Below are 72089 nucleotides of genomic sequence, written 5' to 3' on the forward strand. Positions count from 1 at the left end.
AACAAAAGTCAAGGTCACAATAGCTGGCTGTGTATGCGAGAAAGAGGAGGAAGGCAAAGGGATTATGATTACCCATTGGAGTTAACAGGCAGGGCATGCTTCTGGTCATGCCAAGTATGGAGTCCGAACTATATTCCTCATGACTTTCCAGCAATAGACTCATGACCAGCACAGCCTTCTATACTCAGAATGAAGCCTTAATATGTTCAGTTCATCTTACAATCCTGTGAGTGTACGCAGGGGCGGCTCGTCCATTACGCGAAGTAAGCGGTCGCAGAACACGTTTTTGGCCAGGGGCGCAGAGACACCTCTGTAAATGCCCCTCGACCGCCACTTGTGAGCACCCCCTCAGCTCACAACAGCCCTAGCAGTCCAGGGGGAGCCTTGGCTTTCTTGCTTCACTGTCGGGCGATCCTCTTCCCAAAGGGGCCGGGCCCTTGAGCCTCGCCTAGCCCCTCTCGTTCCTGCTCCACCCGGCCACCAGGTGCGCGAGCAGAGCCGGCGCTCAATCGTTCTCCGCGTTCGATCCCTTCCCCATGACCGGCTCCCTTTCCTGATCCCCTGGCGCTCCACCCACCTCCTCTCCTCTCCCCAATCCGTGGGTGGGCCAAGGGGTGGAGCCGCCACTCCTGGCCCGCTTCGGGTCCAGAGGCATGTTTGAAGACCCCAGCGTGCGCACAAAAAGTCGCCTCTTCTCCTGACTTTCTCTTCAGCCATTGGGACCGAGAGAGAGAGAGAGAGAGAGAGAGAGAGAGAGCCCCTCCAACTGGAGGTATCTCCCACCTCTGCTCCCTCCTTTGTTTTTGCACCTACCTTCAGGAAAGGTGGGCATCTCCACCTCTCTCTCTCTTGGAGAAAGTCAGGAGGTGACTTTTGGTGCACACACCGGGGTCTTCAGGCACGCCTCCGGACCCAAAGCGGGCCAGGCAAGGGAGCAAGTGTGGCAAGTGTAGTTACTGGGATGTATAGTTCACCTACACTCAAAGAGCATTCTGAACTCCACCAATGATGGAATTGAACCAAATATGGCACACAGAACTCCCACGAAGAACAGAAAATATATATATCAATGATTGGTTGGGGGGGGGGGCGCCAAAATACTGTTTGCTTACCTTTGAAAATTACCTAGGGCCGCCTCTGAGTGTACGCATCTGAAATGAAGGTCTGGGTAGAGGAGCCCGTCCTTCTTCTATGTCCTCCAGTGCCAATGCAAACAATGCAGCAGCTTCAATAGTAGATTCTGTCAGGATTAATTTAGTTATGTGTGTGTTTTAAATGTGCTTCTATGTATCTTCAAGATGGATTCCACTGTGTATTAGAAATGCTGTGGAAAATGTTCATACCATGAGGCTGTGATTATGTAACCTTGAGAGAAGTAAGATAAGGTTTGCTCTTGCTGGGAACAGAAGGGAGTAACTAGTCTCAGCAAGAAGAGATAAGCAGATGTGAGGAGACTTTCGTTTTGACTAGTTCCTGAATTGTAGCTGGCTGTAGTAAGACGTGTCTATTGAATGTGCTTAGTAAAACTTAGTTTATTTTGTAACTAAAAGCCTGCAGAGTCCTTATTTTGCAACACAGTGTCTGCTGATCTAGCAATCCTTCTGTGCACCGCCAAACTCTGACAGTCTAGACCAGACATGGGCAAATTTTGGTCCTCCCTCCAGGTGTTTTGCATTTCAACTCCCACAACCTCAGGCCCTTTCCTTTCCCCCCTCAACCACTTAAGCCTGTGGCTGTTAGAACACCTGGAGGTAGGGAGGGAGGGCCCAAGTTGGCCCATGCCTGTGCTATAGTATGTCATCCACCTACTGAAGGATGTTGTCCACGTATTGAAGGAATTGTGAGAGTTGGAGTCCAAAACACCTGGAGGGCCCATGCCTGTGTTATGAGTATGTCGTCCACATACTGAAGGATGCTGTCCATGTACTGAAGAAACTGTGGGAGTTGGAGTCCAAAACACAAGGAGGGTTCAAGTTGGCCCATGCCTGATCTAGACCGAGGAAAACAATAGCACCACTCAGCTTTGGTCAAGCCTCACCTGGAAAACTGTTTCCCATTCTAGGTACCACAATTTCAAAGACCTTTCCAAGCCGGAACATGTGCAGAGGAGATGGATCAAAATGATTAAAGGTCTGGAAACCTTCGATGGCTATTACCAGCAGTTTAGAGAGCTTGTTATGTTTAGCCTGGAGAAGATAAGGTTATGAAATGACAAGAAATCTGTATATGAATATTTGAAAGGATATCCTATTGAAGGTAGAGCAAACTTCCTTTATGTTGACTGAAAGAGCTGCTCGACAGGGGAATATGCCACCTGGTATGGCCATTTGTCAAGAGTGCTTGGATTGGGTATTGATGTATGGCTGGGTACTTAATTAGATGGCCCTAGGGTCTCTTCCAATTCTACCATTGGCATCATCCATGAGCTGACTTCATCCAACATCTCCACTGATGTCTTTTTCTTTTCCAAAGTTACTCAAGCAAAGACTTGAAAGCAATCCAGAGTCTTCTCTCTACATCTCCACCCATGTTACCTATATCTTCATCCATGTCGTATCCTAATCCTGTCCCTTTCCTCATTGCTTTTTCAAATAGAGAGCAATAGGAAAACATGTTGTATACAGAATATGGAAGTATGTAGAATCATATGGAGAACTTCTGTGACTAAAGAAAGCTCTGTGCTTCATACCATCACTCTCCACCTGTTGAAAACACAGCTCTCTCCTCTCATATCTTTGCTTCTTCTAGTTAAGATAATTAAAACAGGGCTTGTAACTCATTAATGCCATGGTCTATAGCCATGTCATCTATCATCCATCAACCAAGAACATCTATGATGCATCGGAAAAAGTAAGTGGCATGCCTCAAAACTCTGTACTGCAATACAAGTATTAGTAACGTAAGATGCCTCTTTATTTTTGAGATAAGGCCAGTCCATACAACTAGCTGAGCCCAGTTATGATATGCTTGAAGAATTCATTTGGCAGGCAAAATGGGTCATCTTTCACAAGACATTGCTTGTTTCATAACGTTCCTTGGATGAATTGGCTTTTAATGGTCAGCCATTACACCCAGACAGAGAAGACAGCAGACATTACAATGCCTTTCACTGATTCAAGATCAAGCAAGCGAAAAGCTGAGTCACAAAGTCAAAACATCGCATAGAACTAGTTCAAATCTCTCTATTGTGTGCCGCTCTGTGCAGGCCCTTGCCTTTTTCACCCCAGCTTGGGGCATGCATGGCTTGCAAAGCAAGCATATTCCTCAAGCCTTCCTGGCAGAGAAGAGGCAATATTCGAGAGCAAGTATTCATTTCAAATCTCTCTTATTTGAAACAGGGTTTTGTGCCACCCACTTCCAATTTCATCCTCAAGAGCTGCATCCTACTTCCCACACTGGCTATTTAGCATTCAAAATGGTACATTTAAAGACTCCAAGGGTTTCCATATTTGCCATCTCAGTCTATGTTACAAAAGCTTTAGAAAATGCCCATGCCCATCATGGATTGGGTTGCAACTCTCATTTTCACCACGAAGTTGGATGTCAAACGTTTTGAAATGCAAATCTGAAGTCTGACAAAGTGGGAGCCTGTACATGAAAGCTGATGGTCAACCAAGTTTTTAAGGTACGAAAGAGCATGTTTCTTCCTCTGCAAAGAATGTGGCAGCTGCAGAATGACCAGGAACGTATCCGAGCTGCAATTTGAGAAGTATGGAAAAAGCTTCCATAGTGCTTGCACACACAGAGACTTCACAATATCTTCTCTAGAGAAGCACTGTTTGCCATCTCGGGGCTTCTCCATTGGGTAAAGCCTTCTTTCTGCAGGCCTTTCAGCTTGTTCCCTTGTGAACAGTGCTGCCTCAAATACCTCTTGGGACACTTCGCTTACATTTTAGTTGCTGTTGTCTTCAAATGGAGTGTTTATTGCTTTTCATTGTTAATACAATTACTGCAAATAGCTGGCTTTGGCTCTCCCAACAGCAAAACAGGACAAAAATATTTATGAGTAAACAAAAATAATAAAATTAATGAGCCATCACAAGAATTTCCTCTGAGTGTATTGTTGAGGAGCGCAGGCATTCAACCACAGTGGACAATGATGCAACAGCAAAGTGCCAAGTACAGTTCCAAAGAGTTTGAAACAAGCCAGATTTGGTGCTGAATTCTTTCCCTGAGATATTGGCCGTCTACTCTCTGGTTCAGGAACATAGAAACCTCAGCTGCAGGATTGGATTTACAAAATGCATTTTCTTTTATGATGTTAAGTCCTTCCCCTTCCCCTTGAGTTACAAAATGCCATAATAATAATAATAATAATAATAATAATAATAATAATGGATGAATGCTACTACAGCCCAAGTTTGCCTATGCCTGTGCTATGAGTACGTCATCCATGAACTGGAGGGTGCTGTCCATTAGGCTTGTTTGATCGTGTTCGTTAGTTTCTAAAGTTGTTATTAATTCGTATTTAAATTAGCTTACGATCCAATATCGAGCCATGCAGGAATAGTGTGAGGAGTAATTAAGAATCGAAACAATTTTTCCAAATTTTTGTAATTATTTTGTAATTATTAAGACAGGAAAGAAGGAGAGAAAAGGTGCCAGCGTTGCCTTTCCTCCCCATCCTCCTCCTCCTGGAGATATTTTATTATCTTATTACTTATTTTATTTTATTATTTTATTATTTATTTTATTATTTTATTAATTTTAAGTGATTTTAATTTGTATTTTTACTAACTTAATGTATTTTAATTTCATCCTGAATTTATTTTAATTTGGTTTCTGTTAGTTGTAAGTTTTATCACCAACAGTCAGCAACAGAGGGAGAGGGATGCTTCAGAAGTTCCCCCTGTCCCGTTTGGAGGTGTTTTTTGCGCATTGCGCAATCGCGTCCGCCATTAACGAATTGATTCGTAATTAACAACATTTCGGAAATTTCGAAATCTTAAATTTCGGAAGTCCTCTGAAATTCGAAACGCTGGCGCCCCCTGGAAACGAAGCGAGTTTAGAACCAAATTTTTTCTTGATCAAACAAGCCTACTGTCCATGTACTGAAGGACTTGTGAGAGTTGAAGTCCAAAACACCTGAAGGTACCAAGTTGGCCCATCCATGATCTAGAAATTTTAGTAAACCACAAGATTAACATGGCGCAACATGGAATAGAGTGGTCAGACCAAGGAAAGCAGTAGCATCACTCTATTCTGCTTTGGTTAAACATCACTACCAATAAATCCCCATTTCCATGCTCTGTGCATTCATGTGGCAAAACATAAGGCTCCAAATGATCATTTGTTATTCTTTTACCTGTTGTTGGGTTATTGCACCTTTGGTTCACTAGATGATCAGAAAGGTAATACATTCCCAGGTCTATGAAAATGACAAAAGTCCACACGAATGACATATCCAGATCTGGAAACTGATGTCTACATTTGAAGTGTTAAATTTGAAGGGACTGGGCTCAGCACAGTGGGTTAAACCACAAAGCTGCAGAAAATCCTGCCAATCGAAAGGTTGGCAATTCAAACCCGGGTTGGGGTGTGTGCCAGCCATAAGTCCCGGCTCCTGTACACCTAGCAGATTGAAAAGTAGTAGATAAATAGGTACCGCTTTGAGAGGTGGGGTAATAAAAGGCGCCCATAAAAACATGCTGGCGATTCGATTGGGAGGATGTCTACAGACAACAAAGCTCCTCAGAAGATGGAGCGACAGCACCTCCCTGTGGCCAGAGTCGAGCACAGCCTGCAGATGCTGGAAATGGAAAAAGATAGGAAAGCCTTTATCTCTGTTTATGTATTGTCTGTCCCTGTGAATTGAATGTTTGCATTATATGTGTACTGTAATCTGCCCTGAGTACCCTTGGGGAGATAGAGCGGAATATACATAAAGATTATTATTATTATTATTATATTAGATCTGCCATACGTGTGAATGAAAACGTTGTTACGCAGCTACTGAGACAGTAATTGCCACCTTCTGCAAGTCTAAAATACTCAATTTTTGAAAAAAGGAAAAGAGAGAGGGGGCGGGAGAGAAATATGAAGCAGATGTAAAAGAATTTGGTAAATCATTTTAATTAAAAAAAAAGAAGAAGACCCAACGCAAAACTTTACATTACAAAAGTAAGAACAAAATATGTTACGATATTGCTAACACAGAAAGAGCTGTGTGGAAGCTAGAACAGCGGGCAAAACGGCACACACCATCCTTCCCAGACACGAAACCAAACCTTGTGAGTTAAGATTCAAATTTCAAGTTTCTGTCGCCTGCCCAGCAGAAAAGCCTGGCAAATGTGTTATAAGTTCACAAGAAAAGTCTCCTTCTGAAGCTCCGCGTCACAAGGAGCAGCAATTGGTCAGCAACGTCCTTGGTGAAGCCTATTTTCAACCCTTTGAGCCTGATTCAGAATAAATACTGGTTTCCTACAAATCGGAACTTGACCTGAGGATGATGGGCTCCATTCTTCTCCCTCTTCTATTCATTATGATTTTCCCTCCCTTTCATTACTAGCCTTAACAAAGGCTTACCATTGCACTGCACTATTGAGATCAGTGATTAATGCACTACGCTGTATACTATTAGAAAGAGAGTGAGTGAGTATCCGGGCACATTTGTGTTGGTGTAAATATAATAATAAGCCCTTGTTAAGACCAATAAGAGGCTGGAGAAAGAAGAAATGGGGAGATTTGTGGTGGGACAAAGGTCGAAGGGCATGTTCTTGTGCCTTGCTCCCAATTCATAAACCACGATCTGTAGGGAACCGGAATGGCCTTATCCTTCTTTGTCCATATGAAGTACCAAAATGCTTACAGAAGGCTGTATCATAATGTTTTCCCCAAAAGTGAAAAGTTGTTCCGAGCATGAGGAATGGATTAAGCAAAAGGAAAGGGGGGAAAAACAATGGGGGAGGGGGGAATCCAAACAGAAGCCTTTGGACCTAACAAATATGGTCTCTAGTGTTGTAAATAGATTAGAAATATGGTAATTAAATAATCTAGAAAACCCCCACACACTCTTACTCTGCTGTACATTTATAAACAGAAATATTTACAAAACTCTGGTTTTGTTTCCAAAAGAATGAGGTTTGTGGTTTGCTCATCATCGTCGGCTTCTTGCCCATTTCTTTGGTGGCTTTGCAAATTTCTGGATTTTAAAAAAAGAAACACAACTGAAAAAGTGACCAAACGATAAAGAAGTGGCAACAGGCCTTGGTTCTCTTTTGGAGTCGAAGCTCCAAATGTCAGAAGGGAAAGTTCCATAATTCTGTAAAGCTAAACAATAAATAAATCAACATTGTTAAACTCTAATTTTGATCCCTAAACATGTAAAAACAGGTTAAAATCTACCTTGCTGCATAATAAGCCATAAAGGTAATTTTATATGACGGTATGCACCTGGTAAATTCTGCCCTTGGCCCCAATTCAGCATCTCATGTAAATGATTAAATCCCCTATTTGTATAAAAAGAGGGCAGGCCAGAGTGACTTTGCAGCTCATGTGCCTCTAGAACTGGAACCCAGGGCATTCCTTCTGTGTCCTTCAACTTGCCAATGCAGCTTGACTGGAGGAAATGTTCTGAACATGGCTTTTGGGGATTTCTATTGATTTCCTACAAGCGGACTAATGATTAAAAAGCACAGGAGGGGGAAACCAAAACCAAAACCTCAAATAAATAAATAAATGGAATTACACAGATCATTAAATAGCGCTTTTGTAATCAACAAGAGATTTATAATTCTTTTTAAGTCACAGCAGCAAGACAGAGTAAGATTCACTTTACAATGGGTCCCTGAACTAGTAGAGTCAACTAGGTTGCCAAGAGTGTATTTTTTAATAATAATAAAAATATGGCGGCCATATGCAACTCCATTGTGCCAACGCACTGCACTTCAGCATGACCATGAACCTCCACCTGTCTGGAGGCTTTATACCAGTGGTTTTCAACCTATGGATCCCTTCCCAGGTGTTTTGTCCCACAACTCCCAGAAATCATCACCAGTTTACCAGCTTTTAGGATTTCTGGGGGTTGAAGGCCAAAACATCTGGGGACCCACAGGGTGAAAACCACTGCTTTAGATAGTAGAGAACCTAAAAAATCTGAAAAAACAAGCTATCGGAGGACTTTTCAAACATCTTTCAGAACACATAGCTTTTTAGAGAATAGGGACCTCTCTTGATCCTTGCAAAACCCTAGTCGTTCTTCTGGAATATTAAATAAAGAACGTGTGGCCTTTCCCGTGGCTCCAGAATGTGGGAAAGACCTGGCCATTCTATTTTTCACAAAAGGACGTGTTTTCCTTTGGCCAATTCTCAAAGGAGAATAATGGATGCCTGCCTGCTATGGGTTTCATGCCAACCATCTGTTATTTTCTGATGTTGCTTCCTTGAACCAAACCCAAGATTCAACAGAAGTCATTCATTTGTGGCTGATGTTTGCAATCAGCTAAAGGAAACAACAGTTATGAAAATGGTTTCTTTTCTCCTGACGTACCTGCTGAATAAGGAAAATTGACCCCCAGTTGCTTGCCTCCTGACACATCCTTCAAGAAAGAGGGCCTGACATACGCTTGACAAATGATAACAATTCTCCAACATTGTCACACAACTTGACTGGATCTACGGAGGACAACCTCCAGAGACCAGCCTCTGTGATGCTTTCAACTGATGGTGCTTTCTCTATCTAAAATGCCCACGACAGCCAACGTTACAATTTGCAATGCACTACTTTCAAGTACGAATTGGGGTTCTGCAATGTTAGATGTGCGATCAGGTGATGATTTCTTTTGGCTGCGACCTTGGACAAGTTGCATCAGAAGACACCATGGGTGCTACTTTTGTCATGTTTATGGCCAACCACTCCATGTGTCAAAACACAAAGAAATGTGTACATACAGCATTCACATTCAAGCTTTGCTCAAATCTGCCCGTCGGTAAGTAAAGCGGGTAGATGTCCACACCATTCACATTTCTCAGTTTTTTGAGATGTGAATCTTTTTCAGATGGTCCATTTCCACGATGCAGGAGTTTGTGTTTGCACAGGTTCTGCTCAATCCCAAGCTGAAAACATGACAGAAGAGCAATATCATGGAGCGAATGGACAATTCAGACTCTTTAGACCAGTGGTTCTCAACTTGTGGGTCCCTGGGTGTTTTTGCCTATTACTCCCAGAAATCGCAGCCAGTTTACCAGCTGTTAGGATTTCTGGGAGTCAAAGGCCAAAACATAGGGGGACCCACAGGTTGAGAGCCACTGCTTCACACCATAAATTGGTCTCTTGCATAGGAAAACAGAAGGCAAAAGGGAGCTTCAAGAAATACAAATTCAATCTTTTTGATATTCCGAAGAGGAAAACAAAAACAACAGCAATAAAGCAGCAATTCCAAGAGTAACAAAACATCACATTGAGGCCAGGGGTAAGAATGTGTGACAAAAATCACACGTGTGGTAGAGAAAATATAAAGTGAAGAAAAAAACTATTATTGCACATGAGGCACGATATGAGAAACAGGATGTGTAGGCTTTGAAATTCTGTTCCAAATTCTGTTAATGCTTTTATAGGGGGAAAAGAGAGACCACAGAGGCATCTCAGCAGTGTAAAAACTCAATTGCAAACAGCATCCTGGCATCAAAGGAAGGGATAAGACATATGGGCTTCCAAAAGACAATAATTATGCTAACAATACGACATGTATCTTTTGTAAACAAGAAAGAAAAAGGAGGGAAAAAAAGAATTAAGGTGGCAATGTTTTAAAAGAGTTGCCATGCTGAGAGTGAATGCTGACATCCGAGCTACAAGCCTGAGGAAAATTCTGTATTGGGGAAAGCTGTGTCCATTCAGTGAACTGTTGGGACTCCTGACAGGTGTCGTCTATATGGGTCCTCAGTACAGAAACCGTACTAGAGGCCGAATCCACCAAAAGGAGCATCTCTGAAATGCCCCACAAACAGAGGAACCCAAGAGCAGTGCCTAACCGCTTGCTCCCTCAACTCTCCTGCCTTCTGTTTGTCTAGGGTTACTTTAGCTTATAGAATTAGGGATGCTACCCGGGAAGTGGAAGGGCTTCCTTGCAAGCGATGTTACTTCCTTCATTCCAAAGATGCAAGTTTGGATGATTTAAAAACAAACCAAAGCTCCTGCAAACAAACCAGGAAGAAAAGGTACGTAAAAAACCCACCATGGCAGGGTTGTTTAAAAGAGCTTAAGTCGTGTAAACCTGGACCAAGAACGTGTAATTTCAAAACAAAAAGATCTTCTAGCATTTGGTATAAAACACCTCCTTCTCCTCCTCCTCTCAAGGAATTGTATACCTGCCTTCTGACTTCTTGGGAAAACAAAAAACAAAAAATCAGAAATTGCATAGGATATACATTGTGCAAGGTGACCAGCCTTTGAAAGGTATCTGGAACAGAAACCCATCTTGCGTATTTTGTCCAACTGTCTGGTGAAACTGTCAGATGTCGTCAAATTTGTGTTTTAAGTAGTCTTTCATGACCTTGGCAATCGGTAGTTCGTCAAGTAGTTTGAGGTTTTGAAGGCCTATACACTGGCGGATTTTGATTCGGCATAGATCTTGCAGGTTCCGGGGCTGCCCTGAAAAGAGACAAAAGGGTGAATATATCATTGAAAGACCAGCATCAAAAAAGCAGAAGTGAAACAAACAAGAACATGGCTCGCCACCATGAAACGGAAGAGCTAATTGTTTAGACTTCATGGGGGAAATTACAATTTTCTGTTAATCTGTTTTAAGTCAAGCAATTAAGCAGATCCTTCATTGTCCCACAATCAGACAGCCATATAAATGTGGATGCCCACGAGTTTAAAGGAGAAATTCTGCACGTAAGCTACCGTATACGCTCGAGTATAAGCCGACTCGAATATAAACCGAGGCACCTAATTTTACTACAAAAAACTGGGGAAATGGATTGCCTCGAATATAAGCCGAGGGTGGGAAATGCAGCAGCTACTGGTCAATATAAAAATAAAAATAGATACTGTGACGATGTGTAATTTTTATTCATATGGTTATGTGTTGTTTGAACAGTAGTTAATAAATGGTAAGTATGTAGGATTATATTTTGTTAGAGATCGTGGCAGGCTTGGCTTGGGATGAGTTGCCATAGCAACAGGGGCGGAGCCAACTGCCTCTTCACGGGGCAGCTGTTTGAAAGTGGCAGTCTGTAAGCCGGAGAGCTACAGGAAGGGACTGATTTCTCTAGTGGGAGAAACAGGGAATTAGTCTGTGACCAAAGGGGTTACAGGAAAGGAGCTGGTAGTGATAAAACTACAGGGGGTTATTGATTCTGGGTAAAGAATCAAACCTCTTGGAAGTCTGTGCCTGAGGTTACTCATGAAACCTTACTAATGTAACCAGTCAAGATTTGTGCCTCTTGTGAAGAAACAATCAAATCTGTTATACCTTGCTTGTTCCAATAAAATTGTTACTGTTCTCCTCAAGCCTTGCCTGATACAGTTTCTCTTAATTCAAACAGCCTGCATAAGAAGTAAAACCAAACCAGGGACAGAAAACGTTACGCTATCAATACTTCTGTAAATAATAGTCCCTTTATAAACCAGCTCATAAGCTGATGTTGATCATTGCCAGGCTTCCCTCATAGATTTGGTGGCCGTAATTTTACCCTCCTTCACAGATACCAATACAATTATATTAATTTAGGCATCAGCAGGTTACATGTTTTTTGAATATTTACATAAAACTGTAATTGAAGATAAGTCCAACTTTGATTAAACCATTATTCTAACCTTCTTCAATGTAAATATGCTTACATGTCCTCCAATAATAATAGAGTAAAATAATAATAATAATAATAATAATAATAATAATAGAGTAAAATAATAGAATAGGTTCTTGTGGTTTTTTTCGGGCTATATGGCCATGTTCTAGAGGCATTTCTCCTGACGTTTCGCCTGCATCTATGGCAAGCATCCTCAGAGGTAGTGAGGTCTGTTGGAATTAGGACAATGGGTTTATATATTTGTGGAATGGCTGGGGTGGGGCAAGGAGCTCTTCCTTGCTGGAGCTAGGTGTGAATGTTTCAACTGATCCAGCAAGGAAGAGCTCCTTGCCCCACGCCAGCCATTCCACAGATATATAAACCCATTGTCCTAATTCCAACAGACCTCACTACCTCTGAGGATGCTTGCCATAGATGCAGGCGAAACGTCAGGAGAAATGCCTCTAGAACATGGCCATATAGCCCGAAAAAAACCCACAAGAACCTAGTGATTCCGGCCATGAAAGCCTTCGACAATACATTAAAATAATAGAATGTAATAACAACAATACAGTAAAAGAATAAGTGTAACAATAACAACAATAAATAGCGTAAATAATAAATGTAATAATAACAACATTAATAAAATAATAAATAACATTGACTCAAGTATAAGCCAGGGAAGACTTTTTCAGCCTAAAAAAATGACTGAAAAACTAGGCTTATACTCGAGTATATACATATGTAATACAGCACTAAACTAAGCTTGTCCATTTCACATTTGACAAAACATACATACACAACCTCTTAACAATTTGAACTAACCACCAAATAAGATGAGTCAAAGTACAGTATCAAACTTATAAACCTTCCTTTTCAAGCAGCAGTGCCTGGTATCACTTTACAAAGGATTCCTGGGACTTTGTATAGTTTTTGCATTGATCTCTAAACACTGACAATCCCAAACAGAGTTTATGAATGTTCAAATACAGATCTGCATTCCTGTAAATATAAACCTGTAAATATGCAACCCTGTAAATATAACACCATTGAATAAGGGCAATGTTCAATCAAGTGTACTTTGCATTTTCAGACTGGTCACAATAGTCACAACTGAACAACACAAGTTGGACATTATAGGAAAAAAAAAAAACACCCGACCTTGCTTACAGATTACAGAACAGCATTCCAAATTCAATTCACACTTAGGGCAGAATTCCTGAGGGGCTGATTATTAAGTGTCTTGACATTTTCGCCTGATAAGCCAAAGCGCATTTCCTGGGAATGTGCTAATAATGGGCATTTCCAGTGTTAAGCACCACTTGCCACATTGATGGGCTCTTGGTGTCTACAGCACTTACTCATTCTTGATTGCCTCTGAATGAAAAAGGGAGTGGGAAAGGATTACAGACCCACACCAGCAGACCTTCATTTGGCAAATGGGAAACACTCTTCGTAATTTGGCAAAAAGCAAGGCAAGGAAAGATGGTGAGGAATTGCGTTTTGCTTAATGATTAAGAAGCAGAGAGAGAGAGAGAGGGAGGCTTTGCCAAGTTTGGAAAGATCTTTGGATCTCTGAGAACTGACAAGAAAATAGAAAGGTTTACAAAAAATAAAAATAAAATGACATCAAAACCGATTATATCAACTCTTCTCTGCCTGTCTGAAATGCTGGGTCTTCTCTGAATCATCACATTTAAGGAAGACTATTATTAGTAAGTTCCATTTCAATATAAAAGAGTACTGCCATGTGCTATCTGTTGGTTTCATGCAGCCAGCAGTCTAAAAGTCTTATTTAATATCTAAGCAATAATTATATAGACAGCCATTATATCCCAAATTACATATAAATATAACATACTAGCTGTCCCCTGCCACGCGTTGCTGTGATCTGTTGATCTGGAAAATAAAGTAATGAGAAAGTGTTGGTTTCTAATATATGTAATGTCTTTCTGCTTGTGGGTAAACAGTATTTCTTCCTGTTTCTTTGTTAGTGTTGATGTGGAGATTGCCTGGTTTGCCCACTCTGGAAAATGCAGCATAGAATTGTCCTTCTTTAGGGGTCCCTTTCAAATCTTTGATACTGCATCTGTCATATACATATATGTGTGTGTGTGAATGGCTGGATGGCCCTTTGTCAGGAGGGCTTTGATTATGTTTTCTTGCCCTGGTGAAGGGAGTTGGACTGGGTGGCCTTAAGGCAGTATTTCTCAACCTGGAAAGACCCCGGGGGGGGGGGGGGGTCAGCGGGGGGGGGGGGGGGTCAGAAGGGTCACCAAAGACCACGAGAAAACACAGTATTTTCTGTCAGTCATGGGGGTTCTGTGTGGGATGTCTGGCCCAATTCCATCGCTCATGGGGTTCGGAATGCTCCTTGATTGTAATGAGTTCTTGCCCTGGTGAAGGGAGTTGGACTGGATGGCCTTAAGGCAGCATTTCTCAACCTGGGAAGGCCCGGGGGTGGGGGGTGTCACCAGGAGGGGTGTCAGAAGTGTTACCAAAGACCACGAGAAAACACAGTATTTTCTGTCGGTCATGGGGGTTCTGTGTGGGATGTCTGGCCCAATTCCATCGCTCATGGGGTTTGGAATGCTCCTTGATTGTAGGTGAACTATAAATCCCAGTAACTACAACTCCCAAATGTCAATGTCTATTTTCCCCAAACTCCATCTATGTTCATATTTGGGCATAAGGAATATTTGTGCGAAGTTTGGTCCAGATCCATCATTGTTTGAGTTCATAGTGCTCTCTAGATGTAGGTGAACTACAACTCCCAAACTCTAGGTCAATGCCCACCAAACCCTTCCAGTGTTTTCTATTGGTCAGGGGAGTTCTATGTGCCAAGTGTGGTTCAATTCCATCATTGGTGGAGTTCAGAATGCTCTTTGATTATAGGTGAACTATAAATCCCAGCAACTACAACTCCCAAATGACAAAATCATAATTTTTTGAGTGATGGTCACTCCTTGTGTTGTGAGAAGTTTTGTTGCCAAATTTGGTGTGATTTTGTTCATTGGTTCTTTTGTTTTTAAGGTACTCATTACGCACAGAGAATTTATATATATATATATATATATATATATTTATGGCTATCCCATCCAGAAACCAAAGCTTATTGACACCAATGTTAATTAAAAGATACAGAACCTGTAAAAGATACCAAGCTACATGCTCTATCTAGTAAGCTTATAGATGTTCAGTAGTAAAGGGATGAAGAATAGCATGCCCACATTGATGTGCTGTAGAAATCTTGGCCACGTTCACTAATACACACCATGCTTGTTAGAAAGCAGTAACACTGAAGGCTGTACCCATTTAAAATTACAGTGAAGCCAGTAAGATCAGGACATTTCAAATTGGGCACTTTAAACGTATACGCAAAATAAACATTGAAGCAGCAATTATTGAATGTCTTATTGAAAAAGGCAGTTGGAACGTATTAGATAAATGATTTGTTTGTGGTTTCTATGACAGTTTGTGACTCTTACTGTCCCTGTTATTAGAATATTAAAATATACAAAATATGTGTGCATTGAAACCACAAATATCACAATCTCAGTCGCCCATATGGTCAGAACTTCAGATTTTGGAATTCCATAATCTGAACCTGTAATAATAATATAATATAATATAATATAATATAATATAATATAATATAAATATGTCTCCTTTATCCAAAATGCTTGGGAGCAGAGCGTTTTTTTGTATTTCAGATCCCCCCACTCCCGAATACCTGCATATCTATCTATCTATCCACACAGGCAGCCCCCAAATTATGAACATGAGTGGTTCTGTAGGTTTGCTCTTAAGTTGAATGTGTTTGTAAGTTGGAACAGGTACATTTTAAAACTGTAACTCCAGCCTATCTATCTATCTATCTATCTATCTATCTATCTATCTATCTATCTATCTACACACACACACACACACTTTAGTTTTGGACAGCATAGGGAAGGTTAACACCCTGTGGTGTTTCCTTTGCTGCCTGTGCCCCTGTTCAGAAGATTTCCCCTCAATTCCTATCCCTTTGAGAACTGCATTTTGTAAAATGTAGCTTGTTGGGGAAACAAGGATTGAAGAGAAAGCTTCAGTGAAGGCCCCCTTTCCCCATGATAATAGTAACTCTTTTTTTTGAGGGGCAAATTCCTCCCACTCCCTGTTGTCTCACCCCCGTTCTTAACTATGAACCATTTGTAAGTCAGATGTTTGTACATGGGGATGATGGGGAAAGAGGGCTAGTTACATGTCACCTTCTTGCCGAGCCGTTCCAAGGAGCCTTTGCTCCACCACTGCAAGAAACTCAATGGATAAAAGAGAAGGGCAGCTTGGGTTATAGAAGGACCATGTAAAAAGCAGATATTCCAGACGCTTCTCCGGCTGTCAGCGCTCTTTCTGTCCTTTTTGCAAATATCTGGGAAAGGAGGGGAAGTCCTCCCCCGTTCTACCTGTAAGACATTTTCATTCACTCTGTGCTGGACACAGGGGGCAGCCAATGGGGTTGCTCATAGTTTCTGCAATTTTTATGGTGCCCACCACTAAAAACTCGGTGGGTGCTAGACACTGGACTAGCCCACTTTACCAAAAAGATAAAAAGGGCTGCTGGGGGCATTAAAATAAATTTCAGTACTTCACATTTTTGGATAAAAGCAACAACCTATATAATCTGCAGGGGCGGCTGAACCATTATGCAAAGTAAGCGTTCGCAGTATAATTGATTTTGCCCAGGGGTGCTCTTGAGGCGCTCTTGGGGGGAAACAGACCTTGACATATGCGAGTTGTAGTTACTGGGATGTATAGTTCACCTACAATCAAAGAGCATTCTGAACTCCACCCATGATGGAATTGAACCAAATATGGCACACAGAACTCCCATGACGAACAGAAAATATATATCAATTATTGGTTTGGGGGGGGGGGGGGCGGACACCAAAATACTGTTTGCTTACTGTTGAAAATTACCTAGGGCCGCCTGTGATAATCTGAATAATAAAACTGGGTTATGCAAACCAGAGTGTGTAGCTGCTAATTTCAATCAATCCTGACCAAAATGAATCCATACAGTATGAGGATTGGGGGTGGGGGTATAAACATCCTATTACCATATTTCAATTAGAAATATGATTTCCTTAGAAAATAACTATGCCTGGTGTGTATGTTAAAAAAATGAGTTGGTAAAATGCTTTGGTTTCAGGACAGAAGATTCTTGAAGTGCCAGAAGAAATGGAAGAAAGGACTGGGTACTGTCTACTAAATAGAACCAGAGGAAGTGTCAAAGCATGATTTTTTAAAACATTAAGAAGCAGTTGTGCCTTTCTACTCTTGAAGGCTTTCAGAAGACCTGAAGGATAATTTTGCCCCTCGAAAGGATGATCAGAAGACGTCTGAGGACACAGAAGCAGCTGCCATGCCCACATTTGGCCTGGGGCCCACCCGTTGCCCACTCCTGATACAGGAGGACCATGGTACACACCCACATACATACTTATACATTTGAGGCTTTTGCGGAAAAGAATGTAAATTGGTTTTCAAATGAGCCTGCAGTTTTAATAAAAACCATATGGGAGAGTTGCAAGCATAAGAATAAGTCACCTTTATGTTCCTACACTTCACCTTGAAATCAATGTTCTCACAATAATCAGTTTAAAAATATCCTTAATGACAACCAGCTTTCGACTTTCAACATTTTTCTGTTGCCCACCAAAAGTAGGGGAAACAAAAACCACACCAATCTAACAGACACACAGAGAGAATTCCTAGTTGAGGCAGGCTTTTACATTGCAAAATTGCAATGTTTAGTTAGCTAAATCTTTTAGCTATATAAACCGATGCCTTGGAGAATACAGTCACAAATATTTGTCTGAATTTAATTTTTTGCACCTAACACAGATACAAGCATCTTGTCACGAATCTAAAATATCCCGGAATAATGGATTCCATAGCACTTTCTCCTCCAAAGCACTTTACATTTTTTAGTGCTGCTCGTATGCCCTTCCACAAACACCACTATCACCTTCTCGTACATGTCCCAGCATTACTTCCAATTTTAATTTTACATTTGGCCTTCCCACCATTTTTAATTGTGTGTTGTCCTACTGATAATGCTGTATATTTTATTGTCTATGTTTTATTTTAATTTGCTTGTACTGTTTTCATTGCTTGTATTGTTGTATTCGGGCTCGGCCTCATGTAAGCTGCACCGAGTCCCTTGGGTAGCGGGGTACAAATAAAGTGTTGTTGTTATTATTATTATTAATAATAATAATAATAATAATAATAATCCCACTCTTTTGACTCGTACTGTGACAAGAAGCCAGAAATATTTTAAGAGCGGTTTACAAATCATAGGTATAAAATGCCTTAAGGACCTTTTAAGACTTAGATGTCCTTCCTTTTTATACTGTCCTGCTAAACAAAGGTTGTCAAAATTGACAAAACCGAAAATAATTTTGGGTGCACAGATGGCCTGGCAGTTTTATTTCCAGTTTAAAAATTCCAGCCTACAAAATTAACTAAGTATTCAGTTTTGTCCACCATCTCTAACCAGTGAGTAACTATTTGCAGCATAAAAGTTAGATTTGCAAGGAATACACCACTCTACAGTGGAAGGAAAAGCAGTGATAATCCAAAACCAGTCATACACTAGAAGCAAGGAATACCAACGTAAGCTAGTGCTCTTTACACATGTTCTGTTCAAATGTGAGCTGTATAAGAAAGAGAGAGACCATTGCCTTGGACCATACATTATTCACAAAACACACTGGGATCCACATATTAAAACTTCATTTTTGTTGGCCGGCCAGAATCCTAAAATAACACACAAAACAGCCGTTTTTCTATTCAAAGCAACACAGCTGAGAATTGCACATTTAGAATCAATTGGGGTAAACTGTGGAGGTGACACAGATATTTGACCTGAACGGGATCTGCCAACAGTTTGTTTATTTTAACCTCTTTTATTTTAACCTCTCTTATACCGAGGGTTGTATGTTGTATGACTATGTGTTAAATGTGTTATGTGTTAAATGTGTTATGTGTTAAATGTTTTGATACGGCCAATAGGCCAATCAATAAAACATAACTAACTAACTAGTGCTCTTTACAGAATGAAATCTACACACAAAATCCCATACTATACAGCATGCTAATCAATATATAATACTTCAAATATTTAAGTAAATAAGGTGCTTTTCCTAAATGCTCAAACAGAATGAAAAAAATAAGAAAATGCCCAAAGATCTATGTCAATGTTCTCCCCATTCCAAAAGTGGTCGGCAATGCAGTTCAGTGAATTTGAGCAAAACGCATTCTGCAACCCTATTCATCCCAACCATTTTCAAAGCATGCAATTCACTGAAAAATGAATCTAGAAATTTACCCATGACAAGATCAGATATAAGAGATGGACTTGCTTAGAGAAAATAACTGCTGGAGACAAAATGTTTTCAGGCCCTGCCTCTTGGCATTATCTTAGTTTGATAGCGATGGAATACCGAAGAATACCAAAGGACAAGGAGTTTAGTAAGGAAGCAAAGGCCAAATGTCCCAGAGTTAAAGGGTTACTTTCTTAAAACTCTTCAAAGGTTTTAGGCATCACAAAAATGTCATCAACCACCTGCTCCGAAACCAATCAAAAGTCAAATTAAGGAAGCACATTGGGATCTACTAAAGTTCTGTACGAGTGTGATTTCTGAGATCCCCAGATCTTCCATTGAATGACTAAAGAAGGGCTGGGAAGAAATTAAGGATCAGGTAGAAGGAAGAGCAGCAGAGGAGTCCAATAATTTGGATAGATACGGTGGCCAGGAAGCAGGTTCTTAAAATCTGTACAAAGATGCAGTTCTGAGTGGGAGTGCTATTGGCTGACATGCAACAAAACATAGAAGGGATGCCGAAGAAAGGAGGGGTCTTGGTTTCTAGCAGAAGACTTTGGCTGCAATTTGCAAAGTTGGCTCTCAGTTCAAGCAGAAAACCAAGGCTGCAGAAGGAGCACAGCACAGAAGTACCTATTTTGGAGAATGCAAAAGTATGCACATTTTTGTGGATGTTGGGTTTGTCCTAATAAAGGTATTGCCTGCTTGTGGGTTTCTATTTGTTTTTTTTCATGGACTAACATGACTATGTTTGTTTAGATTCGCTATAGTCTTGCCATGGAAACACAACAGAGTTAACTATCCTGCAAAAAGACACCATTGTGCAAAGGTAAACTGGACTACAGCTATAATATGGGAATTGTTTAGAGCACCAACATAATTATATACTTTCATATAGTAGTTGTTTCTCTCCTCTACTATAACTTGATTTGATTGCCGTTTGGTAAAAATCATCATTTTCTTTAACTGCATAAAATGACTTATTAAAATGTAATTTTTCCAGTTGCCAGGAAAAATTACCTTGCAATCCTTGCAACATTCTTGTGGCTTATGATATAACAGAGCTCTACACAAGAAAATTCCAGCCAACTTGCCTCATTGCAACCAAGCTAGTATTTAACCATAACAGACATACAAAAGCCTGGTTAAAATGCTAGTTTGAGATCAGAAACAATGAGAATTGTTCTCCATCTACACTGAAAGAGGACATTAAGTGTAATAATCTTTTCATTGGTTTTACCATTATTATTCTATTTATTAAAATATAATCTTAAATAATGATATTTATTTATTTATTTATTATACATTTGGCCCTGCCATAGGTTTTTAATACGTTGTGGTGTTATTGTTACTGTTTATTGCTTTGTTTATGAGTTTATTTATTGTCTGTATTGCTGTTGTTTTTACTGATGTACTTGGGCTCGGTCTCTTGTAAGCCGCACCAAGTCCTTCGGGAGATGGTAGCGGGGTATAAATAAATGTTTATTATTATTATTATTATTATTATTATTATTATTATTATTCAGTGCTACAATTACAGTCAAATTGCTTACAACGACAAGGGTAAAGGAAATGTTACAGCATGATTCTGTTCAGGGGCTGTCGTGTAGTTTTTTTAATGTGTTTTGAATACGTTTTAATGGCCTTAACTATTCATTTTTAAATAATGCTGGATTTAATTTTATGTTGGTGTTCGCAGTCTTGGGGTGGTAATTATATGCAGTACTCTTTGTTTAGCATTGTTGGATGCTTTGAGTCTAACTAAGAAAAAAGGTTGCATATAACTCAATAATGATGATTTTGTATATCTGTACATGTAACTTTGATACTAGGTCGCAATGCCTGAAGAGGTGGCCCAACCTTTAAATAGGGCACTTTGGAATGCAGGGAGGAATAAAGGATTGTCAGGGGATAAACACACCAAACATGTCAGAGATATCAAAGAAACCAACTTGAACAAAAAGCCCAGTTATGTCCTTCAGGGAAACCTGCGTGCTTTGAAAATGTGGGTAGAACATGATAGCTGGAGGGTTTTGCTTTGACTAGCAGCCACCCACCCCAAGATGCAACATAACACACTGAAAGCCTAGCTGCCTGTTTTCAGTGCCCAAGAGAAGCTGAGGTGTCACTTCTGAAGGCATCTGATCCACCTGCAACAAACACAAAAGCCCACCCCCACTTGTCACCATTCCAGAGGTGTCTGATCTGTCTCCAACATACATTAAAGCCTTTGATGAGAAGAGGGTGGGCTACCCGTTTCAAAATGGGCCTTTGAAAGGAAGCTAACTGAGAAAAGAACGCTGGTATTTCATGAGGGGTCTACAGTATCTGTTGATTCAGTAATACCTGCATATACTTGAGTAGAAGCTGACCCGAATATAAGCCGAGGCACCTAATTTTACCACAAAAAACTGGGAAAATGTATTGACTCGAGGATAAACTGAGGGTGGGAAATGCAGCAGCTACGAGTACATTTCAAAATAAAAATAGATACCAATAAAATTACACAAATTGAGGCATCAGTAAGTTAAATGTTTTTGAATATTTACATAAAACTGTAACTTACGATAAGACTGTCCAATTCTGATTAAATCATTATTCTAACCTTCTTCAATGTAAATATTCTTACGTATTCTTCCAATAATCATCATAATTTATTTTAACTATACAATTTGGGGAAAACACTGTTGTGGGAAAGACTGGCACTGAGAGAGGAAGAGAGGAAAGTGCACACTACACTGAGAGAGGAGAGGAAGGCACACGCTGCATAAGAGAAGAGAAGAGAGGAAGGAGCACACTGCACTGAGAGAGGAGAGGAAGGTACACGCAACGTGAGAGAGGAGAGGAAGGCACACGCTACGCAAGAGGAAAGCACAAACTGTACTGAAAGGAGAGCAAGGATCATGCTGTGTGAGAGAGGAGAGGAAGGTGCACAGTGCACTGAGAGAGGAGAGGAAGGCGCACACTGCACTGAGAGGAGAGGAAGGCACACGCTGCGCAAGAGGAAGGCACATACTGCACTGAAAGGAGAGCAAGGAGCATGCTGCGCGAGAGAGGAGAGGAAGGTGCATGCTGCGTAAGAGAGGAGAGGAAGGTGCACAGTGCACTGAAAGGAGAGCAAGGAGCATGCTGCGCGAGAGAGGAGAGGAGGGTGCATGCTGCGCGAAAGAGGAGAGGAAGGCGCACACTGCACCAAAAAAAGTAGAAGAAGAAGGCACATGCTGCGCCAAGAGAGGAGGAGAGAAAGGAGAGCTGGGTTGCTGTGCGGAGAGGTGAGGGTCCTGGTGGGAAGGCATTGGTCTGAAAGAAGCCCTTCTTAAAGCCCCATGCCTTCTTGCCAGGACTCTCACCCGAGTGTAAGCCGAGGGGGGTTTTTCAGCCTAAAAAAAGGGCTGAAAAACTAAGCATCTACTCAAGTATATATAGTACTTGTCCAATTAAAATCCTACAGGTTCTAATCAAAATAGATCAACTTCACACTCGCAAAACTCAAAAGTCACACTACAGCTTATACTGGCTGTTAAAACTTAACCCTTTTTTAAATTTCACATATTTTTCCACACATAAAAAAGATACTGAGGATACAGCTGCAGATAAATCTAGCAAAAGACCACAGAATGACATTTCATGAAGCTCTCCATTTCCAAGGATTCTGACAACTGCAGAGGCGAAAGCCACAGAACCACACACACGCTTTCAGATTTTAGCAAGGAAGTTAGGATTCCTTCAGCTGTGTATGCTTAAGGAAAGAGTGTTCTGAAATGTTTTTAAATCTACAAATCTCTTTCAATAATTAACACTACTGTAATCAATACACCAGTATCTTAAAAAGACAGTATCTTGTTTTGCATTGTCGACATGATCCCTATAGTTCTACACTAGTTGAGTAAAGTAACTGAAGCATCCAGTTTGAAAAGCAGTCCCACTCAATCAGGGGAAGCACCCTCAGGAAAAGAGGATTCTGTAGGCCACTAATGCTAACAATCTCATAATTCTGTGACATGATGGCATCGTGAAAGGTTCATGTAAAATGGAACGCTACCACTATGGCTATCTATTGAAAAGACCAAATCTTTATGCTGGGCTTTTGGTTTATGGAGATAAAAAAGCCATCTCAGTCTTGGGAAATATTTATACTTCACCTTTCCATCCAAAAGGCCTCAAGAGAAGCTTACAAATAATTAAATAGACTGGTCCCTGACGTCAAACATTTGTTTGGGAGGCATAAGTCATGGTCAGTGTTGTATCTAGAGAAATGGAAGGGAAGTCTGATGTTGCACACAGATGGGCTAACAGCTTTTTAGAGAATGCCCCATGTGGCATCTCAACTGATTGATGTAATAAACTCTTTTTTCCAGGAAAACTGGGTTCTACTTCCTTCAATGTAGCTTCCATTGCATTTTTTAACTTCACTGATACCAACTACACCAATGCAATGTTATAGGATAAACTATGAAGAAACAGGAGCCTCTATCAAGGAAATTAAGAGGAATTTCCTTGCCAAAGGAGGGTGACCAAAACAGTCAAAGGTCTGAAAACCATGTCCTAGCAGGAGCATCAACCCAGAGAAGGAAAGATTAAGGAGTAACATGATAGCCATATTTAAATATTTGGAAAGATGTTATAAGGAAGATGGAGCAAATAGGTTTTCTGCTGTCTCAGAGACTAGGAGACGGAGCAAAATGCTGGAAAAGAGATTCCACTTAAACTTTGGGGAAAACTTCCTGATGATGAAAGCTGTTAGATAGGAATTAAACTGCCTCAGAGTGTGGAGGAGCCCGGATGACTATCTGTCAGGAGTGCTTTGATTGTGTACTTCTGCATGGCAGGGGGTTGGATCAGATGGCAGCCCAAATGTATGATTGTATGAAATGCATTTGTTGGTGATAATCCAGTGAATTACTGAAATTTATATTAAGTATCAATTCACCAAGTTCCCATTGATGCAATGGGATTATTCTAGTTGGAATTAGCAATTGATTTAGGCCCAGATCCAGCAGAGGACCTTGCTGAAAGAATGTGGATTTTTATTAAACTTTATATATTATTGTTGTTGTTGTCATTGTTATTATGTTATTATTATTATTATTATTATTATTATTATTATTATTATTATTATAGCCTCCCACAAGGATGATAAAAAACATCAAATCATCCAGGTGTTCCCTGGGCAACGTCCTTGCAGATGACCAATTCTCTCACACCAGAAGCGACTTACAGTTTCTCAAGTCGCTCCTGACACAACAAAAAAATTATTATTATTATTATTCAGATTCATTTCTAGAAGGGAGTATTAAGGACTGCAGAAGGAAAGAAGAATCACCAAAACCGTTCCCATCTCCCTCCTCTCCCAGAGTGTCCTGTGACCGGAATTATAAGTCTGAACTGTGCCCAAAATATTACAAAGTCCCCCAAAAGCATTGAAGAATTCAGAGCAAAAATTGCTAGTATACATACTTGTTACTTCTTGTAGGAAATCCAAACAAGGCCGGCTATTTCCCGAAATGCTTATTGAAACCGCCAGTGGAGTCTGTCCTTCATAGTTCCTTGTGTTAGTGTCTGCACCATAATAGTATAACATCTGTGCGCACAGCACATCATCCCTAAGAGCAGATAAGTGCAAAGGTGTCTGTCCGTCTTCCAAGCGCCCCAAGTTTGTATCCGCGCCTCTCTGAAGGAACATCCGGCAGTAAGAGTGATTGCTTTTGATCACAGCATAGCGTAACAGGAAGCCGTTCTGAATGTCAATGTTGGCATTGTGGTCCAGGAGGATTTTGACACAGCTGGACCTTTCGCGGATGATGGCCAGCTGAAGCGGCGTGGTGCCTTTGTCGCTGAGAGGGTCGACTTCGGCTTTGAACTCCAGCAAGAGCCGGACAAATGAGTCTCGGCCGTAATGAGCGGCCACATGGAGGGGAGTCCAGCCATCGTTGCTCTTGGCATTGATGATGTCGGCGCGGTAGTCTGACTCCAGCATCAGGCGCGCAATCCGGGCTCGGCCGTGCATGGCTGCATAATGTAGAGCAGTGAAGCCACCGATTAAGTCTTTCACCGTAGGGTCAGCTGAAGATTGTGAAAAAAGTGGAAGGAGTTAGCACTTATTAAGGATTTTTAAAAAACCAAGATGATAAAGTGCTAAAATTACTAGGAAACTATTGCAGCAAATGCTTTTTCCCACCAGATTACTAACACATTACTTAAAATGGAACCTTTTTTTATAGAAAGCATGGGTAGCTGCCCTTTCCCTGTGAAATGATTACTTAATTAGAATCTCTGTTTACACCTTTGCTATTACAAAGTTTCAGCACAGTAACTGTCGCTTTACTGCAGAAGTTGAAAACGAACAAGAAATACTGTATTTTTTGGCATCCATTGTATTTTAAACCACTTCCCCTTCAATACCTAGCAACTCATTTCTGGGGAAAATCTTCAATACTTTGCATGATATGTTATGTTTCAACATTTCAATCAAAAGGCAAGCCCTTCCACATGAAACACTACTAACTAAAAGCTGGAAAAGCTGATTTGAGAGAAACTAATTTATTAACTAACTAGCGGTCCCCTGCCACGCGTTGCTGTGGCCCAGTCTGGTGATCTGAAAAATAAAGTAATGGTTTCTAATATATGTAATTCCTTTATGCTTGTGGGTAAACAGTATTCCTTGTTGTTTCTATGTCAGTGTTGATGTGGAGATTGTCTGGTTTGCCTACTCTGGAACATGCGACATATAATTGTCCTTCTTTAGGGGTCCCTTTTAAATCTATGATACTATATCTCTGTGTGTGTGAATAATATCTATCTATCTCAATATCTCAATATCTCAATATCTATCTATCTATCTATCTATCTATCTATCTATCTATCTATCTATGGCTGGATGGCTCTTTGTCAGGAGGACTTTGATTACATTTTCTTGCCGTGATAAAGGGAGTTGGAATTGATGGCCTTAAGTATTTTCTATTGGTCATGGGGGTTCTGTGTAGGAAGTTTGCCCCAATTCTGTCATTTGTGGGGTTCAGATCTTTGATTATAGGTGAACTGTGAATCCCAGTGACTACTCCCAAATGTCAAGGTCTATTTTCCCAAACTCCATCTGTGTTCATATTTGGGCGTATTGAGTACTTGTGCCAAGTTTGGTCCAGATCCAGCATTGTTTGAGTCAACAGTGCTCTCTGGATGTCGGTGAACTACAACTCCCAAACTCAAGGTCAATGCCCGCCATACCCTTCTAGTGTTGTCTGTTGGTCATGAGAGTTCTGTGTGCCAGGTTTGGTTCAATTCCATCGTTTATGGAGTTGAACTATAAATCCCAGGAACTACAACTCCCAAATGACAAAATTATAATTTTTTGAGTGATGGTCACTCCTTGTGTTGTGAGACATTTTGTTGCCAAATTTGGTGTGATTTCGTTCATTGGTTCTTTTGTTTTTAAGGAACTCATTATGCACAGAGCATTTTTATATATAAAGAAGATAGATTCTTTGAACTCTAGATAGCAATAACGCTTTCAAGTCAATTCATCCTGTGCTTCCAAACCAAACAGAAAAGGAGAATATATAACTCCGGCTATCCAGTTTTCTGACATCTGCAGCACACCTTATATCCAACTGCTCAAGGTATTTCTACCTACCCCAGTTCCTTCCAACTCTAAAATCTCATGCTTCATTCAGTGTTTTGTTTTCCCTTGTGCTTCTTGGCCTTAAAGAGAAGCATGTGTTGCAACATCTGCTGGCCCAAGATGCGGATGTATTGTGGTCTGGCAAGATGCGCTTGTTTTGGGGGCAGGGGGCGCAATACTGTATAAGGTAACGAAGGCTCTCTGCGGTCCGCAGCATTTCCAAAACATGTAAAGCTATATGTTATTTCAGATCGTCTCGATAAAAAAATGTTTTCTATAAAATGAAAATAATCTGGGTTTGCCGTTTCACAAAATGCCCAGATTTTGCAAGAATGTAAACATCCAATTATGAGGAAAGAAAATATGGCAAAATGTCAAAATTCCAGCAAGCAAACGATAGCGCAGGTCTCTCCCTCATCGCTATTAGAAGACTGGATTCAGAGGTTTAAAACAGCAGCCAGATGTATATATTCATTTTCTATTCTTCCAATTTACCTCTATATTATATATAAAATAATCTCCCAAGAGGAGCTTTGCTTATGCTTAACTGACAGGGTGCCTGCCACTCAGTATGGAACATCTGTGCTAATGTAATCTGCATATATAATCAACAAGGTATTTGCAATTATAACGTAAGATTATAAAAGTGCCAAATTTGTGATGTTAAAGTGAACTTCCAGTCTATGGTGGAACAGGCCCATAATATATAATAGCATTTAGGTCTGAAAGGGAACCATAGTATTACATTTGCCCTCCAGGAGGAACAATATAGAACAGGCCATTGTCATTTTTATAGCTAAACCAGAAAGAGCATCTTGCTATATAAACTATGGCCAGAAACTCTTTGAATTGGGATTACAATTCACACCTATCAACAGAGATAGAGTGAAGCCAAACAAATTCCAATCATTACTTAAATTTACTTGGATTTACACATAGGCTTTGAGCCAGAAGGATGAATTTTCTTTTTAAAAATTAAAGAGGAAGAATCTTGCAGAGAGAAATATGACTGTTTAGACATGGGTGTGTAATATGCGGATTCTTTCAAACGAATCCATTGACAAATACAAAACTGAAGATAATCTGGTGCAAAAAGGGCTGATTAGGTGATACCAACGATAGGTGAAACCCACCTAAGATCCTAGGAAGAAATCTAGAATCCATTGACGTACTAAGCCCAAAGAATTACGGTAATGCTCCACAATCTCACATTCTTCCTGTAGTACATGGCCCATGATGTTCAGTTCCCAAATTATATTTGTGGTCATCTCTCTCTGAAACTCCTTAAAAGACAAAGGTTTTCCCTGACATTAAGTCTAGTTGTGTCCGACCATCAGGGGTGGTGCTCATCCCCATTTCTAAGCCGAAGAGCCGGCGTTGTCCGTAGATGCCTCCAAGGTCATGTGGCCACTGGCATGACTGCAAGGAGTGCCGTTACCTTCCCACAGAAGTGGTACCTATTAATCTAGTAACATTTGCATGTTTTCAAATTGCTAGGTTGGCAGAAGCTGGGCCTAACAGTGGGAGCTCACCCCACTCCCTGAATTCAAAACACTGACCTTTTGGTCAGCAAGTTCAGCAACTCAGTGGTCTAACCCACTGTGCCACCAGGGGCTCCCTATACAAATTTTATTCCTTTATCCAGTCATCTAACATAGATCTATAAAACATTAGGACAAGGTGATCAACAAAACTAACCTGCTCTATTAAACCAAACAGTTATCTGACCATTGCTATATTTTTAAAAGTACTATACTAGCGTCCATTAGTGAGTAGTTCAATAACATTATACAATAACATAACATTCTCCAAGTAATAATTGGGAGAAACAGATAATCTATTTAAACACAACTATTTCCACCAAATTACATAGACAGCAATGCAACGATGACAGCATAACAGCTGCTGACGTGCTGCAATCATATTAGAAATATGTATGTTCACTGGTTGATCTTAAACTTGATTAAGCTGTTTGAACGAATTGCACCTAACTGCCTACTTTAGAATTGGATGAGCTCCTGGAAATGTTTGAAAATGTGAGGAATTATCTAATTTTTGCATTAAAAACATAAAAGTTTTGTAATGGTTAGCCTCCAGATACAGAACATGACTATGTAAACTCAGCATATTAACTACCTGGCATTTCTTAAACAACGCTCCTTCCACCTTTTTAAAAAAAAAATAAAGCAAAGGTAAAGTTTTTCCCTGACATTAAGTCCAGTTGTGTCTGACTCTGGGGGTTGATGCTCATCTCCATTTCTAAGCTGAAGAACCAACGTTGTCTGTAGACACCTCCAAGGCCATGAGGCCGGCATGACTGCATACCTTCCTGCCAGAGCGATACCTATTGATCTACTCACATTTGCATGTTTTCAAATTGCTAAGCTGACAGAAGCTGGGGCTGACAGCGAAAGCTCACGCCGCTACCCGGAATAGTACCTGCGACTTTTCGGTCAACAAGCTCAGAAGCTCAGCAGTTTAACCAACTGCGCCATAGAAAACACATAAACTATTGTTTATCAAATTCTAATCAGCATGTTATATTACCCATCAAACCCTAGAAGAGAAAAACAACATGTTATTATGTATTGTCGAAGGCTTTCATGGCCGGAATCACTGGGTTGTTGTAGGTTTTTCCGGGCTATATGGCCATGTTCTAGAGGTACTTTTTCCTGATGTTTCGCCTGCATCTATTTATTAATTACTAGCTGTGCCCTGCCACGCGTTGCTGTGGCCTATAGTAAAACTTATCAAAGTTGAGGTAGATATCTGGACTATTATGAAAGAGAGGTCCCTACCTATTCCTTCCCCCTTTTCCTCCCCCTTTCTCTCCTTTCTTCCTTCTCTACCTCTTTCTTTCTTTCCTTCTTTCACTACTTGGTTTCATCCTTCTCTCTTTCCTTCATTCCCTCCCCCTTTCTTCCTTTGCCTTTCTTCCCTCCCTGTTTGCTTCCTTCTTTCACTTTTTATTTCCTTTTATTTCACCACCATCATAACAATAACAATAATGCAATGCATTGCCTCTGGGACCTGACACCTCTCCCATTCCCCCTAAAAGGGTCTCAGAGGAAGAATAGCATCATCATAATCATAGAAATAACAACCTTTACCCGCCACGTGTTGCTGTGGCCAATCTTCCCTCTTTCTCTCCTTCTTTCCCTCCCTCCCTCCCTCCCTCCCTCCCTCCTTCCTTCCTTCCTTCCTTCCCATCTTTCCTTCTCCTCTTCTTTCTCTATCTCTTTCCTTCCTTCCCCCTTTTTCTTTCTCTTCTGCTGTCTCTCTTTTCTTTCCTTCCATCTTTCCTTTTCTTTCCTTTTCTTCTTCCTCTAACTTTCCTTCCTTCCCCCTTTTTCTTTACCTCCCTTTCTCTTTCTTCCTTCTTTCCTTCCTTCCTGTCTTTCCTAGATTTTGACAGAGCGGGAAGGAGCGGGGTGGGGTTTGGAGGTGGCGTGAAGTAAAAGGAGGTAAGATTGGGGCAGGGGAGTGATGGAGCGTGGGGTTGTGTGTGTGTGTGCGGCAGCGGGGGGAGTGATGGAGCGTTTTGTTGTTTTGCTGTTTTGTGAGTGTGTTGTTGTGTTGTTTTTCATTTTGAGTAGATATGTTTGTACCTTGTGGGTTGTGTTATGGGCACGGGGATTTTGGTTAAGTTTCGTTGGGGGATTTTTGAGTTTTGTTGTTTTGCCGTTTTGTGAGTGTGTTGTTGTGTTGTTTTTCATTTTGAGTAGATATGTTTTTACCTTGTGGGTTGTGTTATGGGCACGGGGATTTTAGTTAAGTTTCGTTGGGGGATTTTTGAGTTTTGTTGTTTTGCCGTTTTGTGAGTGTGTTGTTGTGTTGTTTTTCATTTTGAGTAGATATGTTTGTACCTTGTGGGTTGTGTTATGGGCATGGGAATTTTGGTTAAGTTTCGTTGGGGAGTTTTTGAGTTTTGTTTCCTCGTTGGATGCCCCTAACAAATTTATATATATAGATTTATTTCAGACACTTCTACCCCGCCCTTCTCAACCCCCAAGGGGGGACTCAGGGCGGCTTACAACCGGCACAATTCAATGCCAACAATTCAACAGATAAATTACATAACAGCAATAACCACAGTAATTAAAACAATCAATTAAAACAATAATAATTAAAAGCCAATCTAGTGGCCAACGTTCACCGAGTTCTAAAATCCGTAAGTCCATTCAGCATTACCATAGTCCTTTCCAAGTTCTGGTCGTCATTACCTTGTCAGTCTGCCAGATTACCCAAAGGCCTGGTCCCATATCCATTTTTTCAGCTTCCTTCTGAAGGAGAGGAGGGATGTTGATGACCTAATTTCCCCGGGGAGTGAATTCCACAGGCGAGGGCCCACCACTGACAAGGCCTTGTCCCTCGTCCCCACCAGCCTCACTTGTGATAGAGGCGGGACCGAAAGCAGGGCCTCCCCCGAAGATCTTAAACTCCGAGGTGGGACGTAGAAGGAGATACGTTCGGACAGGTGACCTCGCTACCTCTGAGGATGCTTGCCATAGATGCAGACGAAACATCAGGAAAAAATGCCTCTAGAACATGGCCATATAGCCCGGAAAAACCTACAACAACCCAACCTGTTATTAGATGTGAACTGTCCAGTATTTATCTAAAATTAACCACTGCATAGGAACCATAAAAAATACTGCCACAAGTGCTAGCAATTTTCAAACTTTTTACTGAGTAATGATACTTGAAACACAGTTTTCTTTAGAATTACTGACATCCAGTGTGCAGTTATAGTGACATGTGACTGATCACAATCCTGAGTGATCTAAGTACAGAACCCAGAGTTCCTGCGTCTTATACAGGATTTTTCCCACAGATGTCAGAGTAAAACATACTCACCGAACATACACTACACATAAACTAGTAATGCTTGCACATGCAGAAAACAGCGCAAGATTAACAGACATCAGAATTCACATCTCTAGATCTGGTCTGCAAGCATTGTACTGCCATCTTCTGGTCAAATTCAGTTCAAGGAAGTTTTAAAAAATCAGTTCTCATTTGTTATATGATATACCATCTTGGGGACCTGGTAGTGCCCAGGTTATTTGAGAAAGGCATTGTTTGCCTCTGCTCCAAGTGTAGTCTAGGTCCAATGTTGGCTGGGTTCAGTGGGTGCAGGTGAACTATAGTTCCCATATGTAAGTCCCATCCTGCATGGTCTATCCTCCTCCAAACCACACCAGGATGTAGAGTGGGTCATGAGGGCTATGTGTGCCAAATTTGGTCTTGACCTGTGGAACTATGGCTGAGCAAGCCTACTTACAAACTGGGCATGGCACTTTAGGATTGCCAAACGATCAGTGGAAGTCTGGAAGGGATGTATGCAGTTGAGGAAATGAACTACAAAAATGAAGGAATTTTGACAATTACCGATTTAGATATATTACATCAAAGTTCAACATCGGAACATCAGGATGAAAGAAAGGGAGGGGGCTTGTTGGGAACTGGGAGGGGTTCCAGTGGTCGGGGGGCCTCCACAGAAGTAATGATGGGGAGGGGGAGATACAGGAAAGGGAGTTTTAATCAACCAGTTTGGCTAATTCGTGAGAAACCTCTAAAACTTCCAAAACGTACTCCTGACATGGTAAATTTGAGTACCCAGGATGGCAGACCCTCTAGGTTAAAGATGGTGCTGCTGAATACCAGGTCTGTCAATGGAAAGACAACAACCATTCAGGATTTGATCCTGGATGAACAGGCAGACCTGGCGTGCATAACGGACACCTGGCTGGATGAAGCTGGGGTGGGGGGGGGGGGAATCTCACCCAGCTTTGTCCTCCAGGCTACTCCATGGCAGCACCAGCCGAGATCTGGGGGGCGGCGAGTCGGGGTAGCAGTAGTCTATAAAGATTCCATCCCCCTGATCAGGTGCCCTATCCCGCAGTCAACCTTATTTGAATGTGTCCACCTAAGGATAGGAGACTGGGACAGAATAGGGATTCTGTTAGTCTACCATTAGATGAGGGTTGCAGCAGTTTTGGGAAGTGAGTGGAGGTACTTCAAGTCCCATCATCCATGGTCTGTCCTCCTCGAAAGTGCACCAGGATGTAGAGTGGGTCATGGGGGCTCTGTGTGCCAAGTTTGGTCTTGATCAGTCATTGGCGAGGGTCTCAGTGGTCTCAGGAGGTGAGTGAAGTGACTGCAAGTCCCATTATCCATCTCCAAATTCTTCGAAACCGCACCAGGATGTAGAGTGAGTCATGCGGGCTCTCTGTGTGAATTGTGGTCCTGATCCATTATTGCTGGCAGTTGTAATAGTCTCAGGAAGGGAGTGCAGGTATTGCAAGTGCCATCGTCCATGGTGCATCCTCCCCCAAACCACACCAGGAACTTGTTATTTTAAAAATAACAAGTTTTGTTTACTGATAACGTCATGTATTTAAAGAGACAGGCACATTTCTTGTCAAGGGTTAAAAACATCAATGTTTCAGAGAGTTTGTATCTTAAATTTATAATCTTGAATAGTACCTTCATAAACTATGTTGCTTCATACAGCTCTCTTTAATAAGAGTTTACTTTCAAATAAAGCACGAGCCGCAACAGTTTCTAACTTCCTAACATGAGCTTCCGCACTCTGACAGACTTCTATACTTACAATATGAATGGGTTCCTGAGTTAATACATACAACACAATAGCCCACTTGTACACAGAAAGAAAAATAAATCAATTCAGCCAATAATGTGACTGGTGAAACTTATTATACAGTTCCAAATCATAGCATTCTCTAAACAATATTATATGCGTTTGGTACAGTCACTCAAAAAAGTATCAATGCTGTATGTTCTTGCATCTAGTTGAACTTAAATCCGTAGTCCACATGGCCCGGATTCATTTAAATACCATATACTGGAAGTGGTCACACATTCCAAACACATTGACTTCAATAACAAACTCTTACAAAGAGAAACATATTGGATTTTCAGACTACGCACGGAATATCCACATGGTTTAAATGAACCAAATCTGTACAGTCGTTATATATAATTCTGAAGTTTCATCCAAATTGGTAGTGTTACAGTATGTATCTCTGTTTGAGCATATTGAGAGCATTCACAGCGCCATCTGGTGTCTACATTTTACATTTTTGATTCCAACAGTCCATATGAGCTTCTCTATCTCTTTAACAGCACATGTGGTCCCCCCCCCCCCCCCCTTGTAAATTGAGGGAACTCCCAGAAGTTTCCCATACTCGCAATTGGAATCAAACACAGAGTATCTTGTGAGTACACCTATTTTGTGATATATGTTTAGAATTAGATGATTTTTTTTTGTATATGTAACTTTTAAATGTTTAAAGCCACATTTTGTTCCTTTGATTTAAATTCGTCGTCAGTTAGACTGAGGCAGATCAGCGCTATTGGTACTCTTGGACCTTACAGCTGCATTCGACACCGTGGACCATGACTTGCTGATTCATCGATTGGCTATGTCTGGTGTACGAGGTTTAGCCCTTAAATGGTTCAATTCGTTTCTCCGGGACCGGAGACAGAGGGTGGAGTGGTTAGGCCAAAGCTCTGAGAGCTCCTGCCTTTGCTGTGGAGTTAGTTCCCCATGGTGCTATCCTCTCGCCCCTGTTATTTAACATCTATGTCCAACCACTTGCTGGACTGGTGCGGAGCTTTGGCATAGAGTGCTACCAGTATGCAGATGATACCCAGCTACTCTTGCATCTCGAACCTGGGACAACCGCGATTCCTGAGACTTTAAGCTGTGTTTGGAATCAGTGATGAGTTGGCTGCGAGCGAGCAGACTAAAAGTGAATCCTGCTAAAACTGAGATACTCTGGCCCAGCCAGCCACCAGAATTAATCCAGTCTCTGCCTGATTTCGATGGGGAAGCTCTGGTTCCGTCTGCCACTGTTAAAAGCCTTGGGGTTGTGTTGGACTCATCGCTGACGATGGAGGCCCAGATCACTGTCATAAGTAAGCAGGCCTTTTTTCATCTTCGCCAGGCAAGGAAATTGGCATCCTACCTTTCGGTAGAAGCACTGGCAACGGTAATCCACGCAACAGTCACCACAAGGTTGGACTATTGCAACGCCTTATATTCCGGCCTTCCCAAGTCAACAACCCAGAAGATTCAGATGGTCCAAAATGCGGCGGTCAGGCTGCTAGCGGGATCATCTCTAAGATCCTATATTACACCGATTCAGCAACAACTGCACTGGCTACCAATAGAACATCGGATCTCTGACAAGATACTGATCCTGACATTTAGAGCTCAAAATGGCCAAGGACCTTTATATCTTAGGGACCGCCTCATTCCTTTTCTCCATCAGTGGTCACCTCGATCCACCCAGGAAAATCTCCTATACATGCCGGGCCCTAGGGAGGTACACCTGGAAGCTACAAGGCATAGAGCTTTTTCGACCTATGCTCCAATTCTGTGGAACTCATTGCCTCCATACATTAGAGCAATGTCGGAGTTGCGACCTTTTGTAAAGGCACTCAAGACTTGGCTGTTTGGTTGTGCATTTAAGTAATCAGATCTAATTTGCCAAATAGTCACTGTTGAATGTTTTTATATTGTGTAAATGCTATTTTAGATTGTAAGTCGCTCGGAGCACCTTGGTGGAGAGCGACTAATTAAGAACTAAAGTGAAGTGATTTAGATCCCACTAAACATAAAAACCTGTATTTCTAAGGGGAACAAGTACCAAGTTTATAATCTTGTGAGTATCTTTAAACATGTTGAAATATATGATGCTGAATGGATGTGTTTACAACAAATATTGATGCATATGATAAATATCAAGTTCATAACTGTTAGTATTCTTATATGTATCTTTATATTTATGTACATGATTGTCTATGAATTTATTTGTAATATATATATAAAATTTTAGTCCACCAGTGGAAGGCCTGGAGTGAGACCAAAACCGGTCGTGGGCTACAGATTTAAGTTCAACTCGACGCAAGATCATACAGCGTTGATACTTTTTTGAGTGACTGTACCAAACGCATATAATATTGTTTTGTGAATGATATGATTTGGAACTGTATAGTAAGTTTCACCAGCCACATTGTTGGCTGAATTGATTTATTAGACTTCTATACTTCTCATTCAAGACACCACGTTGTTGTTCATTAGTTCAGTCGTCTCCGACTCTTCGTGACCTCATGGACCAGCCCACGCCAGAGCTCCCTGTCGGCCGTCACCACCCCCAGCTCCTTCAAGGTCAGTCCAGTCACTTCAAGGATGCCATCCATCCATCTTGCCCTTGGTCGGCCCCTCTTCCTTTTACCTTCCACTTTCCCCAGCATAATTGTCTTCCCTAGGCTTTGCTGTCTCCTCATGATGTGGCCAAAGTACTTCAACTTTGTCTCTAGTATCCTTCCCTCCAGTGAGCAGTCATTCAAGACACCACACACTTCTCTAATAGTCATTCCTCAACCTATATCATTCCCTGTCATTCTGTTTCAACTTGAACATTCTAAACTATCACTAAGTCAGTCACGAGATCTGCATCCCCTCCCACTGCTTTAGGTAGATAAGGAAACTGCAAATCTAATAGGACATATACTTCAGGTTATAAAATGACACATTATAAAACAGACAACCATCATACAGAAGAGGCTTGAGAAGGTTGCTTCCTTCAAAATACAAGGAGTTTGCTTATTGCAGCAAATACTCCAGAATACCTAATAACTCATTATGTACCTTAATTCTGAATCCTTCACACTATTTCTCTCTAACAGGCCGATAACACCGGGATTGTGGCGCAGCTGGCTGAGTGTCAGCTGCATTAAGATCACTCTGACCAAAAGGTCATGAGTTCGAAGCCAGCCCGGGTTGGAGTGGGTTTCCAACCAATTGTGTAGCCTGTTGTCGACCTTTGCAACCCGAAAGACAGTTGCATCTGTCAAGTAGGAAAATTAGGTACCACCTTAAAGTGTGGGGAGGCTAAATTAACTAATTTATGAGGCCATAAAAAAGACTCCAGCAAAGCACTCCAGCAAAAAAGCATGCGGGGAATGAGGAAGTACTTCATCAGTGTCGCAGATGGACGATGAAAGCATCAGCTCCCCTGGCGGCCAGAAAAAGTTAAATAGCCTCTGTGTATGTCTGTATATGTTGTATGTTAAAAATTGGCATTGAATGTTTGCCATATATGTGTACACTGTAATCCGCCCTGAGTCCCCTGCGGGGTGAGAAGGGCAGAATATAAATGCTGTAAATAAATAAATAGTATATTTTGCTTATTAAATAGAAGAACTATATGCTGATGGAACACATCCAATAGGATTCAAAAGAGAGGTGCAGTTACTTCTTCTCTTTTATTTTTCTCCTTTATGCGCTTGTACAAAAATTCTGCACACACAGAGAAAGAATTAGTTTTGTACAAGACTGTTGTTTTGTATACAGAGAAATATGTGAAACTATTTAGAAACTTTTTTGGGGGGTGGGGAGAAACAAACATCTCCTCTCTCTGTCTCTTTCTCTCTTTCTCTTATTTCCTCTCTCATACACACAACTGCCTATGGGATCTGGATACACTGGGGAAAAATTGTGCAAAATCCTTGCAATTTTGTAATTCATACCACTTGGGTCTCACAATTTCTGGGCAAACCAATTTTCAACCTGGAAATTAATAACATCAAATATTTCTTCAACCCCTAATTCATGGGACTGGCACACAAACACTTCTATAGCTTCTGTAGTAAAGACTTCTAAAATCACTTGCTCCTGACTTATATAAAGTCAGAAATACTGTATTTTTTCAATTGTAAAAAGCCATCGATTGTAAGACACACCCTAATTTCAGTACCAACAACAACAAAATATATAAGACATACATGCCATTCTAAGATGCATCCCATTGTTAGAGATATTTATAGAGAACAGTGGTTCTCAACCTGGGGTCCCCAGGTGTTTTTGGTCTTCAACTCCCAGAAATCCTAACAGCTGGTAAACTGGCTGGGATTTCTGGGAGTTGTGGGCCAAAAACATCTGGGGAGGTGAGAACCACTGATATAGAGGGACAAAGTGCATTTTAGAAGTTAAATTAAGGTACTTATCGAAAGGTTGCCACCGTGTGTTAGACTTTAAAATTGCATAACATGCTTTGATTTGTTTTTAACTATTTCCCAGGCTTTGAAGAAGAAAAAAATGAGTTCCTAATTTACTAGATAATAGTCTGGAGCCAACTGCAAAAAAGAGACGGTGTCACAATAAAAGGAAAAAGAAATCAAAGAGAAGACTTGAAACATAAAAAAGCTTTCTATGTTTGTCCAGACAGCTGTAAGTTCCTTCTAAGTGAACTAACCTCCATGTTCAAGGAACACACGAACACATCTTTCTTTCCCTCTTGCTGCCGAGAAGTGAAGCAAGGTCCACCCGTTGGCATCTCGACCATTTGGGGAATAGCCCTGCTCTAGCATCTTGCGGACAGTATGGACATCCCCAGCGGCCACCGCAGCCTGAATCTGCAGCTCTTCCTGTAGCTCAGGGTTCCTCCGGCAGTGGTGATGTAACATCCTTTCAGAATCTGCCTCCTAAAGAAGGATCATAAAGTCTCACAGGTCACCTTAAACTGATGAAATACAAATTAGAAAGAGGGGGAGGTAACAAAAAAGCCCAACTCTCAATAATAATAATAATAATAATAATAATTATTATTATTATTATTTATATCCCGCTCCATCTCCCCCAGGGGGACTCGGTGCGGCTTACATGAGGCCACACCATATATATGTGCGTGTGTCTACACTGCCATATAATCCGGTCCTAAGTAGATAATCTGGATTTTACATGGCAGTGTGGAAGGGGTGACTTTGGGTGCATCTACACTGTAGATTTAATAAAGGAGGATGAAGCTGGTGAGGGGAGGAGAAAAAGGAAGGAAAGAAAGGGAGGGAGGGAAGGAAAGAAAGGGAGGGAAGGAAAGGGAGGGAGAGAGAAGTGAGGGAGAAAAGTAAAGGCAGGGAGGGAGGAAGGAGAGAAAGGGAGGGAAAGAAGTAAAGGAAGGAGAAGGGAGGGAAGTAGAGAAAGGGAGGAAGGGAGGGGGTTGGACTGGATGGCCTTTAGGGCTCCCTTCCAACTGGTTGGCCATATATTGTAAGGGCTTTGATGATGTCTTCCTTTACTGCCAAATGAGGTTGGGCTGGATAGTCTTTGGGGCTCCTTTCTAAGCAATGTCAGTTTTGTGTGTCCCTATTACCCCCATCATGGCATCTTCCTCCTTCCCTTGTGCTGTGGGAGTGTGTGGGGGGAGTCAGAGTGTGTGCACAGAGTGTGGCCTGCCTCCCTCTTTTTTCTCCCCCCCCCCCTTCTCCTCCTCCTCAGCCCTTTGATCCCTTGCCTTAGTGTTAGTTAGGGGCAATTGCTGCTGCTGCTGCTTCGGAATCCTTATTCTGTGTCCTCAGCGCGAGGGGGGATAGGGGAGGTGTGTTGTCTTCTTCCTTTTTTGAATTTAAAGGTGTTTTTGTGGGGGGGGGGGTGGTTTAGTGATGGTCACTCCTTGGATTGTGAGGAGTTTTGTTGCCAAATTTGGGGTCATTTGGCCCCATAGGTTTTTTTTGTTTTTAAGGTACTCATTACACACAGAGCATTTATATATATATAGATATATTATTTTATTAGAGTTATTAGATTATCTAACTGTATGTATATTATCTATATCTATACTGTGTCTATAATATTGATATTTTGTATTATTTCTACATTATTCATAGTAAAAGTGAAAATATGTTTGTATGTACCTATCTAGCTATGTTTGTATGCAATTTCCAAGATGGCTCCCACATCCAGATGGTCCTGTGACTCCCTCCAATAACATATCTGGACCAAACTTGGCATGCAGATTCCCCAAAACCAACACAAAATACTGATGGGGTTGGGGGGAGGGGGTATTGACCTGGGATGAAGGGAGTTGTAATTTACCCACATCATTATGCATTTTCTAATAAAGCCGTTCGTAAAATCCAAAACCAAATGACTACTTCTAATAAACAGCATTACAAAATTCTTAACTCGGGCATCACTTGGTACTGAGCTAGTTGTTGAAAAAGCTCAAACCAGATAAGATTCTGTTCTTATAATAGCTGCAAGGTCACACTGCAGCAATAATCGAACTTTTCAAAATTGTTGTCTCAAACATCCCATTTGAAGTAAGAAAAAGCTTAAAATGAAACACTGAAACAGAATTTGTCTCATTTGAAATGAAACTGTTCAAAGATCAATGTCAATGCCAAGGGAGGGGTGCTTCCTTTCAGCAAAACATGCACTGGAGGGGGAGGCTCATAAGAGGGAGGGAATGACTTCCTCCCTAACAACCAAGAAAGTAGTAACTTTCAAATATGCTTGCGGGTGTCACCAACAGGATGCTAGTCAAAGACCATCCAAACAATTAGACCAGCTTGAGTTTCTCATTTTTCAATATATGCAATGCATTCATTTGAATCTGATCAGAGTACAGGCAGCTTCACTTCCCACATGTTCCAAATATATGAAAGAAAACAGGAGGGAGCTGGATCCTTCCCTTTGAATTCAATAAGTAAGAGGAAAAACTAACATGTGTGGGAAATGATTTTAAAAAACAGAAGCTTTAAAGAAATATTGATAAATTCAATGTGCTCCCTTCTGCTGTACTGGAGAGAAGATATAACAAAGTACCATACGATGAACGCCTATGTCCGTGATGGTGAACCTATGACACGCGTGTCAGCACTGACACGCATGGCTATTTTTGCTGACATGCAGCCGCATGCAGAGAAGTACACCTTATAAGAGCCAATCTAATTCCATCCTTTCATTTGTAAAAGGCTCTACAAATTTAACATCTGCACGTTTGAGCATTGTCCACTCCATAACTCAGCATGGAATATACATTTTTCTTATTTAAACTGTAAATATTGCAAAATTATGGGGTTTTTTTTTCTCAAAGTTGACACCCCACCTAAGTTATGCTCAGGTTTTTGGCAAATTTTGACACACCAAGCTCAAAAGGTTGCCCATCACTGGCCTATGTACCTGTGAGGCTGAGGCAGTGGAAACTGTAGAGCACATGTTGTTGCACTGCTCTTTTTACCAAGACCTTCGTAAACATTTTATAATCCTATTTTAGAAAGTTTACGAGGGAGATCTGTAAGGTTTTATGTTGATTATCTTTTGGCTGATCAACACCCCAAAATTACTGCTAAAGTTGCTAACTTTTTTGCAGCAGCAACAGCTTGTCGTCGCAAGATGCTGTCACACTCTTAGAAGGTTTTAACATTTACCTCACTTTTTACCATTGTCATTTTAGCATATAAATGTTTAATACTGTTTAACTATCATATTCAATACTGGATTCTAACTTTGTTTTTTGACATTGTTTCCTAATGCCTAAATGTATATGTTCTTATTCTGACGTTTGTACATTTCTTGGTGCTGGTCACTGACGTAAATAAATGTATTATTGTTACACACAGAGAAAGTGTGTATTTCTGGCTAATGGCTAGCCATATCCAGTGCAGTGATTGCTGGGAAGAAGAGCAAGCAACATTTGGAGTTTCATTTTTAATGTTTAAAACCTTTTAAAATTTCTCCAGAAAAATAGGGGGTTTATTTAAGCTCAATAACTAGAAAATACTGTATATACTTGAGTATAAGTTTTTTCAGCCTTTTTTAGGTTGAAAAAGTCCCCCTCGGCTTATACGCTAGTCAAGGTTATTTATTATTTTACTCTGTTGTTGTTGTTGTTATTTCATTTATTATTTTATTCTATTTATTATTATTACATTTATTATTTTACTCCATTATTATACATTTATTATTTATTTATTTACTTACTTTACTTGTATACCGCTCTTCTCAGCCAATTAGGCGACTCAGAGCGGTTAACAATAAGAAGCGGCAAAAATTCAATGCAACACATACAGCCATTTAAAAACAATTGACACATTAACACACTAGGCAATTACCATCAGTGACCATCTATAGCATCAATAACAATTCAATAGCGTATCATAACTAAAATCATAATCCAAGTTCGTCATCCGTTGTTCCGATTCCTATAATCCATTGTGATTCACTGCACTGCCTATATTTCACTGTATAATTGTTGCTATTGCTACATTCATTATTTTACTCTTTTTATTATTGTTGTTGTTATTACATTTTTTAAGTTACTCTCTTTATTATTATTGGAAGGATATGTAAGCAAATTTACATTGAAGAAGGTAAATAATAATTTAATCAGAGTTGGACAGTCTTATCTTAAATTACCATTTTTGTAAATATTCAAAAATATATAACCTACTGATTCCTCAATTAATGTAATTTAATTGGTATCGTTTTTTATTTTGCAATTTACCAGTAGCTGCTGCAATTCCCACCCTCGGCTTATACTCGAGTCAATCTGTTTTCTCAGTTTTTTGTGGTAAAATTAGGTGCCTCGGCTTATATTCGGGTCAGCTTATACTCGAGTATATATGGTACTTGTTTCGTCGTGTGAGCAGAGACTGTGTAAAAATCAGTGCTATTTTCTTATGGTTTTCTTTAAACACCAGGACATCTATGGCCAACACTGGATGAGTCACTAAATAAGAAAGTCCCAAATGCCTTCCACCTTGGAAACTTCGAAAAGAGAGCTTTATCCAAGAAAGGGGATAAATATATCTCATCAAATGAAGCAAATATACCTTATAGGCAGAGGTCACTTTTTGTAAGTCTTGGTTCCCATCTTCATTATACATAACCCTGTTCACGGGTATGACATGTCATGCAGTCTTGTCTTGAAATGAAGAATGCAGTCTTGCTAAACCAAAGCAAAAACAGGTGGGAAGAACAAAACAAGGAACATATGTTAATTCAGTCACAAATGACACAAAGACAGCGAGTATCACGTGTCTGATTAAAAAGTAATCTGAGTTATGGAGGAAGGGCCTACAGAGATGTTAACGTAGTTAAGTCATGATGTAGGATAGGTAAAGGGTTCCCCTGATAATAAGTCTTGTTGTATCCAGCTCTGGGAGGTGGTACTCATATCCAATTCTAAGCTGAAGAGCTGGTGTTGTCCATAGACGCCTCCAAGGTCATGTGGCTAGCATGGAGTGCTGTTACCTTCCTGCTGAAGTGGACCCTAGTCATCTACCCACATTTGCATGTTTTTGAACTGCTAGGTTGGCAGGAGCTGGGGCTAATAGCATGAGCTTACCCCACTCCACAGATTTGAACCACCAACCTTTTAGTCAGCAAATTCAGTAGCTCAGGAGTTAACCTGCTGCACCACCGGGGGTCCTTGATTTAGAATAGGATTGTCAAAAACCAAAAAAAAGGCAAACACCTCACCCTTTTTCTCATCCTTGACAGTGTTTGTGCCTCAACACCACTAAATCCCTAATAATAATAATAATAGTAATAATAATAATAATATAATTATATTATTATTATTATTATTATTATTATTATTATTATCTTTATTTCTACCCCGCCACCATCTCCCCAATGGGGACTTGGGGTGGCTTGCATGAGGCCATGCCCAATAGTGCATTATAATAAAATAAAATCAAAAACAAAAAACAAAACATAAGGCATAAAATACAATAAACAAACATGTCCTTTGGGTGCAAATGGCAGCTGAACAATGGCCCATCCATTATGCCCTACCAAATATGGCCAGAGCTCAAAAGCTACCTGGGTAAGAAATATTCTTTCTCTAGTTTCTTCTATATATCATGCATTTTCAACATTGTAGCCTTGTTCATCTTGATGGCCTTATTAACACTCAAGTCACAAGATGGCACTTAGTGCCATGAACATATTTATATGTGGGGATCTCTGTACATATTCCAAACCAGGTCTCCCAATAACATTGTATTCTGAACACTATGTTCCCTGTAGAACTTGACAGCAATAATGCTTAACCCTAACAGCACTTTAATCTGGCCAATGATTATTGGGGATAAGAAAAAATTGCCCTCTTTTACCTTGCATATGACGTAGTCTGCTTTTCCAGCCTGCTTTTACTTTTACTTTACCTCCTCTGAAATAGGAGGGCTTTGAAATAATGCTTGGCTATTGCTTCCAGCATAAAGCCTCAGAAAATGAAAAACATATACCACAAAATGTGCTTATATGCTTTTCACAGAGCATGATGTCTATAACTGCTCACAGATTTTTTAAAAAACAAACTGTCAACAAATAATGCTGTCTCAGCATTTCAAACAATTATGTCTAGCAAGTGACCACTCCCCACAATTTCAGGCAAGAATCTTTCTGCACTGTTTGCTGATGCAAGCTATTGAACTGGTGACTGCGATGCATGTTCTCTGTTGGGCTATAATTCTTTACCAAGTGTCTTGCTATTTGAGCACAGCCTTTTGTTTTATTCACATAATTCACTGATGTACACAAATAGACAGGCAATTAAGAAACAGTTAGGTGCTATAAACTGGTTGTGACAAGCATTAATTTTGTGTTTTCTGACAAGAGAACAGATGATCATGTCACAATGCAATGTTGCAACCCCCCCCCCCATAAATAGCCTATTTGTTAATATTACAATATTCCCTGTAATGTAAATGCAAAATTTCTGTCCCAATCAAGCAGCATTTTACATACATTTTAAAAAGATTATTGACTTAATAATTTCAGCTAAAGACAAGATGGGGAGTGAAAAATACTAGATCATTGTGCTTAGCGTTGCTATGGAATACTGAATGGCACTTGTGCTATTGCATTCAGAAAGTGGCTACATTTCAACAATGAGCAAAATTTTCGTGAACAAGATGAAGACTGAAAACCACTAAGCATATTATTGGCATATAAAGAGGGCCTTTAGTGTCCTCTGGACACTATAAGCCCCCCCCCCCCCCAAAAAAAAAAGATATCAAAATCCGTGGATGCTAAAGTCCCATAATATAGAATGGCATTAAAAATGGTTCTAGGACACCCTTCACCCAAGGATACCATAATCTATGGAGTGTATAAATCCATGATAGTGACACACGTGTCAGCACTGACACGCATAGCTATTTTTGATGACACGCAGACACATGTGGCCACATACAGAGAAATACACCTTATAAGAGCCAATCTAATTCCATCCTTAAATTTGTAAAAGGCTCTACAAATTTAACATATGCACGTTTGAGCATTGTCCACTCCATAACTCAGCATGGATTATACATTTTTCTTATTTAAACTATAAATATTGCAAAATTATGGGTTTTTTAAGGAAACTCCCAGCAATATGTCCCTAAATGCACTTTATTAGTGATCTAGGATTGTCTGCACGGCCCATCCCTCTTCGAAAATTCTATCCTAGTTATATTTCACCTGTCATGCTTAGCATTATTTTTAAAATTTTAATTACATTTGGCCCAGCCATAGGTTTTTAAACGTCGTTGTGTTATTGTTAACGTTTATTGCTTATTTTCTGCTTATGAGTTTTATTTATTTTTTGTATTACTGTTGTTATTGTTTTTACTGTTGTATTGTGGGCTCGGCCTCATGTAAGCCGTAACGAGTCCCTTGGTGAGATGGTAGCGGGGTACAAATAAAGTATTATTATTATTATTATTATTATTATTATTTATTCTTGAAGTGACACTCCACTCAAGTTATGCTCAGGTTTTTGGCAAATTTTGACACACCTTCTCAAAAGGTTGCCCATCAAAATTTGAATGTTTAGTTCACTGAGAGCTGACTGTACACTTTGAAACATCTTCCTTCAACTGTTTAAATTGATGCCAGAAAAGTGTCTGCACAAGGTGCCCTGGATTCTAGTTTCCGCATACAAAGACTCCTTTTCTACTGAACAGGATACTAAGAAACTATGGGTATACTTAAATGACCTATGTGGATGTGTCCATGAACACAATTTCAATTCTGGTGGCCAGATCTACAGATCGCTATCTCTGAAACATCCCGACGATTGATGGCAAAGCAGGCTTATCTGTTTTCCCATGTGTTATGTCTGTTTTGTTGTTTGCATATGATCAACAAGGGATTCTGGAGGCTGGTGCTGCTTATCCTCCCTGAAGTAGGCATGCACACCTGGTTTCAGTAGGATCAACTAGAAAAAATCCCACATTTTCCCAGCAAAAAGCCTTATTGCATTGTTTATTACATAACACAGAAATCTGTTTTTCCTGCCCTCCTTCACCACCTTACCAATGTGGAAATTGGTGAAAAATTACAGGTAGATAGGCCTCAAAGAGGAAAAATGGGAGCTGGGTGGCTTTAAAAAAGACCATACAAAGGAGGCTCTATGCCAACGATTTTGTAAAGTGAAGTATAGCTTTAATTTGGAGATGGGGAACTTGTGGCTCTGCAGATTATGTTGCACTGCAAATCCCATCAACATAACCAGAACTGCCACTGGTGAGCACTCATGGGATTTGCGATCCAACAATATCTGGAGGGTCAGACATTTCTTATGCCTCAGGATTCATATTTTTGACCTTTGGACTGTAGATGCAATGTTCCATTTTAGCTACATGAACCTGGCCTTTTTCATATGCAAAATCCCGTGTATAATTTTATGTATACAATGTTTAACAATGATACAAATGTGAAGATTTGGAGACATATTCTTCTAAAAGGCCAATATTTCATAACGTTGCAACACAAACAGTGCAAGCACTTGAATTTTTAGTTTTAAGGATAAATATCGACACTAAAAACAATAAACCTTTAAAATTATACTAATGTCAATCAAACTAAGTAACATTAATGTAAATACATTCTACTTTCACTATTTAATTAGTTAATCTTTTTGCCAGCAACGTATTTTCAAATTCTTGTAATACCAAAGTTTTGAACCCATACCGAGTCTTCATGAACATTTGGCTCTTTTGTTACAATAGATCAGCAGAGTTCAATGCACACTCTATCCAAAATTGTATATGTACAGTATATCAAAAAGCACATTGAACATCAGGTATTGGCGTCCAATGACTAGTTCATGAATTTTAAGAAGCAAAGATATGCTCAAGTGATTAACCTGGACGCTTTTAGCCAAGCCAGCCTTTCCCTTCTCAGCAAGCTACAAGTAATTGGGAAGTATATAAAGACCCTTTCTATAAGAAGGTCACAAAATATCTATGTACTCGTATTGAGTCTTATGAAAATCAGAAGTGTTTACTTCTTAGTAAATTGTATACTTAGTAGTATTGTATACTAATGGTTTTATGTCAAGCTGCTTTGAGTCCCCTTTGGGGAGATAAAGCAGGATATAAATAAATATAATAATCATACTTTATTGATATCCTGAACCCATCTCCCCAAAAGGACTTGGAGTAGTTCACAAAAGCACTCCAAAGTGCAGCACACATAAAATACAATCTACATAAGCATATAAAAAGACAACAAAATAAATTTTCACAACACTTTCCCCTAAAAGCATCACATATTAAGATTTTAAGTTCCATAAATGTGCATGGCATCAGTTTGCAATACCTTTCTTCACATGCACAATTTCAGGACCATGTGAAAAAAACCCACTACCCCAACTACAACCACCAACATTTTTCTATCATACTGTCAGAATCTGTATAATCATAAAAACAAGCTGAGATTTCAGACTGTCACCTGTATACAAGGTTCTCTCATTATATCTTCGCCTCTTGACTTTTATTTTGGATTCCAAATGTGCACACTTCTTCTGCAGCAGCATGAGCCTGGAATGACAAGCAGAAGAGCTAGGTTTGCATTTGGAACAAGATAATTTCTTTACCTCTTGGCTGATTCATTGAAATTAATTGCAATCTTCCACCCAGGAGGTCAAGGCAGTTTACCAATTTGACCCTGTATTTGTAGGCCTGATACTGGCAGTTTCCCTTACCCATGTCAAAAAAAATTATTCTTAGTCACCCTTCACAATTTTAAGAATATGCTTTTTGTTGGAAATTGGCCGAATAATTTTGCTGGAAAACCTAGAAATGCCAGAGAGCTAAGTATTCTTTCTAGGTATTTTCTAGGTCCTCCAGCACAATTCCATTGTGTGCTTCTCTTCAAAGTTATTCATTTCAATTCTTTCCATATTATTTACCATGTCACATTTCTATGGTAAGTTTAGAAACCAATCCACCATGATATGAAGGTTGCATTATATATCCTATCTAGCATGGTTGGTGAAAAAGTGTAATCCAGGGCCCTTCACACAGCACTATATCCAGAATATCAAGGCAGAAAATTCCACAATATCTGCTTTGAACTGGATTATCTGAGTCCACACTGTCATATATTCCAGTGCAAAGCAGATAATGCGGTATTTTCTGCCTTAATATTCTGGGATACAGGCATGTGTGGGAGGACCCCGCACAGACTAAATCTCTTGGTTTCAAATGTACCGAGATGTATAGATCTCAGCAGGACTCAAGTCAGACCAAAACCAAAAAGAATACCAGAAGGTTAATTCTTTTGCTAGGAGCAGGAGAAAAGGATAATCTGCTTTCCAGAATTCTGAAAAAAAATTAAACTGAAGTATTAAAGAAAGCAAAATATTTTGCAAAACTACAGCTCCCGTTATTCCAGAGCATCGAACCATGGCAGCTGAAGTGGTGTCAATTCTACAATGTAGATGCACCCAAAGAGTTCTGGATGTGAATTACTTTTGAAATCTCACTCTAAGCAATGCTAGAAATCGGGGAAATCAAGGGGACGTTTCACCTGGAGGCGATACGGTCTTTGTGAACACACACAGCTACATTCTCATGGGCACTGTCTACACTGTAGAATGAATGCAGTTTGATCCCATCTTGATTACTGTGGATCGATGCCGTGGAAAATGGGAGCTGTAACTTAATGAGGTGCCATTCCTCTTTGACAGAACAGGCAAAAGACCTTTAAGACTATGGCCCCTTCTACACTAACATTTAAAATCCAGATTATCTGATCTGAAGTGGATTATATGGCAGTGCAGACTCACACACAGATAATATGGGATTTCCTGCCTTGATATTCGGGGATATAGGCTTGTGTGGAAGGGCCCTCAGATAACCCAGTTCAAAGAAGATATTGTGGATTATCTGCCTTGAGGAAGAGGCCTGGGTTATCTGAGTCTGAACTGCCAGATAATCTGGGATAAACAGAAAACCTGGGATCAGATCCTGTGATAGAAGGCCTGCCTGGAGGGATTCTGAAGGCCCTTCCCCACAGCCCTATTATCACAGAATATCAAGGCAGAAAATCCCACCAGATCTGCTTTGAACTGGGTTAACTTAGTCCACATTCAGATAATGGGGTTCTGCCTTGATATTCTGGAATATAGAGTTGTGTGGAAGGGCCCTAGAAGCCTTCCACACAGCTGTATAAAATCCACACTGAACTGGGTTATATGGCAGTGTGGACTCAGACAAACCAGTTCAAACCTGCTATTGTGCATGATCTGCCTTGATGTCTTGAGTTATATAGCTGTGTGGAAGGGGCCTGGGTTATCTGAGGGCCCTTCCCCACAGCCCTCTATCCCAGAATATAAAGGTATACAATCCCACCATATCTGCTTTGAACTGGGTTATCTCAGTCCACATTCGAGATAATGGGGAATTTTCTGCCTTGATATTCTGGGATATAGAGCTGTGCGGAAGAGCCCTAGAACCTTTCCACACAGCTGGATAAAATCCACACTGAACTGGGGTTATATGGTAGTGTGGACTCAGATAACCGAGTTCAAAGAAGCTAATTGTGGATGATCTGCCTAGATGTCCTGAGTTATATAGCTGTGTGGAAGGGGGCTGGGTTATCTGAGGGCCCTTCCACATTCTCTATCCCAGAATATAAAGGCATAGAATCCCACCATATCTGCTTTGAACTGGGTTATCTCAGTCCACATTCAGATAATGGGGGATTTTCTGCCTTGGTATTCTGGGATATAGAGCTGTGTGGAAGGGCCCTAGAACCCTTCCACACAGCTGTATAAAATCCACACTGAACTGGGTTATATGGCAGTGTGGACTCAGATAACCCAGTTCAAAGAAGCTACTGTGGATGGGTTGTTGTAGGTTTTTTCGGGCTATATGGCCATGGTCTAGAGGCGTTCTCTCCTGACGTTTTGCCTGCATCTATGGCAAGCATCCTCAGAGGTAGTGAGGTCTGTTGGAACTAGGAAAAAGGGTTTATATATCTGTGGAATGACCAGGGTGGAACAAAGGACTCTTATCTGCTGGAGCTAGGCGTGAATGTTTCAACTGACCACCTTGATTAGCATATAATGGCCTGACAGTGCCTAGAGCAAACTTTTTCTGAGAGGTGATTAGATGTCCTTGTTTGTTTCCTCTCTGTTGTTGTTGTGCTGTTGTAATTTTAGAGTTTTTTTTAATACTGGTAGCCAGATTTTGTTCATTTTCATGGCTTCCTCCTTTGAAATTGTCCACATGCTTGTGGATTTCAGTGGCTTCTCTGTGTAGTCTGACATGGTGGTTGTGAGAGTGGTCCAGCATTTCTGTGTTCTCAAATAAAATGCTGTATCCAGGTTGGTTCATCAGGTGCTCTGCTATGGCTGATTTCTCTGGTGAAAGGGTTTATATATCTGTGGAATGACCAGGGTGGGACAAAGGACTCTTGTCTGCTGAAGCTACCAGAGAAATCAGCCATAGCAGAGCACCTGATGAACCAACCTGGATACAGCATTTTATTTGAGAACACAGAAATGCGGACCAATCTCACAACCACCATGTCAGACTACATAGAGAAGCCATTGAAATCCATAAGCATGAAGACCTGGCTATTCCGATGTGCCTTTCTGGAATAGGATAACCTCCAGCACTACATCCCAGAAACACTTTATTAGAGCTTAAGACTCTCTGCACATTGCACTTACCCAGAATCCCAACATATCACCTCTTACACCCAGCACTTTTAACCTGTACCCTTTATTTGCCCGGCCCTGGTTTTATTGTGTAATAGTGTAATGTTTTGTTGTTGTTATTGCTTATGTTTTTAATTTGCTTGTATTATATTGTTATTGTCTGTTGTTGTTGTTGAGGCCTTGGTCTTTGTAAGCCGCATCGAGTCCTTCGGGAGATGCTAGCGGGGTACAAATAAAGTTTAATAATAATAATAATTTCAACAGAAAGGAGGAAACCATGAAAATGAACAAAATCTGGCTACCAGTATTAAAAAACTCTAAAATTACAATAGCACAACAACAGAGAGGAAACAAACAAGGACATCTAATCACCTCTCAGAAAAGGTTTGCTCTAGGCACTGTCAGGCCATTATATGCTAATCAAGGTGGTCAGTTGAAACATTCACACCTAGCTCCAGCAGACAAGAGTTCTTTGTCCCACCCTGGTCATTCCACAGATATATAAACCCTTTTTCCTCGTTCCAACAGACCTCACTACCTCTGAGGATGCTGGCCATAAATGCAGGCGAAAGGTCAGGAGAGAATGCCTCTAGACCATTTATTTATTATTTATTTACATCACTTATATCCTGCCCATATCAGCCCGCAGGTGACTCAGCCCGCAGGCGACTACATATCGGCACAATTCGATGCCATCAATACAATACAACAGCAAAAACAATTAAGTGCATTTAGACAAAAAAGACAGTGCAATAACAATTTAAAAAGAGCTATATCCTCTCATTCCAATCCTCATCCATTTCATCGTCTTGGCTGTTCCTGGGTCATTCTCCATCTCAAGTTTGACTATCTATTCCGAGGTTCCGAAGGCTTCCTCGAAGAGCCAGGTTTTTACTTTCTTCCGAAAAGTCAGGAGGGAGGGGGCTGATCTAATATCCCTAGGCAGGGAGTTCCATAGCCGAGGGGCCACCACAGAAAAGGCCCTGTCCCTCGTCCCCGCCAAGCGTGCTTGCGAAGCAGACGGGATCGAGAGCAGGGCCTCCTCAGATGATCTTAACTTCCTGGAGGGCTCGTAGGAAGAGATGCGTTCGGATAGATAAGCTGGGCCGGAACCATGGCCATATAGCCCGAAAAAACCTACAACCCAGTTGATTCCGGCAATGAAAGCCTTTGACAATATATTGTGGATGATCTGTCTTGATGTCCTGAGTTATATAGCTGTGTGGAAGGGGCCAGATTATCTGAGGGCCCTTCTATCCCAGAATATCAAGGCATACAATCCTACAATGTCTGCTTTGAACTGGGTTATAAGAGTCCACACTCTGATAATGTGGGATTTTCTGCCTTGATATTCTGGGATATAGAGTTGCGTGGAAGGGCCCTAGAACCCTTCCACACAGCTGTATAAAATCCACACTGAACTGGGTTATATGGCAGTGTGGACTCAAATAACCCAATTCAAACCAGCTATGGTGGATGATCTGCCTTGATGTCCTGAGTTATATAGCTGTGTGGAAGTAGCCTGGGTTATCTGAGGGCCCTTCTATCCCAGAATATAAAGGCATACAATCCCACAATATCTGCTTTGAACTGGGATATCAGAGTCCACACTCTGATAATGTGGGATTTTCTGACTTGATATTCTGGGATACAGGGCTGTGTGGAAGGGCCTTAGAACCCTTCCACGCAGCTGTATAAAATCCACACTGAACTGGGTTATATGACAGTGTGGACTCAGATAACCCAGTTCAAACCAGCTATTGTGGATGTCTTGAGTTATATAGCTGTGTGGAAAGGGCCTGGGTTATCTGAGGGCCTTGATATTCTGGTATATAGAGCTGTGTGGAAGGGCCCTAGAACCCTTCCACACAGATGTATAAAATCCACATTGAACTGGGTTATATGGCAGTGTGGACTCAGATAACCCAGTTCAAAGTAGCTATTGTGGATGATCTGCCTTGATGTCCTGAGTTATACGGTTGTGTGGAAGAGGCCTGGGTTATCTGAGGGCCTTGATATTCTGGGATATAGAGCTGTGTGGAGGGGCCCTAGAACCCTTCCACACAGATGTATAAAATCCACATTGAACTGGGTTATATGGCAGTGTGGACTCAGATAACCCAGTTCAAAGAAGCTATTGTGGATGATCTGCCTAGATGTCCTGAGTTATACGGCTGTGTGGAAGGGGCCTGGGTTATCTGAGGGCCCTTCCATCCCAGGATATCAAGGCATAGAATCCCACCATATCTGCTTTGAACTGGGTTATAAGAGTCCACACTGCCATATAACCCAGTTCGTGGGATTCTATGATAACGTGGGATTTTCCGCCTTGATATTCTGGGATAGAGGGCTGTGTGGAAGGGCCCTAGAACCCTTCCACGCAGCTGTATAAAATCCACATTGAACTGGGTTATATGGCAGTGTGGACTCAGATAACCCAGTTCAAACCAGCTATTGTGGATGATCTGCCTAGATGTCCTGAGTTATATGGCTGTGTGGAAGGGTTATCTGAGGGCCCTTCTATCCCAGAATATCAAGTCATACAATCCCACCATATCTGCTTTGAACTGGGTTATCAGAGCCCACATTCAGATAATGGGGGATATTCCACCTTGATATTCTGGGATAGAGGGCTGTGTGGAAGGGCCCTCAGTCCCAACTTCCATATAACCCAGTTCAAAGCAGAATTATGTGGGTTCTATTCAGCTGTGTGGAAGGGGCCATAATGGTCATAATCACAACAATCCCCACCCTACAGCTTGGTCAAGTGGGAGGCACCCTGGCATCCCGTGAGAGGCGACCCCACTCCTGGCATCGAATGGCATCACGGGGGCGGCGTGCGCGACCACCAAGGAAGAGGCCCGGGAGGCCCGGGTCGGGGGCCTTTTCCTCCCTGGATTGGTCGAGGGGCCGCCAAGTCCCGCCCCCGCGCCGGCCGTTACCTGTCAGTCAGCCTCCCTCTCCCGGCACCTCTTCCTCATTCAGAAGGCAGAGAAGGGACCCGGGAGGAGACGCCTGGCTGGAGAAGGCGAGGAGAAGAAGGAGAAGACGCCGCCGCTGCTGCTGCTACCTCCTTCCTTCTGCTTCCTTCCTGTCTCTCTTTTCGCCCGGGGTCACCGGGCAGGGCCTGACCTCCTCTCCCAGCCAATCCGCGCCCGCCTCCCGCCTCGCGCCGTCACGCCATTGGACGGCGCCAGCGTCCCAAACGCCTCGACCACTTTTTTTCCTCCTTTCTGCTCCTTCACAACCTCTAAGAGGGTGACAAATCTTACAGCAACACGTTTCTGCACATTTCCGGCATCAAAGCGACACCACTTTCAAAAACTCTTGGTTTTTATTTATTTATTTATTTGTCCTGTCAGAGCAACCAGTCCATTATATTACATTTCTAACAGAACAAAGCAAACAAACAGACAAATACAAAACTGCAGACTACTTCAACCAGATAAGTCAGCCATATTATTTGAGAACACAGAAATGCTGGACCACACCAACAACCACCATGTCAGACTACACAGAGAAGCCATTGAAATCCACAAGCATGTGGACAATTTCAACAGAAAGGAAGAGACCATGAAAATGAACAAAATCTGGCTACCAGTATTAAAAAAACTCTAAAATTACAACAGCAAAACAACAGAGAGGAAACAACCAGGCACAGATTAACACCTCCCATCAAGAGATTTTCCCAGGCTCAGGCAGGCCTTCAAATGCTAATGAAGGCGGTCAGTTGAAACATTCACACCTAGCTCCAGCAGAGAAAAGCTCTTTGCCCCACCCCAGCCATTCCACAGATATATAAACCCATTGTCCTAATTCCAACAGACCTCACTACCTCTGAGGATGCTTGCCATAGATGCAGGCGAAACGTCAGGAGAAATTTATTTATTTATTTAGTACGCTTGTATACCGCTAATATCTCAGCCTAAAACGGCGACTCATTGCGGTTTACAACAACATTAAAACAACAATATTCCAATTAAAAATATAAAACATATACATATACACTTCACAGTATTGGGCCACCAATACAGACCAATGCGTCTCTTAATTTAATCATGATCCTATTTCATTGTCAGTAATTGCCGGTCCTAGGTCAAGAATTTCCTTGCATCGGGTTAACCGAATGCTTGCTCAAACATCCATGTTTTCAGTTTTTTACGAAATACCATCAGCGAAGAGGCTGATCTTATCTCTATAGGGAGGGCATTCCAAAGCCGAGGGGCCACCACAGAAAAGGCCCTATCTCTCGTTCCCGCCAACCGCACCTGTGAAGCAGGCGGGATGGAGAGAAGGGCCTCTCCCGAAGAAATGCCTCTAGAACATGGCCCTATAGCTCGAAAAAACCCACAAGAACCTAAATACAAAACTTGTGACTTTGGTAGTTGATTAAATGTCCTTTGACAAGTATCTGGCCACTTGGAGTGCCTCTGGTGTTGCCACAAGGAGGTCCTCCATTGTGCATGTGGCTGGGCTCAGGTTGCATTGCAGCAGGGGGTCAGTGGTTTGCTCTTCTCCTCACTCGCATGTCGAGGATTCCACTTTGTAGCCCCATTTCTGAAGGTTGGCTCTGCATCTCGTGGTGCCAGAGCGCCTTCCAAGTCGCCCAGTCTTCTGTGTGCCCAGGGGGAAGTCTCTCATTTGGTATCAGCCATTGGTTGACGTACTGGGTTTGAGCCTGCCACTTTTGGACTCTCGCTTGCTGAGGTGTTCCAGCGAGTGTCTCTGTAGATCTTAGAAAACTATTTCTAGATTTAAGTCGTTGACGTGCTGGCTGATACCCAAACAGGGGATGAGCTGGAGATGTCTCTGCCTTGGTCCTTTCACTATTGGCTGCTACTTCCTGGCGGATGTCAGGTGGTGCAATACCAGCTAGACAGTGTAATTTCTCCAGTGGTGTAGGGCGCAGACACCCCGTGGTGATGTGGCATGTCTCATTAAGAGCCACATCTACTGTTTTAACGTGGTGAGATGTGTTCCACACTGGGCATGCATACTCAGCAGCAGAGTAGCATAGCGCAAGGGCAGATGTCTACACTGTATCTGGTTGTGATCCCCAGGTTGTGCCAGTCAGCTTTCGTATAATATTGTTTCTGGCACCCACTTTTTGCTTGATGTTCAGGCAGTGCTTCTTGTAGGTCAGAGCACGGTCCAGAGTGACCCCCAGGTATTTGGGTGTGCTGCAATGCTCCAGTGGGATTCCTTCCCAGGCCATCCTCAGAGCTTGGGATGCTTGTCTGTTCTTGAGATGAAAGCCACATGTCTGTGTTTTAGATGGGTTAGGGATCAGCTGGTTTTCCCTATAATAGGCAGTAAGAGCACCTAGAGTTTCGGAGAGCTTCTGTTTTACCGTCTCAAAGCTCCCTGGTTGAGCAGTAATGGCACGATCATCAGCATAGATGATCGTGCAACCAGCATGCAAACAAGCAAAAACTCTTGGTGTCGGGAATGATTTATTATTATTATTATTATTATTATTATTATTAACTTTATTTGTACCCCGCTAACATCTCCCGAAGGACTCAGTGCGGCTTACTAAGGCCAAGGCCCTCAATAAAACAACAACATAACAAATACAACAATAAAACTCATAAAGCAAACCAATAAAACATTAAAGCAATAAGAGTAAAACATTAAAACAATACATCATGACACATTTAAAACTAGGGCCGAGCCAAATGTAATGAATAAAATTAAGAAGTGCTGGACATGACAGGTGAAATATAAGGATTTTAGAGTAGGTGCAATGTGCAGGCAATCTTAAATCTCTAGTAAAGTGCGTCCGGGACATGATGCTGGGAGTTTCCTATTCTGGAAAGGCACACTGAACAGCCAGGTCTTCAAGCTCTTCCTAAAGACTGCCAACGTTGGGGCATGTCTGATGTCCTTGGGGAGAGAGTTCCAGAGTCGGGGGGAGGGGCTACCACAGAGAAGGCCCTGTCCCTCGTCCCCACCAAAAACGCTTGTGACGCAGGTGGGATCGTGAGTAGGGCCTCTCCAGATGAATGGAGGGATCGTGTGGGCTCATATACAGAGATGCGGTCACGCAGGTATTATTATTATTATTTTATTAATTGATTGATTGATTTCTATCCCACTTTCTCTCTCCTTACGAGGACTCAAATCGGCTCACAATCAAAAACATGACAACTTAAAATGTACACTCAGTTCTTGTGGGTTTTTTCGGGCTATATGGCCATGTTCTATATAGCCCGAAAAAACCCACAAGAACTGAGTGATTCCAGCCATGAAAGCCTTCGACAATACATTAACATGTACAATAATAAAAAGCAGTATTGTCATTATATATTATATATTATTCATAGTATTATATTTAATTGACGATTAAATATGACCATTTCCGCTACCTTAGCAGCCACCTCTCCACCAAAGTCAATATCGACACTGAAATACAACACCGCCTGAGCTCTGCGAGTGCAGCATTTTTCCGAATGAAGCAGAGAGTGTTTGAGGACCGGGACATCCTTAGGGAGACCAAGGTGCTTGTCTTTAAAGCTATTGTCCTTCCAATCCTGCTATATGCCTGCGAAACATGAACTGTCTACAGACCAAAGTGCTCAAAGTGGTCTTCCAGCAGTCACCAGCCAATCCCTCTCCAATGCCAGAGATACAGCTTAATGGTGTAGCATTAGAAAATGTTGACCATTTCCACTACCTTGGCAGCCACCTCTCCACCAAAGTCAACATCGACACCGAAATACATCACTGCCTGAGCTCTGCAAGTGCAGCATTTTTCCGAATGAAGCAGAGAGTGTTTGAGGACCGGAACATCCGTAGGGAGACCAAGGTGCTTGTTTATTAAGCTATTCCCCTCCCAACCCTGCTATATGCCTGCGAAACGTGGACTGTCTACAGACATCACATGCAACTCCTGGAACGATTCCATCAGCGCTGCCTCCAGAAAATCCTGCAAATCTCTTGGGAAGACAGGCGGACAAACGTCAGCATGCTGGAAGAAGCATCAGCATTGAAGCGATGGTCCTCCGCCATCAACTCCGCTGGATCGGCCACATTGTCCAGATGCCCGACCACTGTCTCCCAAAGCAGTTGCTCTACTCCGAACTCAAGAGCAGAAAACTGAATGTTGGTGGACAGGAAAAGAGATTTAAAGATGGGCTCAAAGCCAACCTTAAAATCTCTGGCATAGACACTGAGAACTGGGGAGCCCTGGCCCTTGAGCGATCCAGCTGGAGGTCAGCTGTGACCAGCAGTGCTGCAGAATTTGAAGAGGTACGAATGGAGGGTGAAATGGAGAAACGTGCCAAGAGGAAGGCGCGTCAAGCCAACCCTGACCGAGACCGCCTTCCACCTGGAAACCAATGCCCTCACTGAGGGAGAAGATGCGGGTCAAGAATAGAGCTCCACAGTCACCTACGGATCCACCAGAATACTGATCATGGAAGACCAACGAGAAATCGCTTAAGTAAGTAAAGTATTTAACATTTTAGTATTATTATGTTACAATATTATTCTATATTACTATATTATTTTATATTATTATATTGTATTATTGTTAGTATTATAAAGTATTTCATTGTAATATTATTACCCATATTATATGTATATACAATATATCATATTATTGCCATGGCACAATATTAGTATGATAGATTACTATATTGTACTATACCACTGGACAGCAATATTATTGGCAATATTACATGTAATATATAATGTACAATCATTATATTATTTATATAGACTAGTAGACCACAAGATAGATAATAGTCTACCACAGTGGTTCTCAACCTTCCTAATGCCGCGGCCCCTTGATACAGTTCCTCATGTTGTGGTGACCCCCAACCATAACATTATTTTCATTGTTACTTCATAAATGTAATTTTGCTACTGTTATGAATCGTAATGTAAATATCCGATACGCAGGATGTATTTTCATTCACTGGACCAAATTTGGCACAAATACCCCATACGCCCAAATTTGAATACTAGTGGGGTTGGGGGGAGGGACTGGTTTTATCATTTGAGAGTTGTACTTGCTGGGATTTATAGTTCATCTACAATCAAAGAGCATTCTGATCTCTATCAATGATAGAACTGAACCAATCTTGGCACACAGCTCCCATGACCAACAGAAAACACTAGCAAGGTTTGGTAGGCATGGATCTTGAGTTAGGGAGTTGTAGTTCACCTACATCTGTGGACTCAAACAATGATAAATCAGGACCAAATTTGGCACAAATACTCAATATTCCCAAATGTGAACACTAGTGGAGTTTGGGGGAAATACACCTTGGCATTTGGGAGTTGTACTTGCTGGGATTTATAGTTCACCTACAATCAAAGAGCATTCTGAACTCCACCAACGGTTGAATTGAACCAAACTTGGCACACACAACTCCCACGACTAACAGGAAATACTGGAAGGGCTTGGTGGGCCTTGAGTTTTGGAGTTGTAGTTCACCTACATCCAGAGAGCACTGTGGACTCAAACAATGATGGATCAGGACCAAACTTGGCACGAATACTCAATGTGCTCAAATGTGAACCCTGGTGGGGTTTGGGGAAAATAGACCTTAACATTTGGGAGTTGTAGTTGCTGGGATTTATAGTTCACCTACAATCAAAGAGTGTTCTGAACCCCAGCAACGATAGAATTGGGGCGAACTCCCCACACAGATCCTCATGATACTGTGTTTTCTGATGGTCTTCGGCGACCCCTCTTACACCCCCTCGCGACCCCCCCTCCCCCCTCCCCAGGTTGAGAAACACTGGTCTACCAGTATATAATAATATTAGTTCCCCCTACACTTCCGGCATCCAAGCGACGCCACTTTCTAAACCTCTTGGTGCCGGGAACGATGATGAAGCAAGAGGTGTTATTGGCCCCGCCCCCAAGCGGAATGCCAGCCAATCGTCGCTCTCCGCTGAAGACCGGAAGTAGTGCTCGCTCGTACGCCAGCCTTCTCCGCCGGCCTCTGGCAACCTCAAGGACTAGGCAGGTTGCCTAGCAACGGGCGGGTTTGAGGCCTGCTTCTCGCGGCGGAGCCTTCGGTAGAGTTGTACCGGTTGGTGACGTGAATTCTGGTGAAAGGATACGGAAACATGGCGTGACGTGAATTCTGCTTTAACCGCCCTTATTTCCCTTTAATAGTTGCATTTCTGTCTGTCGTGGAATCAAGGCCATACAGCTTTTTTTTATAGGAACTCCCAAGCAACTAGAAACAATGGGTTGTAGGTTTTTTCGGGCTATATGGCCATTCTCTCCTGACGTTTCGCCTGCATCTACGGCAAGCATCCTCAGAGGTAGTGAGGTCTGTTGGAACTAGGACAAAGGGGATGACCAGCGTGAGACAAAGGACTCTTGTCTGCTGGAGCTAGGTGTGAATGTTTCAACTGACCACCTTGATTAGCATTTGATAGCCTGGCAGTGCCTGGGGCAATCTTTTGTTGAGAGGTGATTAGATGTCCTTGTTTGTTTCCTCTCTGTTGTTGTGCTGTTCTAATTTTAGAGTTTTTAAATACTGGTAGCCAGATTTTGTTCATTTTCATGGTTTCCTCCTTTCTGTTGAAATTGTCCACATACTTGTGGATTTCAATGGCTTCTCTGTGTAGTCTGACATGGTGGTTGTTGGTGTGGTCCAAGGCAGAGACATCTCCAGCTCATCCCCTGTTTGGGTATCAGCCAGCACGTCAACGACTTAAATCTAGACATAGTTTTCTAAGATCTACAGAGACACTCGCTGGAACACCTCAGCAAGCAAGAGTCCAAAAGTGGCAGGCTCAAACCCAGCACCTCAAACAATGGCTGATACAAAATGAGAGACTCCCCCCTGGGCACACAGAAGACTGGGCGACTTGGAAGGCACTGAACAGACTGCGCACTGGCACCACGAGATGCAGAGCCAACCTTCAAAAATGCGGCTACAAAGTGGAATCCTCGACATGTGAGTGTGGAGAAGAGCAAACCACTGACCACCTGCTGCAATGCAACCTGAGCCCAGCCACATGCACAATGGAGGACCTTCTTGCGGCAACACCAGAGGCACTCCAAGTGGCCACATACTGGTCAAAGGACATTTAACCAACTACCAAACTCACAAGTTTTGTATTTTTCTGTTTGTTTGCTTTGTTCTGTTAGAAATGTAATATAATGGAGTGGTTGCTCTGACACGACAAATAAATAAAATAAAATAAATAATCCTTGTGGGAGGCTTCTCTCATGTCCCCGCATGAGGATCTGGAGCTGATAGAGGGAGCTCATCCGCCTCTCCCCGGATTCGAACCTGCGACCTGTCGGTCTTCAGGGGCTTCCTGCCGGCACAGGGGTTTAACCTGCTGTGCCACCAGGACTCCATAACTGATGATGATGATAATAATAATAATAATCCCAGATTATAATATAATCCAGTTTACAGCAGAAAACCTGGGATCAGATCCTGGGATACAGGGCCTATCTGTAAGGGCTCTCGGGCTCCTTCTACATTTATTTATGTATTTCCTATATGTATACCCCTCCCTTCTCCCTCCGAAGGGGGACTACATTGCCATATTATCCAGATTATCCAAGCAGATCATACACATTATCTGCTTCGAACCGGATTACCTGAGTCTACACTGCCATATAATCCAGTTCAAAGCAGATAACCTGGATGTTACATAGCAGTGTAGAAGAGGCCTTTTATAATCCAGTTCAAAGCAGATCATGTGGATTACCTGCTTTGATGATATGGATTATATGGTACTGTAGACAGGACCTAAGACCAATTAAACTGGCCCCTTCTACACTGCCATACAACATCCAGATTATTTGCTTTGAACTGGATTATATGGCAGTGTAGACTCAGATAATGCAGTTAAAATCACAGATAATCTAGATTATATGGCAGTGTAAAAGGGGACACAGTTAATGTGAAGCCTGAATAAAGCTACATTGGTAATCTAGTTTACTCGTGACCGCATCTCTGTATACGAACCCACACGATCCCTTCGATCATCCGGGGAGGCCCTGCTCTCGATCCCACCAGCATCGCAGGCGAGGTTGGTGGGGACGAGAGAGAGGGTCTTTTCGGTGGTGGCCCCTCGACTCTGGAACTCACTCCCTAAAGACATCACACAGGCCCCAACCTTGGCAGTCTTTAGGAGGAGCTTGAAGACGTGGTTGTTCCAGTGTGCCTTCCCGGAATAATGATCCCATAGCACTTTGTCCTCCAAAGCACTTTATATTTTTTAGATCTGCTCGTATGCCCTTCCACAAACACCACGATCACCTTTCATCCATGTCCCAGCATTATTTCCATTTTAACTTTACATTTGGCCTTCCCACTGTTTTTAATTGCGTGTTGTCTTATTGATAATGTTGTATATTTTATTGTCTATGTTTTTATTTTAATTGCTTGTACTGTTGTTGTTTTGCTTGTATTGTTGTATTCGGGCTCGGCCTCATGTAAGCCACATCGAGTCCCTTGGGGAGATGGTAGCGGGGTACAAATAAAGTGTTATTATTATTATTATTATTATTATTATTATTATTATTATTATTCCACGCAAGTGATTGCATGTAGAAATACCACATACATCTCACATCTTGTACTGTTGGGCTGTTAAAAACCTCAAGTGTGCTATTAAGGCATTCCCAATTGTTTGAATGTCCCACCAATTTAAGATTCTCATTTTTCCAATCTTCTTCATCGTGGCTTTCTTTTATTCCAGGGGGGGAAGTCTAACTTGCCTATTCTACTGGGAAGAATTAATTGTTGAAGAACTGTCCTTATCTTCGTTATGTGAATCCATACAGAGTTATTGAACATACCAGATTGGTCCACGATGGAGACTCTTTTTGTCCTCTTGAGGCAAATGTACAACGATGTGCTGGCAGATGGCCCTTTACCAACAGATAACCATGAATGTGCAGCTCTCCTGGATCCTTATGTTTCAGACTTGTCAGGAGGAAACAAGACATCGTGTCTCTTTTCTCTTGAGCCTGATGTCCAGAACTCTTCGACACTAGACTCTTTGGCCTTCAAGGTGGACGATGAACCTGAAAACGAGAACCAGCCAAGGCACCAGACAGAAGAAGTGACGCTGCTTCAGTTAACCTTGATCAAAATGATAGTTGCTAAAATGCAGAGCCAAAAGCTGGCTGTTGGAATAAAATGCAAGTATCTTGAGATTGTTCGAATCCTTCTGAAAGAAGCCCACATTGACTCCAAATTAGTAAGTTTTGAAACTGATTCTTTTTCCTGAGCTTTCTTTTTATTTAAAAAAACCCCGACTCTTTATCTACAGTTTTTTCCCCTTTCCCACATCTTTCAGGTTCATTTTGTGTGCAGTTCTGACAAGCAGCTCTCCTATTTGGCATCCAAAGCCTTGGTCTCCCTTGTATGTTTTCAGCTAAAAGAAGAGGTGAGTCGCACACAGGATTTGAATTAATGCCTGCTTGGATAGAAGCACTTGCGGGTTTTTGAAACAAGAGTGCAATCTAGTTGATTGATGTGCTCTCTAATTAATTGGTGATGATTAAATTAGCTGAAAGATTTTAGAAGTTTACTAGCTGTACCCAGAGGCAGCCCTAGGTAATTTTCAACTGTAAGCAAACAGTATTTTGCCCCCCCCCCCCAACCAATCACTGATATATATTTTCTGTTCGTCGTGGGAGTTCTGTGTGCCATATTTGGTTCAATTCCATCATTGGTGGAGTTCAGAATGCTCTTTGATTGTAGGTGAACTATACATCCCAGTAACTACAACTCGCATATGTCAACGTCTGTTTTCCCCCAAGAGCACCTCAAGAGCGCCCCTGGGCAAAATAAACTATACTGCACATGCTTACTTTGCGTAATGAGTTGAGCCACCCCTGGCTGTACCCGCCACGCTTTGCTGCGGCTGACCTTCCCTCTTTCTCTCCTTTGTTCCCTCCCTCCTTCCTTCTCTCCCACCTTCCTTCCTTCCTTCCTTCCTTCCTTCCCATCTTTCCTTCTCTTCTTCCTTCCTTCTCTATCTCTTCCCTTCCTTCCCCCCTTTTCTTTCTCTTCTGCTCTTTCTTTTCTTCCTTCTCTCTTTCCTTCTTTCCTTCCCTCCCTCTTTCTCTACATTCCCCTATTCCTTTGCTCCCTCTTTCCTTCCTTCTTTCCCTTTTTTCTTTCCTTCTCTCCTTCCTTCTCTAACTTTCCTTCCTTCCCCATTTTTCTTTCCCTCCCTCTTTCCCTCCTTTCTTCCTTCTCTACCTCTTTCCTTCCTTCCTTTTCTTTGCTTCCATGCTTCGTTCTCCCTTTACTTCTATCTTTCCCTCCCTCTTGCTTTTCTTTCTGTCTTTCTTTCTGTCTTTCTTTCTTTTTTCTCCCCTTCCCTCCCTATTTCTTCCCATTTCTGTATTGTCATTTAGCTTTTCGTCATTTAGCTTTTTGGGGCTTTTAAAGTCACTTCTGCTGTGTTTTTCAGTGTTTTTATGAGTGAAGGACATACATTGGGTTGTTAGGTGTCTTGTGTCCAAATTTGGTGTCAATTCCCCCAGTGGTTTTTGAGTTCTGTTAATCCCACAAATGAACACCACATTTTTATTTATATACGAGGAGCATTTTTTAAGTAAGGTCCGTTGGAACATAAGTACACAACGAAAGTTTATTTCAAAAAAGTAAATTTATTTTCAGAAAGTACATACTTCACTCTATTTTTCGACATAGTTGCCAAGTTTGTTCAAACACTTATCATACCTCTGAACCAATTTTAAAATACCCTCTTCACGAATCCTCGCTTCAACTGAAGCCACCAAATCGTCTGTAATCAAAGAAGGGCGACCGGAGCGGTCCTCATCATGGACGTTGTCACGGCCATCTTTGAATTGTCGTACCCACTTACACACTTTGCTTTCACTCATAACAGTATCACCGTACACTTCACAAATCTGTCGATGAATTTCTGCAGCAGGCAGGTTCCTTGCTGACAAAAACCGTATCACTGAGCTAACCTCACATGCGGCGGGTGAGTTGATAGTCTTAAACATTTTTAAAGCACAAAACAGAACTGTACAGGTTAGCTACAGAGCGGAAACTGAGCACAGTTGTTCCCGAGGCATGCCGGTACATGACGCACGCGCTCGTTGTGGTATGCGCGCGAACTACTAATGTCTACAACAAAACGGACCTTACTTAAAAAATACCCCTCATAAATGGGATTTCGTCTGTACTTAAAATCAATGCATAGTATATATATATATATAAGCCCTTTTCCTTTCCTGGTTTGAAAGTGTTTCCTGCTTAATTGTGCGGTCCTTGCTTTGAACATAGTTGTTCTTCTCCAGAAACTTCATTTTTGTGGCTGTCACAAAATAAACCTTTTCAATAGAACACATTAGAAAATGACATTTATAACCCAGGAACAAAAACCATGTTGCAGAGTGTAATTGGAAGGAATTGCGCTCATGAGATGGTTGTGCATAATTGAAAAACAGTTCTGTGTCATTCGACTGTGCTAGCTTCCAGTGGTTCTCAACCTGGGGTGCCCAGATGTTTTTGGCCTACAACTCCCAGAAATCCTAACAGCTGATAAACTGGCTGAGATTTCTGGGAGTTGTAGGCCAAAAACATCTGGGGACCCCAGGTTGAGAACCACTGAGTGCAATTCCAGAATTATCAGCCAGAGGGCTACATAATACAAGATAAACTTTTTTTGCATTGTTTGCAGATATAATCGTCTTATTAAGCCATTTTATAGGACTTTTGTATTTGCAGTAGCTACAAACCTCTCTCCAATTGTCAGATTCCAGACCAAATTCCTGTAGCAACCAGTGATGTCTTCTCCATACCTCTTCCACGTTTCAAATTACACCTGTGCTATTCCATACCAACAACAATAGAAATATTCCTCTTTCTTCCAGTCATCAAAAAATTCTTGTAAACCACATGTTTATATCAGTATAATTAAAGGAGGGAATTGAGCGAGCATTTAACTGACTTCATTAAGTGTATTGTGAAACTATTTCAACTTTAACAAATATGAGGGATTGCAAGGATGCTTTGATGTTGAAACTTTCCACCCTAGTGTTAGGACACATGATGTGTTCCTATATTGTCATCTCTACTTAAAGGAGCTATAAAGAAATGGGTTTTTAATGTTTTATCTTTAGTATATTTTAGTGGAATTTGTTGTATTTTATGAAGTTTCAACTGTTGTTATATTGTTTGTTAAGTTTAATTAGGTGGTGTTAGATTGTCAAATGTATTTATTTTGTTGCAATTGTTTGTATGGTTTTTTCCGACAATTAATTTTTTTGCCTATATGTTGGAAACTGCCCTGATTCCCTTTGGGGAGATAGGGCAGTCTACAAATAAATAATAATAATAATAATAATAATAATAATAAGTATTATTATTATTATTATTATTATTATTATTATCTTCTGAATTGTGGGGCAATTTATGTGTTCCTAGTATTCAGCCCCCGGTGGTGCAGTGGGTTAAAGCACTGAGCTGCTGAGCTTGTTGATCGAAAGGTCGCAGGTTCGATTCCGGGGAGCGGCATGAGCTTCCGCTGTCAGCCCTAGCTTCTGCCAACCTAGCAGTTCGAAAACATGCAAATGTGAGTAGATCAATAGGTACCGCTCCGGCGGGAAGGTAACGGCGCTCCATGCAGTCATGCCGGCCACATGACCTTGGAGGTGTCTACGGACAACGCTGGCTCTTCGGCTTAGAAATGGAGACGAGCACCACACCCCAGAGTCAGACATGACTGGACTTAATGTCAGGGACTACCTTTACCTTTACCTAGTATTCAGGTGTCAAAGCAAATGAAAGTCAATATTTTGCAATCGCTTGGAGGTGAGGAAGCCATTAGATGGCAGGCTTATTATTATTATTATTATTATTATTATTATTATTATTATTATTATGTTTATACCAGTGGTTCCCAACCTATGGTCCATGGACCACCAGTGGTCCACAAGAACAAGAATATGGTTCACAGTCTCACCATTACTACACCTTTGCCTCGAAACCATGTGGCAACAAGAGCGTCTGGCCTTGTGGAACCCTCTTCTAAAGTGCCAAGGCAACTGGAATGTCAGGAGGTGAGAGGCTGACTACCCATGAAAGATTACTACCACCACATCAGCTCTAGATTATTAAATATGGTTTTCTGTGGGTGAGCAGGTGGTGACTACCAGATGGCATGTGTTCTGTATCAGAAACTAGAGCTGATGTGGTCTATCCAGTGCAGTTTTCTGAATCAGCACCCCAAATAACCAAACTGAATCTAAAGTTGATCCAAAGTTTACCAACAACTGCTTCGTAACCCTTTTGGTACTAACGTTCAATACAATGTATTGTCGAAGGCTTTCATGGCCGGAATCACTGGGTTGATGTAGGTTTTTTTCGGCTATATGGCCGTGTTCTAGAGGCATTTTCTCCGGACGATTCGGCTGCATCTACGGCAAGCATCCTCAGAGGTAGTGAGGTCTTTTGGAACTAGGAAAAAGGGTTTATATATCTGTGGAATGACCAGGGTGGGACAAAGGACTCTTGTCTGCTGGAGCTAGGTGTGAATGTTTCAACTGATCACCTTGATTAGCATTTGATTGCCTGGCAGTTCCTGGAGCAATCTTTTGTTGAGAGGTAATTAGATGTTTTTGTTTGTATCCTCTCTGTTGTTGTGCTGTTCTAATTTTAGAGTTTTTTAATATTGGTAGCCAGATTTTGTTCATTTTCATGGTTTCCTCCTTTCTGTTGAATTGTCCACATGCTTGTGGATTTCAGTGGCTTCTCTGTGTAGTCTGACATGGTGGTTGTTGGAGTGGTCCAGCATTTCTGTGTTCTCAAATAATATACTGTGTCCAGGTTGGTTCATCAGTGGCCACATGACTTTGGAGGTGCTTACGGACAACGCTGACTCTTAGGCTTAGAAATGGAGATGAGCACCAACCCCCAGAGTCGGACAGGACTGGACTTAATGTTAGGGGAAAACCATTACCTTTACCTACAATTTAGAATCTACAAATGTGCAAACTTTAAAACAAAATTAAATATCATCTGTATTTAAAAATGAGTTAAAATCCATAAAAACCTGTTCGAATTAAAAACCACAGCACCCCCTGATTTTATCTTTCAAACTTCCTTTCCCATGATGTCTGTGTTGTCCTCCAGCCTCATTCAGACTTTTTTCTCATTGGTGAAGGCAGTTTACTTAGTCAATTCGTGCTCTAATGCAGTGGTTTCAAGCATGTGGCCCTCCAGGTGTTTTGGACTTCAGCTCTTGAATTCCTGGCCTTTGGACAAGCTGGCAATAGGAGCATCTGGGGGGCCCAAACAGCTGGAGGCCAACTTCTCTAATGGATCATGTGTTTCATTATTAGTATCCTGTAGATGGTTAGGTAGGTGTGCAGTTAGGGAGAAAGCTACCCATAAGCTTTATCCCCTGGTATTTAGTATCAGGTTCTAGACTTCCTACAAGTCTTGTTCTCCTGATTATGGGATATTGCACAGTACATAGAGGCTTATTCGACCATGTTAGCTCTGAAATACTAAAAACAGAGTTAGTACCTCAGTCAGGCCTAAGTTATAGACTGTTGTGATAAATTAAACAATATGCTTGAAGGTGAAAACCTGGAGGAGACGGTATACACAGGCCTAGCTGGAGCCTAGCCTTACCAGATAGCTGTTTTGAGAGAGCAAGGAAATGTGGGAAATTTGTCCCTTCTAATTGCAGCAAGCCACTGCATCTAATATCATTCTCTTGCCTTGATTTGCTTAATTCTAATACAGGAATTCACTCTTCCTTTTGTCTTCCTCAGCATGTGCTGAACAATGCCTGGCTTGCTTTTTCCTCCGAGACTTTGTTGGGATTTCCTAGCGGGGCCTGGATCACAGAATGCCTATCAACTCTTACGAACTTGATAAAAGAGATTTTGAAAGACGAGGGCTCGTGCAAGAGAGGTACATTTGAACTGGAATCAATTTGCAGATGTGTATCGGAAGAGGCGGTCTATCTGAAAATATTAATGGTGTTCATCTTGCCAGTTTTGGGAACATAAATACTGGTATTAGGAAGGGCAGCATTTGCATGAGGGAAGCTGTTTCTCTTCTAGAACTTCCATAGATTCATAGATTCATAGACTCATAGTATTGGAAGAGACCTCATGGGGCATCCAGTCCAGCCCCCTGCCAAGAAGCAGGAATATTGCATTCAAATCACCCCTGACAGATGGCCATCCAGCCTCTGTTTAAAAGCTTTCAAAGAAGGAGCCTCCACCACATTCTGGGGCAGAGAGTTCCACTGCTGAATGGCGCTCACAGTCAGGAAGTTCTTCCTCATGTTCAGATGGAATCTACTTTCTTGTAGTTTGAAGCCATTGTTCTCCAGGGCAGCAGAAAACAAGCTTACTCCCTCCTCCCTGTGGCTTCCTCTCACATATTTATACATGGATATCATATTTCATCTCATCCTTCTCTTCTTCAAGCTAAACATGCCCAGCTCCTTTAGCTGCTCCTCATAGGGCTCGTTCTCCAGACCCTTGATCATTTTAGTTGCCCTCTTCTGGACACATTCCAGCTTGTCAATATCTCTCTTCAATTGTGGTGCCCAGAATTGGACACAGTATTCCAGGTGAGGTCTAACCAAGGCAGAATAGAGGGGTAGCATGACTTTCCTAGATCTAGACACTATGCTCCTATTGATGCAGGCTAAAATCCCATTGGCTTTTTTTGCCGCCACATCACATTGTTGGCTCATGTTTAACTTGCTGTCCACAAGGACTCCAAGATCTTGTTCACACGTACTGCTCTCGAGCCAGGCATCGTCCCCCATTCTGTATCTTTGCATTTCGTATTTCCTGCCAAAGTGGAGTATCTTGCATTTGTCCCTGTTGAACTTCATTTTGTTAGTTTTGGCCCATCTCTCTAATCTGTCTAGATCTTTTGTATTCTGTTCCTGTCTTCTGAAGTATTGGCTATCCCTCCCAATTTGGTGTCATCTGCAAATTTGATGATCATGCCTTCTAACCCTTCATCTAAGTCCACATCTTCCACTTTTATCAGAGTAGCTGGGCAGTAAACAATGTATGATCTTGGAAATTCTTTGTTACAGGTGACTTGAAGATGGTTCTGATGCCACTTGATGAGATCCTCAAAGGCTTTTATGACTCTGCCATGTTTTATTATTCTGACATCCCGCAAGAGAATCCCATCTCTGCTAAAGCCACAAATGACTTGAGCGGTTTTCTAGACGTCCTTGAACTGCTTGTGGCCTCTCGGATCCAGGTACCGCTGAACCTTTCCTGCCAGCGGATGTTGTTTCTGAATGCTTCCTGTGTTTTGGGCCTTGTCACTGCACCTGTTCATGATTTCGTCAAGAAAAAGTCCATTGTCCTGCTTAAAAAATGCATTCTTCACAAAGTTGGCGAAGACCTCATCAAAAGAAAGGTGCCTCCTTCCTCCGACAAGGATTCTTACATCAAGGCAGATACATCAGTGCTTGCTGGTGCCGTCCTGCAGTTTCTGAATTCTGGGAGGATGAACATGCTGCTTGTTAGTGAGAAGAGAAGTCATTTCGGAGGCATGCAAGTTGAGCCTGAAGAGAGTCCCTGTATCAGTGCTGATCAAGTGACCCTCAGAGCCTTCAGCCTGGTTTTTCTGAAAGCATTAGAGATAAAAATCCTGGATTCTGAAGCTGAAGCCCAAGGTAATGTGTTTTTCCTTTCTTTTCAAAGTAATGTAAAGTGTGCAGTTTCTCACAGACTCAACATACTGTTCTCAGTTACTATGAATGCAAAAGGATGTGCGCAGGAAATTTGCAGGTGATGAGGTGGTTGTGTTTCTAACTATTTCTTTTCTGGGGAGCCATAGCAAGACTTTCTGGGTTTGAAGAGGTTTTTGAAGCCTCGTATCTCATTTCAGTCACATAACATTCCTGGGTTAATCTTATTGCATAAATTAATTCACTTCTGTCTTCATTTTTGGAAGGAATTTTAATTTATTATTCTATTAAAGCAAGCAGTGGTTAAAACAGTTATCCTATATCATTTGCACATTTCACTCTTGGGACTCTTTCTTTTTTACATGTGGAAAAGAAATGTGTAGTTTCTAAACATAGGCAGTCCCCAAATTACAAACATCTGATTTACAAATGGCTCCTAGTTAGGAATGGGGGAGAGACATCAGGAAGCGAGAGGAATCAACTCCTTGGAATAGGAATTTGCTTCTGAAGGAGTTATTTTCATGGGGAAAAAGGAGGCTCCACTGGAGCTTTTCTCCAATCCTTGTTTCCATAACAAACCAAATCGTTCAAAATCCAATTCTCACAGGGACAGAAAGTGAGGGGAAATCTTCTGAACACAGACAGCAAAAAAGACACCACATGGCTGTTAGACTTTTTTGGGAAAATGGCATTCATAACATTTTTGGAAAGGAAAAATGATATATCCTTTTGGCAAATGTGAATCTCCATGAACATCTGGAGACTACCTTTGGAAAACGCCTAGTCAAGGACTTTGTTAGAAGTCAACCCTTTGAAAAAGTGATGTTCACAAGCATTCATGTAATGCAGCGTTTCTCAACCTGGGGGTCGCGAGGGCGTGAAAGAGGGGTCACCAAAGGCCATCAGAAAACACAGTATTTTCTGTTGGTCATGGGTTATCTGTGGGAAGTTTGGCCCAATTATATCATTGGTGGGGTTCAGAATGCTCTTTGATTGTAGGTGAACTATAAATCCCAGCAACTACAACTCTATAATGTCAAGGTCTATTTTCCCCAAACTCCACCAGGGTTCACATTTGGGCATATTGAGTATTTGTGCCAAGTTTATTTATTTGCTTATTTGCTTTATTTCTATACCGCGTATTTTAGTCCAGATCCATCATTGTTTGAGTCCACAGTGCTCTCTGGATGTAGGTGAACTACAACTCCAAAATTCAAGATCATTGCCCACCAAACCCTTGTAGTATTTTCTGTTGGTCATGGGAGTTCTGTGTGCCAAGATCGGTTCAATTCCATCGTTGGTGGAGTTCAGAATGCTATTTGATTGTAGGTGAACTATAAATCCCAGCAACTACAACTCCGAAATGACAAAATCAACCCCCGCCCCCAAAAACTCCACCAATATTCAAATTTGGGCGTATCGGGTATTTGTGCCAAATTTGGTCCAGTGAATGAAAATGCATCCTGCATATCAGATATTTACATTACAATTCATAACAGTAGCAAATTACAGTTATGAAGTAGCAACAAAAGTAATTTTATGGTTGTGGGCCACCACAGCATGGGGAACTGTATTAAGGGGTCGTGGCATTAGGAAGGTTGAGAAACACTGATGTAATGGCACACATCAGGAGAGAATGCTTCTGGAACATGGCCATACAGCCTGAAAAATTTACAACAACCCAGTGATTCTGGCCATGACAGCCTTCAACAGTACCTGTTCCAACTTACATACAGATTCAACGTCAGAACAAAGTTACAGAATCTCCTAACTTGAAGACTACCCATGATGTCAAAATGGTTCTAGATTGTCTATTAACTTGTCCCCTCCCTTCTCTTTTGGTAGCTCATTTAGAGAGTGTAATGTCTCCATTGCTGACTTTCCTAAAAAGATACTTGAGGCCTTCTGCCTGCGCCCGCCCATTGGAGCATCCCTGCGAGTGGCTTTCTGTGC

At 41.5% G+C, this 72089-nt stretch overlaps 1 protein-coding gene across 2 annotated transcripts; it reads right to left on the bottom strand.

Moving 5' to 3' along the window:
* Window positions 1–6056: 6056 nt before the first annotated feature.
* On the bottom strand, window positions 6057–53565 carry ASB7 (ankyrin repeat and SOCS box containing 7). Of its 2 annotated transcripts, none has more exons than XM_060755670.2 (6): window positions 53417–53565; window positions 47258–47346; window positions 42364–42475; window positions 38007–38235; window positions 24558–25163; window positions 6057–10588 (listed from the first exon to the last, which is right to left on the bottom strand). In XM_060755670.2, exons 3-6 carry the CDS (start codon window positions 42415–42417, stop codon window positions 10449–10451), a joined length of 1029 nt encoding a protein of 342 aa, XP_060611653.1. In that variant the 5' UTR covers window positions 42418–42475; window positions 47258–47346; window positions 53417–53565; the 3' UTR covers window positions 6057–10448. The 2 variants fall into 2 exon arrangements, with proteins under 2 accessions (XP_060611653.1, XP_060611652.1); XM_060755669.2 differs by having other exon boundaries at window positions 42364–42479.
* Between the last annotated feature and the right edge of the window lie 18524 nt (window positions 53566–72089).

The sequence above is a fragment of the Anolis sagrei genome, chromosome 9 (assembly GCF_037176765.1).
Source record: "Anolis sagrei isolate rAnoSag1 chromosome 9, rAnoSag1.mat, whole genome shotgun sequence".
Taxonomy (NCBI): domain Eukaryota; kingdom Metazoa; phylum Chordata; class Lepidosauria; order Squamata; family Dactyloidae; genus Anolis; species Anolis sagrei.

Coding starts and splice junctions, on each gene's coding strand:
- ASB7 (XM_060755670.2), bottom strand. CDS start 42,417: ATGTATAATGAAGATGGGAACCAAGACTTACAAAAAGTGACCTCTGCC. Junction 25,164..38,006: donor TGTGTTCCTTGAACATGGAG/GTTAGTTCACTT, acceptor CACAATCTTCAG/CTGACCCTACGGTGAAAGAC. Junction 10,589..24,557: donor TTTCCTACAAGAAGTAACAA/GTATGTATACTA, acceptor GTCTCTTTTCAG/GGCAGCCCCGGAACCTGCAA.